The sequence below is a fragment of the Dunckerocampus dactyliophorus genome, chromosome 3 (genome assembly GCF_027744805.1).
Source record: "Dunckerocampus dactyliophorus isolate RoL2022-P2 chromosome 3, RoL_Ddac_1.1, whole genome shotgun sequence".
In the NCBI taxonomy this organism is placed as follows: Eukaryota; Metazoa; Chordata; class Actinopteri; order Syngnathiformes; family Syngnathidae; genus Dunckerocampus; species Dunckerocampus dactyliophorus.
In genome coordinates, this window is record NC_072821.1 from 24,768,386 (window position 1) to 24,829,333 (window position 60,948).

The 60,948-nt window shown below is 39.9% G+C and overlaps 1 protein-coding gene across 1 annotated transcript; it reads right to left on the reverse strand.

The window, feature by feature from the left end:
• Window positions 1-28,858: 28,858 nt before the first annotated feature.
• Window positions 28,859-60,199, reverse strand: cd151l (CD151 antigen, like). The gene is made up of 8 exons (XM_054771099.1): window positions 59,995-60,199; window positions 54,022-54,106; window positions 47,983-48,174; window positions 37,259-37,333; window positions 33,055-33,159; window positions 30,273-30,431; window positions 30,043-30,129; window positions 28,859-29,944 (listed from the first exon to the last, which is right to left on the reverse strand). The coding sequence occupies exons 2-8, from the start codon at window positions 54,103-54,105 to the stop codon at window positions 29,885-29,887; spliced, it is 762 nt and encodes a 253-aa protein (XP_054627074.1). The 5' UTR covers window position 54,106; window positions 59,995-60,199; the 3' UTR covers window positions 28,859-29,884.
• Window positions 60,200-60,948: the final 749 nt, after the last annotated feature.

Genomic DNA, 60,948 nt, shown 5'->3' on the forward strand with positions numbered 1-60,948 from the left:
TATTTGTATGTATGTATTTTTTTCTTTTTTCCAAAACATTATGAAAAAACTGTAGATAACAACTGTAGATAAACTAGGACCACATTGCATTCATGCGGCAACTTAAATTCTTCCCTGAAATTATATAAATTTATAGTTAACAGTCTTATCTCCTTTTTGTAGCGTGTTTCCTGGCTGCACTCCTTCCAGTACTGTATGTGTACAAAAAGACGTAAAGCGAAAGTTCCGCCCGGGCAGTTTATGGTGGTGCACCTAACTGTAATGGGCTCCACACACGGGAGGCGACAAACGACTGTGATTGGCAAAACTCATCGCCAACACGTTGCAAACCATGCACACGGGAGGCGACAAGCGGCTGTGACAAGCTGCACGGGTGAGCGACATGTTCACATCCAGAACGAATTGTATGAGTCGCCCACGGTTTTGATTGGCTGTCTTGCTAGTACCGGATCTTGCTAGTATTGAAGATAAACTTACATAAATGTATGAATGTAAACTTACCCGCTATGTTTACTCTGGCACCAACGATATCTATATTCCCATATCTATATTGTTTTTTTTTTTACAAATGTCAAATAGCTCCGGGAAATCTGAAACGGCAAGTATAGTGTACTGATTAGCATCCTGTCTGCTCATTGGTTGATCAATAAAAACTCCCACTGATTGGTCACTCTTCTGGGCGACAGTGATGAAAAGTTGAACATTTTTCAACTTCCTGGGACTGCCTCGCAAGCCAGCGTGTGCACGAACATGCAGGTACACAAACTTTCACACGCACAAATTTCACGTGGACGGTGACGCGCGCTAATCACCCTATCGCGCAGGTTCCATTGAAAATGAATGGAGTAGAGGCGATGTCGCCTGTCGTGTGTGGTGCCCATAAGTGCCCAGAATGGCTCATTGTAAACTCCGACCCGCACCCGCTGGATTTAAAGCGAGCGTCTGGAAGCACTTTGGCTTTCACGTAGTTGAAGGCAAAAATGAGCTGGACAAGAGCCAGACAATATGCAAGCTTTGTCATACGAGCTTAAAATATTTTGGGAACACAACAAATATGACAAACCACACAGCATGTTTCCACCCGAACCAGAAGGAAAAGCAGCCAGCTGAAGTTGCTGCCACCCAGAGAACCATCGAGCAGGTGACAACTAATTTTCCACCCAACTCGGAAAAGGCGAAGCAAAATACAAAGTCAATCGCAACTTTTATTGCGAAGGATTTCTGGCTGTATTCGGTTGTTGAGAAGCAGGGCTTTCGTACGTTGTTGCGCACTTTGGAACCCAAATACAACGTCCCATTGCAACATTGTTTCACTGACACTCCCATTGTAAATAAGGGCAGCCTAGTTATTTTTTGTCTGCAAGCATTATTCTTGTATGAGAGCCACTGCTACAGAAGTCAATATTTGTATATATGTTGTCTATTCCATTTCCACAACAGCATGTGAAATTGATTGTCAATCCGTGTTGCTTCCTAAGTGGACAGTTTGATTTCACAGAAGTGTGATTGACGTTGTGATTGATTAAGTGTTCCCTTTATTTTTTTGAACAGTTCGTTTCACAGTGTGATTAATTGAAGCAAAAAAAAAAAAACATTTTCAGGCGGCCGTCCCGAAAAGGGAGACATGTCAACTTTCTATGGCTCCTTGCAAAGATGTCTGCTCACTTTTATCTTAGAATCATCCTTATACTGTCCCCACCCCCGTCGAATCAAGGAAGGGGGGTCTTTGATGTCTCCATTTGACTTGGGTTACCATGGCAACACATTCTGACTTGGTCCATCTCAGCTTTTCCGCTCGTAAATACCACCTAGCCACCCTAGCACAATTATTACTGTATTATTATGAACAATGTAATTGTCTCATCTGCCTACGTCACAGCCGGCAAGCGGTGAAGGGTGATTATATGACAGCCAAGTGGTGTCCCATTTCTTAGTGGCTTCTTCCCATTGGCCCTCAGTTTTAAGGAGTAGGAGTAAGATGAGGGGTAAGACAAAGGGGAAGCCCTAAGGGGTGGAATTGGGATTCATCCTAAATCAAGGAAGCAGGAAAAAGGCTTATGGAGATGCAAACGAAGTGCATCGAGCAAACAGGGGACAAAACAAAACAAACCTTCGTGATCAATAACAGCTCCCTCAGAGAAAAGTAAAAGTGAAATGACAGAAAATGACAACGACTTTATTGAAAGTTCCCAAGAAAGCCTGCAAAGCTCCAGACCTCAGCGCATACATTATAAATACAAGCATTTACTCCTAGTGTATGCAGTCTCATGCTCTTATGAAAGCAAAGGAGGGCCTTCACAAGTCCCTTTTGGACTTTTCTTAAGGAACGTTCTTAAGGAAAACGTGAAATAATCAATTATGGCACACTTTGTGTAAGAATTCTGTGGTTCTTAAAAAAGCATACATTGGGGAATGCAACATTCATCTTAAAAAAGTGAGTAAGTGGGACGAATCTGTTGATGAATAACACCTATTTTATCTGGAACTGACATTTGTACAAAATATAAAAAGGGCAAGATAAATAGCTGTATGGAGCTGCCTCATTGGTCTGTTTATACAGACATGTTGACCCCTCTGGATCGTCAGTACAGCGATTCAGCCAAATACAAATTCATATTTGGAACGTCAAATGGCACCACCGTTGTTATATCATCAGTCATTGTTTCATACTCACAAATATTAATTTGGTCACTGTAGGATGAACACGGTCAAGCAGGATGTAATGTAGCTGTAGAGGGGGGTGACATAATGTTCCTGTCCCGCAAAAACCGACAGGGAGGCGGGAGAGTGTGATGACAGGAGGCAGGTGACCATCAGCAACATCACACCTATTGAGTGGTTTTGCAAGAAAAAATAAGTGGAGATCCCTAAAGTGTGCGTGGATTTTTGGAGTTGGAGATAGGTGGGCGCAAATGTGAAGTCAACATCCATTATTCTGATAAAAACATACATTTTTCAGTATAAAAAAACCTTTAAAACCAATGCACATTTTCACTCACAAACAATATTTCACAACATCTCGCCACCAAATATATGCACCCCAATTCTACTTGTTGAGTGATGGTAGCTTTCACTGTCAGAATTCTCTCTTGTGCTACTGTGTGTGTCTCTATAGCTTTTTAAAAAATGAGCATTCCAATTGCGTGCATGGACCTTGAGGTCATCTTTTTTTATGTGTTTATGTGAATGGACAGACAGATGTGAGATGCGACAAACACAATCTGGTCGAACCGGACCACATCATAACATTTATTTTACCAAAATAACATTTATTTTAACATTTATTTATTGTGTGCTTAAGACTTTGGACTACTGTTCCAGCAACGACTTGCTGAGCGTGGGGAAGAATTTTGACGAATCTAAAGCAGTGATTCTCAACTGGTGGGCCGCGAAGCCACTTTGAGTGGGTTACTGATCTATGCTTGGGTCAAAAGAAAAATGTAATGACCCAACGTCCGTGAATGCACCTCACGTTCTTGACTGGGCTAAGCCGCCACAGGGTGCGGCAACTTTGTCTAGCGTGAGCAGGAAGAGAAAGACATCGAGCGGGTCTGTCCGACACACAGTTGCAGATGTCTGCCGGAGAAGAGTGTGTCATAAAGAAAGGACAGCGTCTCACAACTGCATCTCTCATTTGGGTTTAAAATAGCCCCTTTAAATCGAAAACATTTGAGAAGTTTGAGTTGAAAAAATTCAGCCATTGAGCGGTGATGGTGGTTCCTACTTACCAAGCTATCTACAAACCTGATTAACTTTACTAATATACTTTGTTTTACTCTTTTCTTTTACTATTAAAAATGGTAACCAGGTATATGTTGAACACTGGAAGTGAACAAATGATCAGTACACTGCAACATGAGGGGTAGGATTAATACTAAGCTTTGCTTCTTCCTACTTCTTTTTGGACATGCCGAACTGTGAATTGTGTTGTGTGATGTGCTCTAGTGTAAATTGTGTGCATGTTCAAGATGAATTACTTTTACCAACATCAGTTTTCGTTATTAATTAATCTTTCTCATTTTGTAAAATGAGATTAATCCGTGCCAGACACCCAAAAATAACTTTAAAAAACATTTTATAGAGAATAATTATAATTTTACATGCAGATAACAGTGTGAAATAATTATCAATGGGGGGGGGATCCACACCAACAATAACTTCTCACTTGGGCGATATATCGATATTTTAAAAATATCATTATTTACTTTAAGCATGATATCAAAACCAACCATATCGTTAAAATTGATATAGATTGGATTTCTGTTGTATCTCCCTCATCCCTGCATGCAGGAGGAGGGAGGAGGGGCGGAGCAGAAGTCCGGAGGCTCCGGTCGAAGAGACAGCAAGGAATAATCGGTAGCTCAGTAATGTGGAGGTACTTCGAATTCAGAGCATAAAAAAATCTTTTTCACCACCTTAAAACTTGGCACAAACTCGAATACTAGGAAAGTGTGAAGATACACGCTGTCTGCCACATTCCTGTTGCCTTCCTCATGAACGGAAAAGCAAAGTGATGTGTTATTATAAAGAGGTGTCCTATCACATTGCTAAGATATGGTCCCCATTGCAACAGTGGAAAAACGTCTTTAAAAGCCTGCTGAAAACGATGGCCTCGCAATGTCCAGCGAGCTTCGCAGTCACAATTATTTAGCACAACAAGCTCAACCACAAATGTACAAGGAAGTTAGACAGCTGCTAAGCCTGATGCATTTGACAGGTTGGTGTTCCTGGCACAAAATAAGGACACGCTTGTGTCTTCTAAAAATGTTTACCTTAAAAATACTAATGTTCAAATTAAAGTATTTTTGAGTTGCTGACAACTTAAAATTTCCTCTTAAACCGGGCGCTTCTTCAAATTTTGTTCTTTTATTATTAGCTGAGGATTTGAGCATAGCTAAAGGTTTGTTCTAAAAAAGATTATATTTGGCTTTTTCTGTAATTATTTCAAAAAGAGAATGGCCTATTTTATTTCAGAGGTTATTTTTAGATAAGATTTTTTTATGTGCATCTTGCATGAAGCTTTAAAATTTCAAAAAACATCCTCATGTTAAGTATTTTAATAAAACAACTTGACACGCATATTTAGCTTTGGTTTTGTCTAAACTCACTTTAATTAAAAATTATCGGAATGTATATCGTATATCGTTATCCAACTTAAATATATCAGGATATGAGTTTTGGTCCATATCGCCCAGCCCTACACTTTTGTAAAATTAGCGTCCTTGATTTCTACTTTTTTTGCTAGGATAGAACTTATTCTTGCTGCAGACTTGTCGCGCATCCTGGTGAGATCTGCCCCGCGGACGCCATTTTCATACTTTGCGATGCCATCTGTTTTTTTTTTATTCAGTAGTGTTTCTCAACTTCTTTTTAAAAGTGCTGGCACTCGCAACTTTTCTTTGGCTCGTCGGCCAAATTATCAACGCGTAGGGTGCTTCGTTTGGGTACTCGATTGCGTGGAATGATACAGTACAGGGCAGACGGACTACAGTGGAACCTCGGTTGTTGTCTTTAATCCGAGAAGGTCCAACTCAAACCGAAACGTATTCTTACCAAATATTTTTTTCCATAAGAAATAATGTAAATCCAATTGGACGCCCAAAACTGTAAACACAAAACAATTACAACACAAAACAACAGTTTAACAATTATAGTTTTACATGCAGAAAATAATTCAAAATGCGGAATGAAAGGGATAAACCAACATTTAACATCAAGTTTACCTTGATTGAAGACTTGATTGTTACCAAAGACATCAGACTTCTCAACAAAGCACTCACACACGCCGCACGCAACACACGCACACACTCATAGCACTTTTATTTATTTACTTATTTATTTATTCATTTATTTGTATTATTTATCTGTATTAATGTCTCTTCTGTTGTTGTTGTTGCTTAATTTATTGGTATTTATGTTTCTTATGATGGTGTTTATGTTTCTTATGTTCTTATTCTTTTTCTTGTGTTTTCTTTCTTTTCTTGGGAGAATGAACAGAATAAGAATTTCATTGCATAGTATAACTGCCTGTTTTACTATGCATATGACAATAAAACTCTTGAATCTTGAATCTTGAATCTAAGAGGCGGCGGCGAAGGACGAGCAGAGAACGACAACACCTTTGTGTTTTGCTACGAGTTGTTTCGTGAATTTAATAGTGTTTCTCACCTTCTTTATCAAAATGCTGGCACTTAAACTTTCTTTGGCTCCGTTGTGGGTTAATTTGCAGCCGAGATCAATAAGAAAAGCAGAGACTTGTGGTGTATTTGTGTTCGTTAGGAAAGAACTACAGACAAGGACGTTTTGTGGTAAAAACACATCACGAACACAGTTGGACTCATGCAGTGTATTAATAACGCGACAAAACGCACGCCATATTGTACCCTAACTGGGAAATGCAGACAAAGCAATGCAAAGTTTTGCCGGACATTTTCAACATAAACCGAAAAATATGCTAACCAGGGTGTACATTAACCGAGGTTCCACTGTAGTTTGTTACAAGCAATATTGTATAATTTTGTCAAAAGTCGCATGATGTAAAAACTGGGGCCTTCAAAAACTGAGGTTTGACTGTAATTGCTGGCACACGGAGAAGGAGCAGGATTTTAAAAAAACTTTGCTTCGTCCTACTTCTTTTCAGAAATGTTGCTAGTGAAAACGTGCTGTACTTCGATGTCATTTTTTTTTAGCATGTTAATACGAAATCGTATCAACACGCTTTTTTGTTAGCCGAAAACCTTAAAAAAAAACGGATATGTTTATTTTGGTTATTTAGTCCAGTGTTTATGACAAATGAACTGCATATTGCATGTTTCTGGCAACGACTGACTGAACCCTAAAAGTGGTGTTTTGACTGGTCCGCTCCACAAAGTCAAGGCCCATGAAGCACTGTGACTTTGTGTGCAGGCTGGGGGCACTGCCACTAGGAGTTAATGAGGTCAACTCCCAGTTACATCACTGCATGGCACTCAACCTGATAAATCTGCCCTGGGAGGAAATCGGTCCAGTTGACTGGGAATGTGCATACATTCGGTATCATGTGACAACACACAAAGAGAGGTTTTACACTTGAAGGCAGCATCGCATCAGCTACAACTGGAGATATTCACATGAATAATCTCCTCTCCGCACCACCGTTCATCCAAGCTTGTGCCACCTATGTGCTCAAATCTCTCAACAAATATTACTGTTGGCAAAAGTTTGGCTGTCACATTGACTTTTGTTACAAACAGAACTTTGACAGTGCAGCACAACGGAGAACAAAGTGTGTAAAAAATAGCACTGCAAATGGTCCTCACTGTCACGTTAGGTTGACATTAATGAGCCTGCCCGGGCAAATAGATAACCATCTCCATTCTGATCGAAGCTATATCCACATCAGCGATGACTGCAGCAGCCCAGACGACACTAACATCCACAGATGCATCTCATTTGATGCATCCCCCTGATACGGCCCTAACCCATTTCCAAATGAGCGTCTGGCAAGACCCTCCTTGTCAAGGCAGATAGGATGCCTGCACTCAGTCGAGGGGACAAATAGTGGGGGTGCTGAGCTGCAAACAGAATGAAAATGACCCAGAGAGACAGAGAGAGATGCAGAAAGAGAGCCGGGGATAGATGGAGGCATCATGCCGCCTCATTCCACACTCTACACCTCTTGTTATTTTTGGTGTGGTTTTTACAACAGTGATTTTGCGATGAATCACCCTGTGACCTACATGTGAGCACTCCATCTTAGAGAAATCAAACGTAATGTTTGTCAGCGTCTTCCATCTACTTCTTCGACTCACCTCCTGGTGATATAAAAGCTCAAGGACTCAACATAGGTGTTCAAGGTGTGGAAACACACAGCGTATTTTACTTATTTACAATAAGTCAGTCTAGAGTACAAGTTGCACCAGTCAAAAAATGCGTCAGGAAGAGAAAAAACATACATACAGTAAGTGGCATTTACACCTAGAACAGTCCTTTAACCTGGAAAGGCAGGTTTAAGGCAACTACACAATAGCACACAGAATAACAGGCTAAATAGGTGTCCAGAATGCTGACGTAACACGCAAACAGTTATTCAGCTACACAATAACACAAAGAACATACCTGGGAGGCTAACAAGCAAGTTACCAATCTCCCAATCTCATTCCACATACAGTAAGTCGCACCTGTCTATAAGATGCAGGACCAGCCAAACTATGAAATAAAGTGTGACTTACAGTCCAGTAAATACAGTACCCGTTCATTTCCTTTGCAAAATTTTGAGATTTCATATTAGGGGAAAGTGGGGCAGTGAAAAAAGCTTGTCAGACCAGTGCAGTGGGCCCTGGGTTTCTCCTGGTGTGGAGCCATGCCTGACCTCATGCAACTGAAGTGTGTCGGCAGTTTCCGGACGACGAAGGCATTGGTTCTATTGACTGGCCTGCCCCTTCCACAGACCTGAATCCAATCAAGCACATCTGGTTGGTCATTTATTGTGTCTGGGAAAATCCAGGTCTGGGAAAAGACCTCCTAGGAGATACCATGTGTTATCCTCCTGACTACCAGGAAAAAAAATGTTGTCCAATCACATTTATTTTGAAATTCCCCAATCTATGTGAAGTAATTGGAATACTGCAAAAGAATTTTTTTTAATTTTTATTTTTGTTTTTAAGCTATGATGTGTCTTCTACAGTGGACATCAGAACCCAATACAGGGGAAACAGAATTTCATTGTGAAACAGTTAGTCCAACAAAAATATCAAAAAGTCAACTTGATAAAGTGTTCAACATAAACATAACTGTCCATCATCTCTTTTCTTTTCTTTCACTTTTGCTTCTATTATGCTTATTTGGTATGATACTTCAAAAAGCTTTCTTGGAAACACAAAGGAAAATCTTGCACTTGGAGCACATAACATATGTTTTACTGTTGCAGCCAGATTGGCGACACCTTGACGCATGTGTTTCATCCACCATCCCATCCCCGATGCCCTTTCCTCCTGTAGCTGTGAAAGTTGTCTTGCCTTGGTAGACCACAAAATCTCAAACTAGACCAGTTGGTGCAGCCAAGACAAATACCTTCAGTCCAGTTGGGTTTGGTTTGCCCGGTACATACTGGCGCACTGGGCATCGACCAGTAAAAGGAACCATTTGTTCGTCAATGCACAATTTTCCTGTTCTTGGCAGACTCAGACATCCTTGCCTTACTTTGCTCAAGAGGGGCCTGATTCTCCACAAGAGATCACTTGTTTTTTCTTCATCTGAAACATCAAGGTCGTTGACGAGCTTGATGGAGTTTCTCAATTTGTAAAACCGATTTCTGGTCATGGATTCCGCCACAATTTTTACTCTAGTACTTGAGGCCCAATACATTTGAATGTTTGGATATCCTAGACAGCCCATGTAAATAGAATTCCCAAAGAATGTCTTCAGTTCTTCAGGTGTGGTATTTAACGTTGCTCCAGACACAAGTACTTCACGCTGATTTGTGTACATCATCTTCCTCTACTTCTGCCTCAAACAGTGGATCTTGATCATCTTCATCAGATAACTCAATGTCTGAGTTTCCATCAACAATCCGCAGTAAAATTCCCTGTGCTTCTGAGAATGACTCCCTTTCTTGTCATTTGGGGAAAAAAAGAGCAAAATGGATGAAATAACTTCAAATGTCCACTACAGAGGACATTTTTAAAACACTTTAATACTAGGCTCAAATACACTTAAAATAACTCAAACAACACTTTAACGTGTTCATAAGAGTCTTATAAATAAAATGCCACCAGCATTTCAAGACAAAATGTGTTTGATAAAAAGTATTCAACACTTACTTTTCCTCTTCCCATAAAAAGTGCTTGCACTGAGGGAAGCCATTTTCTTCTACGGGTAAGTCAAGGTAAGAAAGCCCCACCCCTACAAATTTGGTATCATTGGAAAGCTCTGAATGTCCTCTATAGAGCACGAAAGGAGTTAATGCGATTGGATGCACTGGGTGGGAGATATTTAGGTTTACAAATGTCCTCTACAGAGGACAAATTTGAACTACTGGTCGTCAGGAGGATACAGATGCCAGCTCGTGTAGCTGTGCGATAGTATGTTATGTAAACCTCACTCCTTGACGCCTTAGAAGCTGCCCTGGTCAGTGGGTTGAAAGCCTGGTCTTGACAAGACTCTCAATCAGTGGGACTGTGTGGTCGTGGGATAGCAGCAGTGGTCAGAGCTGGGTCGTGCGGGATGACCACTTTTTTAGAGAGCGCACACAGGCCATACACCAGGGGTAATAAAAAAAATTGTTTTAACTTTAAAAAATCTAGTAGTCCGTTCTCTACAATTATAATTGCCTCAAATGAACCATCCAAAAAAATCATATTAGCCACCATCCACCATCTACACCAGGGGTCTCAAACTCACAGGCAAAATTGGCCCGAGGGCCCATATTTTTGTAAATAGTTGGTCAAAGTACATGAGTTAACATAGTTTAGCTAACATAGTTATTGTTTATTATCCTCCATTACTAGTAGTAGTTGCCCTGTGTATGTGTTATCTACCTGTTGCGTGTGAAGTTGCTGTGTGATGGTTACACCCAATGTTCCCTCTAAGCTGCGCGCGTGCGCAGTCGCGCACCGATGTTGTGTTCTCAGCGCACAGCAAATCATAAAATAAAATCCAACTGTAAATAAACTAAACACATAATTTATTCTGTGCCGTTTTGCAATGCCACCAAGCGGTAACAACACAATGACAAACACTGTCCAGCCAATGATGAGATCCTGTTGGTACATATTTATTCACGCAGGCAATCAATTCATTAACAGCACGCTACGTAGTACATGCCGCTGTTTTGCAAGTTAGCGTATAGCTAATTGGGCAGCTTAGTTAAGAGGGTTAAATGCTGCTTGCTAACTTTGTGTTATGGCAAAACGAACGGGTAGTGCAACATCCACTCACCAAGCCGGAGTATGTGGAAACAAAAGAACAAGAGTTGAATCTGGGTGAAATATTTTCTTTTTCGAATGACAAAGGGCGGCTCTGAAAAAGTAGCAAAGTAGCGAGAATTTAGTAGCCAGTTTTCTGAGTGAAAATGTGTGGACTGAATGTGTGGCTTTACCGTGCATGTGGTACTGGCATGCTTTTATTCTGATGGCCTCACACAATGGAAGAGGGACTACCTCGAGTTGTCAGGTTTTGGACAGGTGTGATACTCGACTGATGGCGCTCACAGAGGTCCAAGCGTTTGTGTGTCTGCTCAGAGACAAATTAGAGGGAACATTGGTTATACTATTATTTATTTTATGACACTGTGGGTCAATCTGTTGAGTATGTTGAGTAATGACCTCCTGCTATTTACAATGTGTTGACAGGCTCATTGCCATTTACCTTTTGGCTACTGCTCACCTAAATACACAGCGCCACAATATTATATATTTATGTTTGTTTGCTATTTTTTGTAATCACTAATGGCCTACCATAGCTCAGGCTCGTAACAGCCTCCAGTGGTGTTTGTTCACTTACATTTGACAGTCTAAAAACCCATATACTATTTGGATAGCATTTGGATAAACAGGAAATATATTTATACAAATTTTAGACTGAGAAAAATATACTATTGGCTTCTATTCTCTCGGCTTCCATTGAATTGGTTTTAGCATGTTTTAGTGATGAAAAACAGCTCGAACACCCCTGTCATACACTCTACTACGCCACATTGTTGTTCTTTTCTATTGCTTGTTGTTGTTATGTTGTTTTGTTAGTGTGATTTAAGTGTTGCCTTTATTTTTTGAGCAGTATTCCATTTCTTTCTTTCTTAATGTAATGTAGGCATGCAAACAACCAAAAAAGAAAAGAACCGAAGCGTAAGATACAACATAAAGTCGCTGTTTAGCAGATTTGAAAGCATGGCAAGAACTAGCTGGCTGGCAAAAACAACATCATTTGACTTGTTGGTTGTCAGTTTAGATTGTTTTCCAGCTTAGACCATTGAGGAAGGCACGCTACGCTTCACCCACAGGATCCCAGCAGCACGTTCTCATTTCAGGACCAATGAATTATCATAATGAGCCGTCTGTGGAGTTGATGTGTGTGTAAGTCAAACATGCTGTTGCAAACTAGCCCAAGGCGCGCGCACACACACACACACACACGCACACAATTGCACGTCTTCGTGTGAGTCTGCTATACCGTTGACTGAATGATCCCGCCTAATGTGCAGTCCTAGAAAGTAATTTTCAGGCTCAACATGGGGGAGGAGGCTGCCCTTATCAAAACATCAATATAATGTATGCAGTATAGTGTATAAAGTCAGAACAACAGTTTCCTAGAACCATCAGTCATCATGACAGAGGTTGTATTATAAATATCAAAACAACAACATGAATGATGAGGCTATCTAGCTGCTTCATAAAGAGGAATATTTAGACATTTGGAGATGTTTGAGCTTCCGAGGCTCACAGCACCTGTGATCTGTACCTGGGGACTACTAATGGACTCTGAAGGTGATTAGCTGAAATTCCAATTTAAAGCAATCCCTATTTGGACTGCTTTTGTACCCTTCCTTTTCTGTACTTCTCTAATAGGCCCAATTTGAAGGACAAATAGGGCAGTCAGAACAGTGACATTAATGGGAAAACAGACCCACTGCTCTGCTTGCACCTTTATTAACACCACAGCTGTTGCAATAGTTGTTTTTTTTCCCCACCGCAGAAGCACAAGGGAACTCACAACAGTGAGTACATGTATGCAGAAATCCCAGTCATAATGACATATGGTATTCATGTCAGATGCTCAAAGTGTACCTCCTCAAGACTACTCAAGTTATTAAAAACATTTGGGCAAATTACTTTTAGGAAGTAATTAGCTATAGTTACTAGTTACTTTCCCGAAAGATTAACTGTATTAGTAATGGAATTACTTTCATACGCTCAACAAAAATATAAAAGCAACACTTTTGTTTTTGCTACCATTTTTCAATAGATGAACCCACACTTTTTCCACATACACAATATCACCATTTCTCTCAAATATTGTTGACAAATCTGTCTAAATCTGTGATAGTGAGCACTTCTCCTTTGCTGAGATAATCCATCCCACCTCACAGGTGTGCCATATCAAGATGCTGATTAGACACCAGGGTTAGTGCACAGGTGTGCCTTAGACTGCCCACAATAAAAGGCCACTCTGAAATGTGCAGTTTGTAGCATTTGAATAACCTATGACTGGATAACAACAACGGCATTAGTAACGTCTCAACACTGGATAATAACACTACTACAAGTATATAGCAATTAGGGGACTTTGGGGTAAATCTTAATCTAAATACCGTAAAGTACAGATTATTAAACACCACAGAACTACAGCTGCCATGATGCTTAGAGTGTAGATTCAGGAAGTAGTGATGTGGACTCCAACATCACGTTTTGAAGTCTTCTGCAACGTGTTTTGATCTGACAAATCTCAAATAAGTTTGGGCAAGTGTAGAATTATTACAGCTTCTGCTTGGACTGCTTGGACTGCTTGGACTGCGGCCGCTGTTGAACTACAATGAATAAAATGTCTCATGTCTCACTCTTCGGAGCTAATGACTGATGCTGGGAACGCCAAGTGTACGTAGGATTGCAAGGTTTATTGTGTCTTTCTTGTGTAAATGCAACATGGACATCAAGTCCGGCTGTAAAAAAAATTTGGTGGGTGTGGCTTATATTCAGGTATGCTCAATTCAGTGTGCTCAGTTTGAAATTTACGGTAACTGGGAGAGGGAAAACGTATTGCACATGAAGCTTGCAAAAAAAGAAATAACTGTAATAATGGAATACAATACAAAAACATGCTTTTACAGCCAAATGGAAAGTAGATTTTTCCATTTGTCCAATTTTTTTCAAGAGTGAGAATACAGATTTATGGCAAATACAAGTGTATCTTTTAGTGACATTTCAGTTCTTATAAGAGATTTGGTTCTTTTGACTCGGTTCCCTAAAAAGAGATGGCCCTTTCAGCTGCTCAGACTGTTTGTGCTTAAATTGTTTGTTTGTTTTTTTACCAAAACATGTGAAAAATGAATTTCTCATATCAAAATAATCAAATGTTATCAAATGTTTATTGTCTACAGTATATGGCTACAAAAAAATGATCAAACACAAAAAAACAGACCCCAGAAAAATGACACCATGTTCACTTCAAAGAACTATCTCCTGTAGCTCACTTCAAAGAGCCGGCTTTAAGAGCCTTTTTATTTGCGAAGACCCCACCACTACTACCTTGTCACAGACACACCACAGGACATTTTAAAATGTTTAAGTCTAGATGGCAAGTGTTCAGACAAAGCTCTTTGCCTTAGGAAAGAATTGCCATTAGGTTTTATGTCAGAATTCAAAACGCAAAGGCAACTTAAAAACATGATGTAGTAAAACATATTGTGGAGAATGTCGACAATCAAACTCATCTTTAAATGTGCAACAGTGTGCTGTAAATGTGTATAGGATACTATAAAAAATAATGAAGCAATATATTGTGATATTGATATCTTGTTTCATCCTTAGTGTGTGTGTGTGTGTGTGTGTGTGTGTACTATATAATGTAGATGTTGCTACTTTGTTTGTGCCTCCTTTCCTTTTCATTTCTGCTAATGCGCAAGTGTGCACATGGTATTGTGTGTTTCGCTGAATTACGCTGACACAAGTAGATGGCTCCATAGCTTGTTGACCCTCCAAGTGTCGCATGCATGAGCTCAACAGGCTCACGAGATTCACGCTTCTCAAGGCACATCAAGGCTTCAGAGGGCCATTGGTCCAACATGCAACTGCGGGTGTCATTGACAGGAAGTTTGAGTCCGCATGACAAACAGTCGCGGATTTGCACGCAAGTAATTAATATCAACTATGTCTCTGGTACATGCAAACCTTTGGCACGGGAATGTGGATCTGCAGTCTCTCAGCAGATCTGGGTGCACAAGGAAAGAAGGGGCACATAACCCCCCGCAAAAAGCAAGGATTTACTGTAAATGAAATAAAACAGCAATATTGTGTATTGCCAAATGACTGACTAAAAGAGGAAAAAGGAAAGCTAAAAAGAAGTGCAGCATCACCAAATTCTCTAAAATAATTGACTGTAAATCAATTTAGTTCTGGAATGATTGATAATTAGTGCAATTGAATCCAAGAGCGGGAATTAGACATACTTATGCCTGAGAGTCTTCTCCCAGTATAATAACAATAAATGTCATAATCTCAATGCAATTACATCCTCAAAAATAGAACACTGACATTATTATTATTATTGTGATACATTCAGAGACCCTCAGGGGGTCTTTGTGCAACAAAAGCCAGTTCGGAAAGTAAACATCTGCACTCTGTTAAGGGTGCACATGGAAAAACAGCCACTGGACCACTACGTATATTCAACATAAATAGTGGTATGTGATGGGATACATGTACGTCATAAATCATAATATACATGTAAAAGTCCTCCAGATGCTCATCGCTCACATAACAAAGTGTTTCAGTATGTGTAGCTGATTCTTCAATACACATTTCAGGTATGTGATCCTTCTAGTAGTGATTTTAATCAGTAAAAAAAGAAAAAAAAATCATGGCCTATTCAAAGCCTGGCCATAAACCTTTTATTACGGCCGTTATAGAACACGTTCATGCAGAATTAATGCCTATAGGGAGCTCCAATCTAATATGGCAGAAATATTGACCCTCGTGTACAGATGAAAAAAATCCTCTGCACTCGCAGCAATTAACGGTTCTCAAGCTGTACAGTACACAACAAAAGACGACACAAAGAAGCAGCTTTATTATTACCCTGCCACTACCACTTTATACAGCTGACACAATCCATGGCTGTAATTAGCCTGGTTGACGTAGCATGCATGCACATTCGCCGCTGTCTTCTGCAAAGCAACATTTACTTTTTGTAGACACAACCCAGCAATACAAGTCTACCCCTGCATGAACACTAATGTTATGCACATTTAGGGCTGCAAGATGTTCTTGCTTGGAATTGAGAACGTGACTCTTTGGGACAATTTTTTTCCATATGCTCACACGCACCATGCTCAGGGCTGTGTACTTTTGTTTTATATAAATCCAAAAAAGATTTTTTGTTATTATTATTATTATGCATATTATTATACATCTCACTGTTTTGTTCTGCTTTAAACCGCAAGTGGGCGTGTTTTAACCGGAAATGAGTTGGTCTTAAATCAGTACATTATTTTAAGTCTGAAATTAACATGGATTGAGCAGAAGTTGCTATATTTATTGTTTATTATTCAGCTATATGTGTTCTGTGTATGTCAAATGCACCATGTATTCCTCTCTCTGGCTGGAGGGAGTCCGTCTAGAGCGGGGCGGTCGATGTGTGTGACTGGCCAATCACAGGGCCTGAAGAGTGAATACATCAGTAGTTACAGTACCCAATGAGGATTTTCCTTCATCACAACTACGGGTAATGATGAGCTGTACTCGTTTCATGCTCGTACTCGGCAAAAATGCATTATTTGTAACGGATACTCGTCTAAAATGAGTATTCAGCTCATACTACTCACCCCGGCTGGTGATGTCTGCTGGGGGACGGGGAGAGCGAAGAGGACCATGAGTCCTCGAGTAAAATAGCGTTTGTTTGTGATGCAGCTGGTTAGGTAAAAAAAAAACAAAAAAAAAACTTGTATTGATTTTTTTAAAAACAATTTTGTACATATTTAGAAATGATCATTTTTGTGTATCGATTTGGTACAGATCTAATGTATGTATGTATGGATTTTTTTTTACTGTACAGTATTACATGAGACACAAATTATCCTTATGAATGCTTTTCAATGGTGCATAAACTGGTTACATTTCTTAACATTTTATAAAGGCTAACTTTATTAAGACTTAATAAACCAGGAGTAGCCAAGTTCAAAATTACGATATCATAATAAATCAATATTTTATTGATCCCCCCAAAAAAATTGGTGTTGTAAACTTTATAATAAAGTCTCTGTTTGCCTGCTCACCAGCCAATCACTTAATCCTTAATCACTTAATTGTATAACATTTTCGTTTTATTATTATCCTTTTTAAAAACGTTTTTACTTTTCTTCTTTTTCCTCATCAGTGCACAAGCTACAGTATATAGTGTACTCCTAACTAAACCTAACTGATGCTTGATCCTTTTTTTTTTTGCTTGTCTGCAAGTGTGTGTGTCTCGCCGGACATTACAGTAACATTACTGACACCTAGTGACCAGTGGGGGAAAGTACATATCATGTGGTATTCCTTGAATGAGTCTTCTGAATTCCTTATATTTGCATTTTAGATCATTTAGCCATCATTATGCTTGAAAATGCTTAATTTAGGCAAAAAATATATAACAATGAAATATGCACTTTTTTTTTTTACTAATTAGAGACCGTATTCAACCACAAAACAGCCCAATTTAGTTATGAATATATTTTTGAAAAACCGTAGTAGAGTGAAGCTTCAAAATTCAAAGCGCGAAATGGCGTCGGATTTCTCTTTTGACAATTTCTATGCCGCTTATCGTCACCAGGGTCGCGGGGATATGCTGGAGCCTATCCCAGCTGACTTCGGGCGAGTGGTGGGGTACACCCTGGACTGGTCGCCAGCCAATCGCAGGGCACATATAGACAAACAACCATTTACACTCACATTCATACCTATGGACAATTTAGAGTCGCCAGTTAACCTAACATGCATGTTTTTGGAATGTGGGAGGAAACCGGAGTACCCGGAGAAAACCCACGCACACACCGGGAGAACATGCAAACTCCACACAGAAATGCCCATGCGGAGATTGGAACGCATGTCTTCCAGATCTCCTGACTGTGTAGCCAACATGCTAACCACCTGTGTGGGCAACCGTGCGACATATTGACACTTTACAGTTGCAAAAACCTCCTGTGTCAGCTTCATTTATCGACTGTTTATCGAGGCAACCTCACAATGTTTACGTTTCCTTCCGCTACACCATTTCACCCTGAAGCAGAGCCAGATGCTCAGACCATCTTTAGAAAGTCCAAGACACCTCTGGACGTAGAATCCCGTGCAGCCACGTAAATTGGATATGACCCGGAAGACGACGGAGGGCCAGCTGTTGAGGCGCTACGCTTCAGGGAGTTGGCGAAAGCTGAAGTGAGGCTGAATGAACAAGTGAGTGACAAACTGAGGGATGTGATGCGGATCTGCATGCAGAGGGATAAGAGGCTCCTGTCAGCACGCTAGAGCTGTACACAGCAATAAAGTTGCTCCTTTTTGCACACATGCACATCAGCTAACATGGGCTTAAAGCCGAGAGGCAGCTCAGTGTCGGTTTTTAATTCACAGCTTGAAAGTTTTCTCATTTCCCTCAGCAAGTGGCTCTCACATTGGAAGAAATGTAAATCACTTACGTTATGAGCACCCCTCACACACATATCGAAATGTCAAGCACTGAAATAGCTAAATATATTCAGTGAAAAACGTCCATTTACAGGTAGAGCAAGTGAGCAGATTTTGGGGAGCTTCCGCTAATGAGTCATGGAGATGATGTGGTTGAAACTGTGTTAATTATGCTCCATTAATATATATCTGCATGCTAAATCTTTACCAAACAGGACAAAATGTGCATTTAGACATCAATTAAGCTTGGACGTATGCACAGGTTGAGCATCCATGTTGCACAGAGGGTGAGAATCTCTTTTTTCTCATGAAGGATTATATTATTAAATTCTATTTTATCGGTGACCCTTGACAGCCAAAGGAGAAGACTCTTTTTTCCCCATTTTATAGCGATAGATAGACCAAGAGTATTGCTCCCATCTACACACGGTAGATTACATTTGTTGGCTCTTTGCTGAGCTATACATGCAGCGCACAGCCAAGGCCTTGAATCAAAATGAGATGTCTGCACTTAGAGCAGAGATAATGCAGGCAATATAGCGGAACACTGACAGATTAGTTGTGTCTCACATTCAGTTGTAACATTGCCGGAGGGTTTGGCGGAATGAAAGTCACAGCAGCCAGAGGCCTTGTAAAATATCCTGCACAGACATTCAAGCAGTGGCACTCGACTCTCTCATAGTCATAGCAGTGCTGTTAGGGATTTGACCTCCGACAATGAATATAGAGTGGAGCCTTGCATACTTGCGATTCAGCATTCACGGTCCTGCAAATTGCAGATTTCTGGTCCAAAAAATTAAATTTTCCTCCAAAAATGGGTATTTTTTTCCGCTGAAAATATCTCATTCACCCTACGTTAGTAATAATGTATGAACATGTGATAATACAGGTAAAAAGTACAGCATACATGTACAACTGTTTAAAAAAAAAAAAAGCCCACGATTTTTACATTTATGTCTTTAAGCTTCAGCTTTCATATAGCGTTTAGATTTAGGGCCGCTTGCACACACAGCAAAAGAGTGGAGCTTGGTGAAGAGCAATGCAAGGTAAAGTAGTAGAGGTTAGGAGGGAAAATGACGCTTGCAAAGGCAAACGCCACAACCCAGGTGAGGCAATATTAATACGCAAGGTGAGCCCATCAACACGAACAAATCAATATGTGGAATTTGTTTGACGGTGGTATCAACATAAAAGGCACACCTCAAACATTTCCACCCGACCCAGTTTTCCCATCTGGGAAAAACACTACACATCGAGATGCAGACGCTTCATCCCAACAGTCAACAAACACTCACTGAGACATTTGTCCGGCAAAGTAAATACAAACGGAACAGAACAAAATTGTCATCGCAAAAGAAATGTTGCTCTTTAAAACAGTTGAAAAGCCAGTATTTCAAGAAATGCTGCAAATGTTCGACAGTATGAATTGCCTGTGAGAAAACACATGTCACAAATGGCAATTCCACAACTTTACATAATCAAAGATGACATATTAAAGAAAATATTGCATGATTATATTATTATACATTATTGTTATTGTTATATATGATCATAACATTAGTGGTTTATTTGGCCTCAAGAAATGTTGACAATGATATTGTTTAGTATTGTTTGCGGTGCAATAAACATTTCCAGTCTGTTTCCATTTCCAGATTGTCCAGTCATATTTTTTCATTGAACTTTTCTTAAAATTAATGTTAAAATCTCGTCTGGTTTCGTTGTTGTAGGCCCAATATTGAGCATCATCTTGGCTTGTGAGTTGGGTGTCTCGTGACACTCCTAGTGGTTAGTGGTGAGTACATATACAATTTGTACTTTAAAATGTGTGTCAAATAAGTGTGTGAAGCATATTGAAGAGCAAGTCGGAGGGTTCTGGAGCTGAATCACATGTAATAATTAATTCATTATTATTATGAATTAATTAACTGATATCAGTTCGGTATCAGCCAAAAAAACAGTATTGGATTATATGGGCCTGCATCTAAATCCAATATTGGCACTCCGATACAAGCCATCCATTCCAGACTCAGCACCAGCACTTCTTACCCAGCAGCAGTCCTTCATTTCATCACGCAGAAGCCACGTAATCACAACATGCTAGCATGTTTAGCAAAGAGTAGGAGTGATCTGAACCGTGTGGCTTTGTTCTTCATTAAAGTCCGAAAAAGACGTTGCAGCCGAGTGCAAGACTTGTCATGCACAGGTCTTTCCCTTGGTGGCACAGAAGCGGTTGAGTTCAATACGACCAACCTCATCACGCATTTGAAGAAGGATTTTCCCAACGCCACGGCTTCCTGAAACGTCCACTGTTTGAAACATTTGCAAAGCATGAGAAACTTCCACAGGAAAGCAAAAAAATCATTGGCTCTAACAGAAAAGAGACGGCCCCTGTCGGTGGTGAGTAATGTTGGGTTTAAACACTTCATTGGGAACGTTGAGCCTTGCAACATTCTGCCTATTGCGGATAAAACTAGGGATGCTCCCATCAGGGTTTCACGCTGACGATTCCGATAATCCAGGACTGAAATCGTCCGATACCGATCACATGGATTAATTATACATTTTTCAATTTATTTATAATGAGTGGTGCTATTGGCTGGGGTGCCGTTCAAAGGGAAAATTCAGGACAATTCCAAGGTCCTTTGATTGCCAGGGTGCCCAAAAATGGGTAATTACTAGGGATGCTCTGATCAGGGTTTTATGCTACCGATTCTGATACCGATCATCCAGGACTGAAATTGTCCGATACCGATACAGCTTACATGGGTTAATTAATTGTACATTTTTCCATTTATTTATAATGAGTGCTATTGGCCAGGGGTGCTGTATGAAAGGGAAAAGTTAGGACAATTCCAAGTTCCCTTGACTGCCAGGGGGCCAAAAAAAATAGGTAATTTTTAATAAACTTAGAAATTAATTAATGGGGGTGGAGGGCAACGTGATTTTTTTTCATGGGACCCACAATTCCTGGCTGCACCCCTGCCACTGGTTATATGATATGAAAAAAGGAACCATAAAATCACCTTCATTTAGACAAAAACATATTTTACTCACTTTTTGAAGACAACATATATCACTCCTGAAACTTCCAGAGGATGAGACGCCTTCTTTCAGGAGACTTTGACGAACCCGGTGTCGTCCACCGCTGAGAAAAGCTGCTCTCATCTGATGAATTCAGTTATTTTTGGGGTTATTAGCTTAGCCGTCTGACTGCCACACACATACAGGTAAGTGTTAGCCACATGGCTGCGTTAGCTGCCGTTTGATTGATGATGACACCGTAAGCCCCCAAAACTCACCACACTCCATCAAGTGTTGTTCTTCAAACACCGTATTAAAGCTTTTCAACGTGCTACCCCTGCAAGATAGTTTTCGTGGCATGTGCTAGCAGCTAGGTTCCACATGACAAACATGAGTGTTTTTGTTTTGAAAGTGGGAGAACAACACAGACCAAGACGTTAGTCAGGCCAAGACACTACACTGCACGAAAGGAACGCCAGCTGCAATAGTGCTAGCCACAGGTGATCGGCTTTTGTGATCGGCATTGAAAGGCATTTATCAGCATTTGCCAGTCACACGATTTTTTATGGAAATCGGCTGATACTCATCGGTGGCCGATCTATCGAAGCATCCCTAGATAAAACTATACACCAGATGCATCACGTAGTAAATGGGTACGTCTTTCTCATTCCTATTCTCTGTTCGGGTAATATCACTTGATCAAGCCTTTTCAAACATTCGATGCTACTAAACAAGTTTTTCAAAAGTATGTACGATCTGTGCTGATATCGGATCTGACTGATATCGGCATGGGTCAATATTCAAGGCTGCAATATCTGATTGTGCGTGTAAAAGTTGTATAATAATAATTACAGCAATCATTTTCATTTCAAATGTTGATCTAAACATACAGCTAGCAGGAGGATTTCATATCATCACTATTTAGTAACATTTTTTTAACTCACAAATATTAAAATTCACTGATTTGGTAGATTTTCAAACCGCTAAAATAATGCATAGAGTTAACAATAACCTGCTACCCAAAAATGCCATACAGTACTTCTCTACAAGAGAGGACAAATATGATCTTAGGGAAAAACCAAACTTGCAACACTTCTATGCGAGAACAACGCTAAAAAGCCACAGCATTTCAGGATGTGGAATTAAATTATGGAACGGATTTAGCAAGGAACTCAAACAAAGCACCACGATGAGCGAATTAAAAAAACAATACAGTCTTGAACTTGTTTTGTTATGCTTGTCTCTATTTATTATTATTTATTTATTATGATACTTATTATATTAATTGTGAAAAAAATCTTAATAATGCTAATAATTGTTAGTAGTTAAAAATATAATATTGTCACATTACCTTATCATTATTGCATGTATTTAAAAAAAAATCACATAAGTAATACAGGAAGTAAAGAAAAGTACTGCACAAGATGTGGAACGGATTAAATAAGCTTTGCTTCTTCCTACTCCTTTTGGACATGAGGAACCATGTGATGTGTTCCATTGTAACTTGCATGCATGTTGAAATGAAACCATGAACCATAGTGATTACATGATGCACTGAGCTCCTTTCTCTATCTCTCTCTCTCTCTACCTGTTCACATCCATATGCTGTCCTTCTCTCTTGTCACAGGTGCTCCTGCTTCCAAAGCTGGGGACGACTACGCTGCTATAGGAGTAAACAGTCAGCAATAGTCCTATTCATAGCGCACCTCATTTGCTTACTAACCTGCAGTCGGTGCTCCTGCTTCATTCCGGAGGTGCTGCCAGTAACATTGTGACATCAAGAATAGTTAAGTTAAAAATACTGTAGACCTCCGTCAATATTACAAATAATCAGAGCATTATTACCATTATTGATAAGGTTATTGTTAGGCACATTGATTTCATATCACCCCCCCAATACCTGTAGCTACCTACCGTCTGTACCTCTACTTCGAGGTAGACAGCTACTGCTTTTCCTCGTCTCTGTCGCCAAACTGCTTGCTCAGGAATGGGTTCAGTCGGCTTTCTTTCATGTCCTGTACAAGGAGCGTAGTTCTAGACCCACTCCAAGATAGAGTTCCTATTTAATTGGTTAACTAAGAAACAGATAAGTAATCATCCCACTAATCGTTTACGCCAGTCTAATGTTGGCATCCTTTCCGTTTGAATTGGTTGAATTTGAGCAGCACTCTTTTTGTCCACCCACGATGGCTATGGATTAAGTTTGCATAATCATTTAATACCAAATTGAAGGGAGAAGTTCAACAATCACGATAAAGCAGAATTGGAAGTACAAAAATACATACAACCAACGATAAAGCCTAATTTTGTGGGGAATCCCCACTCACAGTGACGGGTTTCACAAGTGTGCCGTGCGAGGATTGGAAGACCAATATAAGCAACATCTTCAAGATTAAACAAACACTCTAAATGCACAAAACAATCACCAAAGTTACTTATTTGTTTATATAATGTTCACAGACCAGTGAACAACTTCTTGCACTGTTCCTTTTGGCTCCGTTTTCCTTGCGGCGTGAGGCGTTCAGGCACACCCGTAGTGTGTGTTATGCGATAATTGTATTTAATTTGTACCCCTTATTACAATTTGCGTACCCCTGTTGGTACGCGTACCCCACTTTGGGAACCTAGGCTGTGAAGAAAATGGACTTTATCGACACGCATTCCAAACATATTCCAGATTTAACCCAGTTTTAAGGTCTGTGGTACAAAGGCTTGAGTATTTTGGGTTATCCTTGCTCATAGGTCAGATGAAGAACTAATACTGTACTTACAAGTGGCTCCTCCTGTCACCAGCTGAATACACACAAAGCGTGCTGCTGCCCAATTGTCATGCTGGAGAAGAAATCCTTTCAGCTTCCAGGAAAATAAAGTAGGGTGGTGAAGATGAAGGGTGTAAAAGGGTCCCCTATCTGAAAATAGCATACCTCCAGTGCAGCGGGTGACATTCGTCGACCAGACAACTGCATAGGGAGTACTGGGAAGATACTTTAGAAATGTCACGAGCTGGCATTGTTAACATAGCTCTTGTGTTAGCTCGTGTCCTATCTGTCACAGCAAACAAGACACCCTGCAAACAGGCATGATGTCCTGCCCGCCTGCCTGATGACGAAGAGATTTATGCCTTTCATCAGCAGAGGACATTACTCAGGAAACACTTGTTGTTCAAGGATTTACAACATCTATTTAAAGTTGGAATTAGACAAGTTAAAAAACAGGCAGACAGCCTGTGTTCTACAGATGTCTTCTTGTGTTAAACTACTTTCACTATGTTGTTCTGCATTCCACCATGAACAGAAAAACACCTGCTCATTTTGCAAACGATGACTCAGCTTTCACATGGTGTACCACCGACAGGTACTGAATTTATTTGCTTCATTTCATGGTTGCAGAGGGAGAATGATTCACTAACTGAGATTTGGCTTAATTAGCTTTTTATTTTTATTTTTAAACAATCCCAGTGGAAACCAATTATTCCACTGTAGGTATTGGGAGAATAGACACCATATATTCTGGACTATAAGTTGCACATTTGTCATAGTTTGCAATTTACTACAAACTACCATTGGAGTGAAACACGCTGTTCATCAGCTGATCAAAGGTTCAAGACCACAGTCTTTAAAAGTCAAAATCTCAGCAAAAATGTGGATTTAATGTCATTTTCATTATTCACACTGTCATTATCTCTTGATGGCAAAGGCAAAAAACGGTCAGATTGTTGAGCTGCATGAGCAAGGCCCATCGCAGCGCCCCATTGCTGCTGAGGTTGGACGCAGTAAGACAGTCATTTTAACTTCTTCAAAGAACTTAAGGCTTATGGAACAAAAAAGTCAAGTGGGAGACCCAATAATGTGGAGCTGTTGCAGGGGGCATCTCTCATGACTGAAGGGCCTCGTCGGCATGGTAATGACTGGGTTATTCAACAGGACAACGCTGCAGTTCACAATGCCCACCTGACAAGGGACTTCTTCCAGAGGAATGATGTCACTCTTTTGGACCATCCTATGTGTTCCCCTGATCTAAACATATCAGGATGGATGGCAAGGGAAGTTTACAAAACTGGACATCAGTTCCAGACCATGAATGCTCACCGTGAAGCCATCTTCACCACTTGGAGCAACATTCCCACGAGCCTCCTGGAAACACTGGCATCAAGCATGCCCAGACTAATTTTCCAAGTGAAGAATGGCGCAACTACGCATTACTGAGTGCATTTTTGAACATTTTGTTTCTGTTTTAGAGCGGTTTCTGTTTTTTTTGCAGCTATGGTCTTAAAGTTTTGATCAGCTGATGAACAGCCTACATGACTTTAATGGCTGTTTGCAATAAATTGCTTATTCAAAAATGTTTTTGTCTCATTCTCATGTCTTGTTTTTGCATTCTCAAGCTCTACTTAGAACCTCCTTAAGATCCAACAGTGCAAAATGTAAATCCTTGCAATTTTTCAACTCGTTTTAATATTTTTGATCAGGAGTGTATGTTTTTTCCTCTTCAACCAATGCAACTTATAGTCCGGAAATTCGGTACACACAAGCAGAATTTGAGATAAACTAATTGAACGCTATGACAAAGATGTGACATCCGCTACTCAAAACATAAGCGGAAATATCTTTCCTGTGTCTGTTAGGAAAGATATTAGGAAAGAGTGTATGGCGGGGGGGGGTAATCCTGAATAGCTTCAGGGTGTTTTGCACACACTCTCACCAGCTGTTTTCATCAGCAAGCTGTTGAGCTGATGTAAGTGCGGAAAGTGCCGCCTCCCTGCGTTTGCACTCAAGCACTGCTGCAGTCGCAGTAACATTGCTGACACACCATCGGAATTACAAGAGGTCACAACAATAGAATGAGTTAGAAGACATAAGGCCATAGTAGCTTTCACGGTATATAGGTAATGCAGTCGGGCTGCACCTGTCAGGGGACCGGTTCACATTATGAACTTACAGCCCTGTAGCAGTGACATTAGGGAATTGATTAATACACTAATGTACCTGTAAGCCTTTGCCAATCATGGAGGGGCCACAGCTTACAGGGCGGTAGGTCTTAACACATTTTTAGTGTTCTTTTGTACGTTTTTCTGGGTGGCCTGACCTGCTGACTGGCATGTGAAGGACACTGCTAAGTCACTGTTGCACTGCGGATTTTACTCTATGTTCTGTACATTTTGAACTTTGCCAATTTTTCCCTGGGGGGAAGCAGGTTCTGTTTATCATTGATGTTTATCTAAATTACAGTATTAGTGATGCCGATATTGGCACAAAAATTAGATACCGGATCATATAGTAGTAGAGTAAATTTCCTCGCTGTGGGATAAATAAAGTACATACAATACAATATAGTTAGCGGTTTTTCTACCGATCGGTGCACGAGTGAGACCTCATCCATCTGCACCACAGAGCAAGCTGAGTATGTCCGTGGTCTGGAATGATTTCCAAGTATCGCTTTCAGATTGCAAATAAGCAGTTTGCAAAGACTGTAAAGTTTGCTCTTTGTGGGTAACGAGTACGTGTAACTTTTGGTCATTGGGTTTTCTTTTCATGAAAGGGAATTAAAAAACAAAAACGATTGGTTAATTTGAATTTCATTTTGATATATTCAAAAAATAAAATTGAAATGCAAAGCGTTCTTTTTCAGTGTCAAAAAGCAAAAACTACAGTCATCCCTTGCTGTATCGCGATTTTCCCAAAAATAATAAGTGATCGCTGTTTTGTGGTTGACTATGGCCAATTATTAGTCAAAAAATATGAAAAGACAAGTTATATGTAGTATTCTGGTTACTAGGCATCAATAATATGAGATATGACATTAGATTACATTACCTTTCACACTGCATAGAGACTGGATACTGAGCCAGCAGAGCCGAGCAGACATGCTACGGCTGACATCGAGTGAAGAAAAGGTTTTCCTCTCATTCTGTGTGGAAGTGGTAAGTTTTTGGCTTCTTTGTCATTCTTCCCCACTCCGTTTGAAACACTTTCTTAACCCTTTAAACGGTAAAGTCGCAAAATTGCAACAAGCAACACTGCTGAATTTAACAAGCCATTTCAGCAAATATGGTGCCTCTTGTAGTTAATACTTCACACCGGGAGAAGGCGGACATGTGTAACTTCAATCTGAGCAACATTTGTGGGCGTTTCTATGCAAAGTTTATAGACTTTGAAGCCCTTTGTTCGTGCGGCAGCGTGTCCGTTCGCCATGACAGTCCACATGCAGTATACATGAGCCGATGTTTTGGTAAACCGTGTTCGGGGTGGCAGGAGGGGATATGGTGGGTTGTCAAGAAATGTGAAATAGTGGCATAAGCTGTACTGTCCGCGGGAGACTCCTCTGTAAAAAATACACTGCTAATAGATACTGTAGGTATGACCTGAGAATACAATGACCTGGATGAATATTCATAGGCATAATAGATAGATACTTTATATCTATCTATGTAATAATAGCTGTTGATGCAACAGTGGTGTTCAAGATCCCACTGTAAATGACGATGACCATGGCTGGGTTTCCTCGAGAGATGAAGAAGAGTACCACAAGTGGATCAGACATTTTGATGAGCGGGTATCATGGAGACAGGGATCTGACAAATTCTGAGCCTGGTAATGTCATAATATGCAAATTAGATGAGTACATTTACACCAATCACAAACTTGGGGTAAAGTTTGAAATGGTAATGTCAAAACTGAAAAAAAGGGTTACGTTTCGAATAAGTAAATTGGAGAGGCTAAGTTAGTTCAATAGCTTGCTATGCTAGCGACGGCCGTCTGTTACGTTCCTGTATTGATCCCGTTCCCGTAGCCTGCGCAATGTGATGGAAACAAAGAATAATAGGAGTGTAAAAGTGACTATCTGGGTGTTATTTCATGTCTACAGGGCTCTAATACTGTTAAAACAGGTTATATTTTTCTATGCTCCAACTATGAAAATATCACATTTATTAATATTGAACCTACTTTGCTCATTCACTTATCGCGGTCAGGTCTGGAACCAATTAACCGCGATAAACGAGGGATGTCTGCATATCTAAATAAAAGGTTTGATTTTTATTGTATATGTCATATAATAAAAAATAAAATCAACAGTCAACACCAGAAGTTGCTATTTAAAGGCAACACCACAAACTGGCCTCTCGCTAGCCACATCACACAGGTGTGGCATAACTGAGTGACATTGTGCTGGTGTGCTTTTATTTTGAAGACCAGTCTAATATCACACCTCGGGAAGAATCAATCGGAGTAACACGCAGTGTTTTGGCACTTTGTCTACAACTTGTACTGCATATTGCAGTATTTATCTTATTTTGCACAAAGTGTTCACTCGTGAAATGCAACCAGTAGAAGCATATTGTGTTCCTTACATGACATTAGTTTTAGGAAATAGCTGCTGCCGATATCGATATCGGTAATGAAGTGATTGAAAATATTGGATATATCGGTAAGAAAGCCACTATCGACCATCTCTGTTAGTGATGTGTTTGAGGAAGATCAAGGTGAAATTCTATGTATTATATACTACATTTTGAATACTTTATTCATGATCGTCACAAAAACAAAATCTTAACTTCGAAAGACAATGTATCACCAAAAGCGGTATGTGATGGCATTTGGTAAAGACACAGTATACGCACAAGTCAGTCAGTGTATATTTTGGCATCAGTGGTATAGAGAAATACAGTAACATAAAAACCAGGCACTTTTCCATCAGCGATGTTGGTAGGCACAAATATTACGTTGAAACATCAGCCTTGCAAATGAGGCTAGATGCAAATGGTTAAAATGCTGCCACTATCGTGTTATTAAAGTGATAGTGCAGTTATGCTGGTGAGAAGGTGCAGTCATCGTACCGTCAGTCTGGCAGATAAAGTGCCCTTGCCAACACACTGGGGATAAGAGCCTGATCCAACAGTGGCACATCACTATGTGAAGACACACTAGGCAATAAAGGATAAACTACAGTAATAGCTCACAGGAAAGCACCTCAAACATTACTGAGAATAGTCATTTACAAAGTATAAAAACAGTGATTCTACTAAGTGTTGAGAGTTTAAAAGGCCACGGAGGAGTAGATATTTAAAATGCATGACTGGTTAGTTAATATGGAAACGTGATGCTCCAGCAGGTGAAGCGAGCTTGTTAAAACCTGCAGCTGGTGCTGCTGGGAAAAGGAAATGCTGTCACCAGGTTTTAGTCCATAAAAACATTACAATACATTAACATCACTGTATTGCACGCAGAGGGAATAAAACTGAGGATTGAAGAAAAATTCCCACAGAGGGTATCCCCTACTAAATTAAATATTCAGAAGCAATATTCCCAACAGTTTCTCTCTGAGGCTTTTTTTTACAGTGTTGTAATCTTGAGACTCTAATTACTTATTAAAGATCAATTGTTTTTCCACAGTACCACTATAAGGAACTCAGATGTGTAATTTGATCCCTCACCTCCTCCCACAAGCAAGATGAGAAAAGAAGCAATGGGATGTTTAAGTATGTCAATGAAGTGACTTATATCTCTTTCTCTTCTTCTCTAGTACGGCTCCGTCTTCAGACTTTGGTATAGGCAGCATGTAAACACCATCCCTATTATCTGGATATTGCATGGAGACAATCAAAATGATCAAAATTACATCTACATACACATTTTTATGTATAAGATATGTTGTAAAAAGTAAGGACTTTATTTACCTGCACACAGGCAATCCCAACACCCACCGCTCCAATGATCTTCAGGTGGTCCTGGATGAATTTCTCCAGTTTTGAAATACAGCCACCCTAAACAAAATGCAAAAGTGTCATAAAGCAGAATCAGGTGCTTACAATTTGGATTACTGATGACACAAAGCGCACCAACAGCGTGACCACCTTATGGGTAAGGCTTAACCCACTGCCCCCATCGGCACCTTTCACGGACTCACCTCAACCTTGTAGATGTTGGAGGGGTGCCCCCCACGTCCGCAAAGCTCGGATGGAGTCTTACAGCAGCTGTCAGGCACTACCCTACCGTCTCCATCTCTGGAGCGGATCCAGACACTCTCCGCCCAGTCGAATGAATTGTTGCTCCCGCAACACTTGAACTGATGGGGGAGACAGACAGAATACATAATCGTACATTAGGAGGGAAAATGAACCTACGCTGACTCCTGATAGCCAGAGATTTCAAATAATGTGACATAAATCAAATAGAAGACAGAACTGCTACTCAGATGTAGCAAAATCTGAAAACACTGCTGATTGGTTCGCTTAAAATAGAGGGGACACAATGAGGGATGCTCTGATCAGAGTTTTATGCTGCCGATTCTGATCATCCATGAGTGAGATTGGCCGTTACCAATCACATGGATTAACTGTACATTTTTACATTTTTTTGTGGTGAATGGTATTGGTCACGGGCACCGTTAGAGAATTCCAAGGGCCCCTGGCAAATAGGTAATTATTAAAAAAAATAAATGTTTGGGTGGATTGTCTTTTTTTTCCTTTGTTTGTGTGAAACATTTTTTATACTATTTGACACAAACCTGAACTTAATTTGATGCATGTTTTGGAGTAATACGAATACAGGGGAAAAATAAACTGTTCAATAATTATTTTTTAGCTCAGCATAACAAAATTAACAGAATAAAATAATACAAATAAATATCTAATAAATACAAATCTGTCTTGCTTACAACAAAATAAATTCAGTTTCCGGGTTGCAGGGGTCTCCGACTTTCATCACTATTACAGCTGCCACCTATTTGTGTTATATTTATGACTGGCATCATTTATATTGTACACTACTTTATTTACCAAGCACATCTCCACTCAAACAGTGTGGCCATCGGCTTTATGCTATTTTGTGCTCATTTGTCATTATATAAAAAGGCTGAATTCAACAGTTACAATAAATTACTATGAGTTGAAGAAAATATTCTTTGACGCTTTGTGAGCTACTCAAAATCAACTGGTGAGACAGGAGACTGCTGTGATAGCATCACCATCATAAGGCTGGACACACTGTGTGGTTATGTTCATTAAACAACCACACACACACACACAGAGTGACAGTGATAATGACAACAAGAGAGTAAAGTTGTTCAGTGACACAGTAAGTACCCCTTGAATGTGATATCCACTTGTGGCTTCCGCGTGGGACACAAACGAGCTCTGAACTAACATTGCTCGTTTGTTTTAAAAACAAAATGTCACGGTGGTAAAAAGTCACATTTGGGATGCGAAGACCAAAAGCACTGGCTAGCTAGCTAGCTGCCGCCAAGGTAAAATAAAGCCAGTGATAGCTAGGCAAAGCTTGTAAACAAAGATGCAAGAATAGTCGAATGGAGATAGGTTTGGTAAGGGAGTGATCAAACACGCTGGCATCGACTGGCGTAGCCTGTGGAAAACTGAATACGAGACGCATCATTTGTTGGCAACCCTATATGTCACAGCAGACATGCAGTATTTCCTGCCGCACGTCGATGGCTTTTTGTGATCGGCTTTGAAAGGCGTTTATCGGTACACGTCGATTTTTTACGGAAATCGGCGCATATTGATCGGTGGCCGAACGATCGGAGCATCCCTAGCTTAGAATAAAGAAACCTTCATTGCGGAATCCTCCTTGCCATCTGTTTGAAATCAGTCATATACAAAACATGACAGAATGGAAGTTCTCAGTTCTCAGGTTTCGGACAGGTGCGATACCAAAGTGTGCATGTCTGCTGCCGCTCACAGAGGACCAAGGAATGCTCAGGTTGTTTTGGAAAAATTAGGGGGCAACTTGATTGTGTGCAGTTTGAAGTGTGTATTTTGCCAAGAGTTGAAAGTGAGCGTCTGTGTGTGTAAGTCATCATGCTGCTCCTGTGGATACCGTGGATACAGGTTTGTGGACTTTATCGATTTATGATATTGATCCGATATCAGCAGAAACCATACATACTTTTATTTTTTTGGTAATGCAGAATGTTAGGAAGGTCTTGTTAAAGTGATATTACTCAAGCAGAGAATAGTCAGCATCAGTAGGAATGTGAAAAACTGACCCATTTACTTCTTGATGTATCTGGTGTATAGTTTTAGCCACAATGGGCATAATGTAGCGGGGCTTGAGGTGCTCAATGAAGCTTTTACACACAACATTACTCAAATCTGACAGAAGCTGGCTCGTTTCTGTTGTAGCCAATGGCTTTCTGCTGTCCCGTGGGACTTTCTCATGCTTTGCAAATGTTGCAAACAGCGGTGGATGTTTCAGGAAGCCGTGTTGTTGCAAAAATCCTAATGACATTTAAATGCGCGATGATTAAACTTCACCGGTCCTGTGCCACCACAAGAAACCTGTGCATGACACTTTTTCGGACTTAAACAAAAAATACTGCCACACGGCTGGCATCACTCCCACTCCTTGCTAAATACGCTAGCAGGTGTTGTGATCACGTGGGGTCTGCATGGGGAATAGAAGTGCTGCTGCTTGATAGAAGTGCTGCCGTTGAGACTGGAATGGACAACTTGTATCGGCGTGCCAATATCGGAGATTTTAGATGCGGGCCGATATAATCTGATACTGGATTTTTTTGCTGATATTGGACCGGTATCCGATATATATCGGATTGGGACACCCCTAATTATTAACACACATGTCCCAATATTTTGTTGATGTCGCTGACATTTTAGAGCTTGTGCTGCTAAAAACAACATCAACATGTCTCTTGTGTCACATCCAAACAATACCTCCTGTTGCAGCTTATCCACAGCACTGGTAACATGATCGTGATTATTCTGTTGGTACTTCTGGACCATGGTCTCCCTCAGGTTCTGCTTCAGCTCCTCATTTAACTGTTCACAGACAGAAAAATGCACACACAATTCATGATACAGCAACAAAATTCATCTCAGTCCATCGCAGACTATGGCTGGTAATAAATTAGTTGTAACGCGGGTGAGATTAATACACCGTCCTGACAATAGGTGGACAAAGGTTCTACACATGAGGCGGAAGCAAGAGCGGAGGGGGGGGGAACTTATGTATGTTTTGTTCTCAGGAACGCTCAGTGGCAGAGCAGGGAGGTCTGGAGGGGCTCAGTTTCTATGGCAACAAGCCAGTGGGGAAACCACTGTAAATCAAAGCATGACAGAAATATCAAGGGGATGAATGATGGGAGGAAATATAGAGGACAGAGCAAGATTAGAGAGACAGGGTGGAGAGAAAGAGGAAACATGGTAAAGGAAGGGGCCAAGGGTTCAACACCTGTTCACAGTTTAGAAAACACTGCATCAGTGATGTGAAAACAGCAAATAAAAAGAATCAACACACTCTCAACACCCCTGATTTTTAAGTCTTTACAGTTCATCAAGATCTAATTTAGGTTTATCTGTATTATATAAAAACAAATAAGAAAACTAAAATAAAAGGTAGAGAAAAATGTGAGACATTTCCTTAAGCTGGAGCTGATTTATTGGTGAGCTATTAACAATTGCAAGTAGATGCCTACTTTCTTTTTTTACCCAAAAATGTCATGCTGAAACTGAAAGTGAAACTGTGAACGCAGCCCAGGTCTCGCTTTTCTAACAGACCACTGACCAGACTGTGATTACTTTTGTAATAATGAGCATATACATTTGAAAGATAGAAGGGCATCAATGAGTGCAAGATTACCTTGCAACACAGCCTCTCCCTGCAGCTGTGGCCCACCGTTCAATCCAATTGAGAGAGGACATGATGCACTTGAAGCATGCATACCCTTTAGCAATGACTTTCTTGCAGTGGGTACAGCATTGTCCTTCCTAGCTCTCAACCCCAAAATACTCTGGAATAACTTCATAGCCAGCACACACAAGGTGCCATATTTTTTCAAATTATTTGTTCCAATAGCAGGTGCTGACCTCTGGTGTCGAATGCTGTGCACTACATCACCTTACTGCACACACTTTTTATCAGCAGTTTCTGTGAAAATCACGCAGCTGGATGAGCAGTTTTGCTTTGCCATATATATTTATCTTAAATTAAAATGTAAAGGCATGTACAGAACGGACTTAAATTTTTAGTATGTTTTACAGGCCGCGACCCTAGTGAGGACAAGCCGTATAGAAAATGGATGGATGGATGTCTCATACAGTAGGTAGGAAATATTTGATGTCTTTAGGAAGTGGTTTAAAATGCGATGCTAATAGTGAGCCATGTAAAATGGGGTCACAGTATAGGATTAAGTGTTGAGTACAGCTATGAGGTAGTGGCAAGAGAAGACAAAATACAGCCAGAAGCACCACCCACATCCACCCACACTGTTTCACTCTGCTGTATAGAAGCAATATGGATACAGTATTACCTGTGACAGTGATGGATGGTGGTGGTGAGTGAAACAACGCCTGTGTGAAGGCATGTGTGGTTTATGCAAAGCGACAATACTTCCAATATGATGAAGCGCTAAATAAGACATTACCCTGGCGTGCCTGTTGACAGCACAAGGAGGAAAGCCAGGGATGAAGAAGATTCTTCATGCAGCATCTAAGAACACTTTTTCTTTCTATTCTACTTTAAATGTGAATCAGGAATTTATAACCGTCATTCTCAACTGGTGTGTCGCGACCCCAAAGTGGTTTGTGGACCCATTTTCGGTAGGTTGCAGGGTCTGTACTTGCTTTTATTCTGATTTTTTTTTTTATGCAGTGGGCTGTGATGACAACACTCTGTACTGCATAAGTGCTGGGTATTTTATGCATATTATATACCTGCCGTTTAAGGGGAATGTACATCTTAACTGTCTATTGGTGGGGTTCAAAATCGTAAAATTGTTATGCTGGCACGTATATGGGATTTTCAATGTAAATTAGCATCGAGCTAGCGCATTTGTTTAAACGTATTTCGTTTATGTTGCATGTCACAGAGAAATTACTTTGCATCTTGTGTAATTTATGCTTTATTTTATTGACATGCTTTATTTCTGTATGTTCATTTTTTCAGTGCTTCAAAGTAACGGCTGTGAAACGAAAGAGAACTCAGCTGGAGTCTTTATTGACAACCTGTTATCCTTCTGCTGAGCTAGCAAGTCGAGACCAAACTTTAGTGGGTGCAGAAGAGAAAATCTGTACGGACGCTTTTTGTACTAATTATTGTGTTTGCGGATAAAAACGTCTTGTTCCTGAAATGTTCATGAAACTTTTGCGCTGGCACACAGTGTTATTTTTGCACTGGACTGTCTTTTCATTAAACAAGATATTGTAGTAGAAAATTTTCCGTAATTTGGGTCGCCGCTTGTCATTAAGGGGTAATGTTGGGTCCTGCAGCCCAACCAGTTAAGAACCACTGCTTTAGAAGATATTAAAACTTTATGATAATATATCACCTATCAAATAATATGGTAGTGGAATTAATAAAGAAGTGCAGAACTATATATATATATATATATATATATATCCCTATAAATACATTTTTAGCTTCCTTTTAAGTTACCAAATATATTCAAGTGGAAGTAGATAACATAACAGAAGTGGAATGCAAAACGACTCCACTTACCAAATGTGACTGACTGAATTTGTGAGGGATTTTAAAATCTTTTTCATTAGATGTGTTTCCACGCTAACAGGCTTCCAGAAGGGTATCATACAGTCGATGAGGAAGACCAAAGTAAGTGAGGAGGATTGGCTTAACTCACACAGGGGTTGTATGAAGCGAGTAAAGAGAGAAGCTCAATGACTGATCATAAGATGACAACTGCTGTATTATAAATGAGGCATTCATAATGAACAGCGCACCTTCAGACTGACCTACAGTACAAACTGCAAGACTTGCAGACGAGTTGGGCTGTGATAAAAAATAAAAAATACAAAAAGACGAGCAGTGAGCCTAATGTGACAATGTTATATTGTGGAGAGGAAGGCTGTCAGCTTTAGTTAAGATTCACATTTAATACAGAAAATAAGCACAGCAGTTTGTTGTGCATCCGGTGGGAGCGGAGGTATTCTGTTTAGACATTAAACTGTTTCTCCCCAGTTCCTTTTTCGCAAAGTAGTTAAAAGCTCTTTTTAAAAGACTGAAATTTCCTACCTGCAATTGGCTTGTCGTCTTAAAAATAAAGCAGCGGCTTCTCCTGTGACAGCGTTATTGACCGCATGTCAAGATGAACAGGTTTTTGTCAAGCATCAAAAAGTATTGATCCTTTCACTGGAGTGCCTGATAGCAAGCATATTTTTGGAACACTGGAGTACCCGGAGATAACCCACGCAACATGCAAGCTCCACACAGAGATGTTCTCAATTACTTTCAGTCATGCCCCCGCTGGGGGACAGAAATGTTTTTGCGCCCCTCCCCCAATTTGAAATACTATTGAGAAACTGATAATATTTATTTATCTGTACTGTACAGACTGAACTCTGAAACTGAAACCAGTGAAATGCAACAAAATGGAGAGCAGTGAAGCATACAAACATATTTAAGAGTCCAATTCCATGCTGAGTACGACAAATTCATACATGTTGGCAGGTCTGCACTAATATTGAAAGTCCTCTCTGCCTCTCACGCCCCCCCGACAGTTCACCGCGACCCCCACTATTTGAGAAGCACTGCAGTAGGCCAACGTGTGACCCGTCTCGGCATAATAAAATAATTCATTATTAATGAAATATATTATTAGATATTACACTAATTTGCTTGGTAACACAAGCTCTGATGTTTAGTTCAGATAGCTGAGCATTTATTGACCTACACTGCAGAACTGCCAACATGTACGCATTTTGTGTACTCTCTACTGCTCCTGTATCAAGTCACAATGAACATTTTTATTTGAATGTGCTGATTTCTAGAATATAGAATAGTAGACTATAAAATAATAAGGTAAAAAGGAATACTCATATAATACAATCAATAAATGACGGGCAATATTTGCTTTTTTTCCCCCCCACTTCAGCCCACAATATTTGGTGATGGTTTAAGAATTACCTGCCGATAGTAGATGTAAGCCAGGACACCAGCAAGGATCTCCAACAGGAAAATACACAGCAGCAGGACAAAATACTGTAGACAGATAAAAAGACACGTTATAGGACAATGAATTGTGATTTCTGAATGTCTGTGAATGTGACATGACTCCCGACGTCGCGTGTGTTAGTGCGGGAGGAAGATGGCTGCATAGAGGACAGCTGAGTTTGCTGATACAACCTCTGGGTAGACGTTACAATATGATCTTTATCCTTAATTATGGTAGTGACAATCCAGTATTGAGAGTACAATGGTTCCGAGTGAGCCGCATAGTGTATTCTTCCGCTGAAACTAGTTAAAGCGAGCCTCGTGTTTACAGACCAAAATTAAGTTTTAACTAACCACGAGTGCAGAAACTAGGGCTGGGCGATATTTACTTTAAGCACGATATCAAACACAACCATATTGTGTATGTCCGTCATCTCTCTGCACTGTGTGAGCTCCTGCCCCCACCCCATGTATCCAAGAGAAGGGAGGAAGGTGCAGCAGAAGCCCAGCTGCTCAGTTGAAGCGACAACGTCTGCGGTGGAAGAATTTGTAAGAATGTGGCCCTAATACTCCGTACTAGCTCAGTAATGTGGGCATACTTCGAATTCAAAGCATTAAAAAAAATATATATTTTTTCCACTTTAAAACTTGGCACAAACTCCAATATGAGAAATGTGTGAAGCTGCGCGCTGGCTGTACAACTCCTGCCACAATACAAAAAGGTGTCCTATCACATTGCTAAGATATGGTCCCGTTGCAACAGTAGAAAAAAATGATTTAAAAGCCTGCTGAAAACAATGGACTCGCAATGTCCAGCGACCTTCGCAGTCACAATTATTTAGCATGACAAGCTCTACCACAAATGTACAAGGAAGTCAGACAGTTGCTAAGCCTGATGCAGTTGACTGCCACAAAACAAGGACATGCTTGTGTCTTCTAAAAATTTCTTCTTAAACCGGCCACTCCTTCATATTTTGTTCTTTTGTGCTTTTGTTACTAGCATTTCAGCATAGCTAAAGGTTTGTTATAGAAAAAAAAAGGATTATATTTGACTTTTTCTTTATTTAAAAAGGAGAATGGCCGACTTTATTTTAGCGGCTTTTCTTAGATACCATGTTTTAATGTGCATCTTGCATGAAGCGTTAAAACTTCCAAAAACATCCTCATGTCATATTTATTTTAATAAAACAACTTCACACACATATTTGGCTTTGATTTTGTCTAAACTCACTTTCCTTAAAAAAATATCGGGATATATATCATATATCAATATTCAACCTAAATATATTGGGATATGTCGCCCAGCCCTAGCAAAAACTCAGAATGCCGTATGAGGAACACCAGTAATCACCTGAAATCCAGCTGGTTTCTACAACTATAAAAGATATAAGAATATTAACGTTTCACAGAGGCATGTCTAAGATTTTTTAATCTTTCAGTATTACTTGGGGTTCAGAATGTATCATGGGAGGATTGACCAGAATTAAAAGGCCAGAAAAGACATTATCAAACTAAAACGTTGACCTACACATTCCCTTGACCTGCTGCTATGAGAGAGGAAAAGATTGGCTCAGTCAGTGGATTTAGTCTTTGATTTGATCGCTTGGCCTGATTAGATCACTACATGAGTGAGTCTGAATGCTGAGCAGTTTGGAATAGTGGTGTACTATATAAGCATTCATACGAGAATGAGTGCTATTCAACGATTAAATGACCTAGCACATCCATTTTCTACTGCTTACTCCATTCAAGGTCGCAGGGAGCTGTAGCCTACAGACTGGTCAACATCTAGACCAGTGGTTTTTAACCTTCATGGAGGTACCGAACCCCATCAATTTCATATGGCCATTCACCGAATCCTTCTTTCGGGAAAAATAAAATATAATTTTTTTTCAAATTCAAGACATAGGTATATGTTTGTTTACTGGTGCACAAAATGACGGAGACAGGACACTGACTCCCATCACGGTCTGTGATACATGTGAATCCATGCTGTACATATTCATCCGACCACCTTTTTTTTTTGCTCGACATAGTATGGCTTAAAATATTAAGGAGGAAATCACACGACGTACTACCATATCAGTTACACGTTGACTACTTGATGGTGCATTTCATTTGTACTGGGAACTGGGAAGTCCGAGTGAGTGACGTGATCTCGGAGTTAAAAGCGTTCCAGTTGCCAAGTCAGAAAAACTTTACACTATAGCAATATTTTTTATAAATTATTTATTGATTATTTACCGTTTACACTTTTAGTATTGTTATAATTATCCATTATCCTCGTTTAATATTACTACTGCGTCCAAACTCATATTTACATACATACACATATACTGTACATGTAGTACTGTACATGTAGTACCTATATCATTGGTAATATTACCTTTTACCCTACTTAAGAACAATTCGACTTAAGAACGGTCGTCATACCAATTGTGTTCGTTAGTTGGGGACCTAGTGTATATCACATTGACAAAAATGTGTACATTAGAACCTCGGTTAGCCTTATTAACCCGTTCCAGAAGGAAACGTACTCTAGCTTAATCCATTTTTCCCATAAGAAAAATTCAAATCCAATTCATCCGTTCTGGACACCTAAAATGTTTCCACTAAACACACACAAAAAATAGTTTTAAATACAGAAACCAATTTAAAATGCATATAAATGACAAATAAAAAGGGATAAATGATTATCCACCATCACATTTCCCTTGATTGATTGTTGAGGCTGCTATGAGGCAGTGAGATCCACACAGACACCACCGTTATGTTTTGCTATGATATTTATTTCTATAATATTTCATGGATTGAGCCGTGTTTCTCACCTTCTTTATCAAAATGCTGGCACTTGCAACTTTCTTTAGCGCCTTTGTGGGTTATTTTGCAGCCGTGATCAATAAGAAAAGCAGAGAATCGTGACATAACTGTGTTAGTTTACAAAAGACTACAATTAGGACAATGAGACAATGACTTGCAGCTTAGGTTTCCATGCTAACTGTAACTCAATAGCAGCATTCCGCTATTCAGGGATGTTTTGTGATAAAAAATATGTTACAAACACAGTTGAACCCACAGTGTATTAATAACACGACAAGACGGGTGCCATGTTGTACACTAACCGGAAAATGTACATGAACAGAAGGAACCTTTTTGCATAAAAACAAAAAATGTGCTAACCGAGACGTACGCTAACCAAGGTTCCACTGTACTTAAAAGTGTAAAAAGCTCCATCCATCCTACCATTTTCGATGCCACTTGTCCTCACTAGGATTGCGGGTGTATGCTGGAGCCTATCCCAGCTGACTTCGGGCAAAAAAGCTTACATGCATATTTTGGGAATGTAGGAGGAAACCGAAGTATCCGGAGAAAACTCACGCACGCATGGGGAGAACATGCAAACTCCACACACAGATGCCCAAACAGACATTCGGACGTGTAAAAAGCCAATAAATGTTTCATTTACTTTTTCTTTTGGACAAATACTGAGTGTTCTGATGACGGTGGTCTGACCTTTCACCAAACTCTTTTGTGCAATCAAACAATGTGGGGAAAAAGCTGCAACTAAAAAGAAAACACTCTACACATATTGCCATAATGTAGAAACTGCTCAGCAATATTTGATTTGTTGTACAGTTTCACTAAACCACACCAAGTGACAAAGTGTGATATAGAATGTGTTGTTGACCTTCTGTCAACAGGCAGGTGACTCCAGAGGATTCTTTATGATCATCTTGCAGGCAATTTAAGGTTACAGTGCAATCACTGCCAATATGACTCAGCAGGCCCATTCACAGCTGTTGCAACTTCCGAACCATCTGTGGCTTGATGACGTTGTAGCGGATATCTGGACTTTTTTTTTGTCTCTTCTTTTTAGCATTAGTTGTAGCTATGCTATGCGACATGATTGAGGAAGATATTCAACTGTTGGGAGCCAACGTCTTTGTAGAATTTAAAAGGTTGGCATGTTTTGGCTCAAACTTTCAGACTTAATTACACATCTGGATTTGGTAACCTGGTAAATGTTTAACACAGAAAGTGAACAAACTATCAGTAGATGCTGAAACATGGAGAAGGCGTAGGGTTAAATAAGCTCGACTTCTTCCTACTCCTTTTCGGACATTTTGAATTGTGTAAATTGTGACAAGTCGTCCCTCGCTACGTCACGGTTGGAACATCACGCACTCACTCTATCGTGGTTTTTCAAAAATTAACTAATTCATAAATAAATGATCACAGTTTTGTGGTTGAATACGCCCTATTAGTAAAGAATAAATAAAGAAATAAAAGCATGTTTAAGCAAACTGTACATATTCTTGGCCTAAGTTAAGCCTTTTCAAGCATAAAATGCCTAAACGAACTAACTAAATGAACTAAAATATAAACACAAGGTAGTAGAAGCGGTCTAATTGTGAATGTAGTATTCTACATTGGCTACTAGGTGTCAGTAATTGTTCGGTGAGACGAGCACCAGATGTGCCAGAACAAGCATTTATTGCAGGTTTAAATGATGCAGGCACAATAATAATAATAATAATAACAACTAGAGAATTCAATTTCGACTCTGTCGAAATTGCGTGTGAATGTCTGGAATGCAGAATTGCAAATGCAGAGGCTTAACTGAAATACTTTAGAATGGTTGAATGTTGAAATGTAAAATGACTGTTAGCAATGCTAACATGCTAATGTTATCATGCTAATGCCTAGCATGACAGTGCTATGTGTTTATATCTCTCTACCTATAAAAATGGCAAAAAATTTAATATGCTAATGTTAGCATGCTAGCATGCTATAATTACTATGCTAACACCTAGCATGACAGTGCTAAGTGTTTATATATGTGTCTGCTTATGGAAATAGCAAAAAATGCTAGCATGCTAATGCTTAGCACAATAGTGCTAACGTAGTGTTAACTTACGTACTGTGTGTATGTATGAAAATGGCTAAAAATACTACTATGCTAATGTTAGCATGCTAATAATGCTAAAATGCTAACATTAACATGCTAACACCTAGCATGATAGTGCTAAGTGTTTATACATGTGTCTACCCATGAAAATGGTTAAAAATGCTACTATGCTAATGTTAGCGTGCTAGTAATGCTAACATGCTAACGTTATTATGTTAACACCGAGCATAATAGTGCTAAGTGCTTATATAAGTATGTACCCATGAAAATAGTGAAAAATGCTACTATGCTAATGTTAACATGCTAGCAATGCTAACATGTAGCGCGTTTAACAGAATGAGCGTACAGTCAAACCTGTCTTAGCGGCCACCTTTATAGAACAGCCACCTCCCCATAGCAGCCACTGAAAAATTTCCCCCAGCAAATTTACATGTTATAGACCCTGTGTATAGCAGTCACCTGTCCAACGCGGCCAGCGGCCACCCATTTTGTCTCCCTTGATCAATATCTGCCTGCATATAGCGGCCAAATTACCAACTCAAGTAGAAGCTTCATGCACGAAAAAGTTTTGTTTTTCAATCAATGACGCCGTCATGTGTAGACTTTAATTACTGAGTCCTAGCTCAGTCACAATCATTCACAAGAACCACACAAACTGTCAGTTGTTCCACACAAAAAAGCCGTCTTCTTTTGAGCTTGCTATTTCCTGGTCAAACATGTAACTTTAAGAGCATTTGCACCAAAACATTACCGCAAAGTAAGCTGGGAACAGGACGTGCTCCCAGCGACGCTACAATAAAAAAAAACATCGCAAGCGTGCATGCGGCAGCGGGAGCAAAACTGAGTTGGGTTGTACTTAATTGAAGTATTTTAGAATGTACTCACGTTATTTTTGATCAATCCGCATCCACAAATCCATCAAAGTCCTCATCTTCTGTATTCGACACAAACAAAGCCGTCTTCTTTTCCGTTTGCTACTAGTCTGTTAACTTGTCAGTGTTATTCAGCTCTGAAGCAAAGAAGGAAACTTCTCCTGTTGCTTCTGCCAACTTTATTTCTTGAACGCGGCCACCAGACAGCAGCTCAGAACACAAACACATCTCTCAGCATCGTCTCTCCTTCCTGCTTGCCCACAAGGCAAATTTTAAACAAGCCCCACTACATAGCTGTCCAGCCAATGCCTGTAAGAAATGACACCGTTTATTTCCTGGTGCGCACTGGTCAATACTGTAATGCCGCTTGTTGTGGGGAAGGAGAGACTCACGTCGCCGATGCACTTTAATGGCTTTATTAACAGCAGAGAACACTGCAGGACTTTACATCCACGCCAACATAAACACACTTCCCAACTCTCTTGAAACTCACAGCTAGCACTGAGCCTAGCTCTCCTGCTCGGGACGCCCACCGTCCCGTCCCGTCACTTCCTGATGAACTAAAGCTGTAATGACACTCTGCCGTATAAAAAGTAAAATATTAAAAACAAGCGTAAGACATTACTAGCACAGCTTTGTTATGTGGGTCGTGGATATATTCTATCAGTGATTATTAAGCCTCTAGCTTCCTTTTAGTAAGTAAAAACCTTGGCTATGATTGCTCTACATTGTCATGTAGACCTACAAAGTACACTTAGAAGAACAAGAGGTGAATAAATGTATTGCAACTGATGTGAAACTGATGAGGGGTAGGATTAAATAAGCTTTGCTTCTTCCTACTCCTTTTTGGACATGCAAAATTGTGAATTGTACTATGTGATGTGCTACTGTTTGACTCATGCATGTTCAGGATTAAAACCATGAACCATGATAATAACAAGCCTAGTAGTGCTGTACAGCTTTTATCCGCAGTCCGCAGTGCCCTCTACTGGTCAACATTATTATTATTATTTCCCCCCCCCCCTTTTTTTTCTTTTTTTTCCTCTACTGGTCAACATTCAAACTGGACGCCAACCTGTCTATAGAGGCCACCTGTCTATAGCGGCCACTTTTACAGACTCCCTCTAGTGGCCACTATAGACAAGTTTGACTGTATTTTAGCAAGAATGTTCTGAATTAGTTGATTGGTTTGATGTAACACTTTGAATGAGAAATGTGGAAGTATCTAGGAGTCTTTAGATCAAAGGCATTTTGCGTCCTGAGGAAAAATTGGGGGATTTTTGTGAAAAGTATGAATTTTGGGAAAAAATTTGAATTTTTGTTCAGTATAGATATTGAAAGCCTGAATGTCTTGAACGTGTTGAACAGTTTGATGTTGGAATGTCTTGAATCGATTGAGAAATGTGGCAGTGGTAGCAGGTAATTAGTTTTAGCAAAAATTGTGAATTTTGGGAAAATATGGAATTTTTGTTCAGTATAAATATTGGGAGTCTGAATGTCGTGAACGTGTTGAAGAGTTAGAAGTTGGAATGGCTTGATTCGGTTGAGAAATTGAATCGGCCGTCCACTGGAAGAAGCCCATTGAAACAAAGCAGCATTGGGAAAAATTTTTAATTTTGCAAAAATTAGGAATTTTTCGTACTGTTGCTCAGCATGATTGTCCTGACTTTGTTGGATGGTTTGATGTTGGAAAGAGGTGAATCGGATGAGAAATGTGGAAATAGTAGCATCTTCATAAAGGTAACTGGCGTTACCAAAAATGAGAATTTTGCGAGAAAAAAAATAAAATTTAAAAAATAGATAGAATTAATGTCCTCAACGTATTGAACAGTTTGATGTTGGAATGGCTTGAATTGATAGAGAAATGTGGACCGTGAAACTTTTCTTAGAAAAAGAAAAATTGGGGAAAATTGGAAAATTTGGAAAACATGGACATTTTTTTGAATGTCTGAAATAGTGAATTTTGAAGTGCTTATTTAGTGGAACGTTTTCATAATTGGAATGTTTTGAATTCGTTGAAAATTGTAGGAACTGTGGATTCATTTTCAAAAGGGAATATTTTGTGGAAATTTTAGAATTTTGGGAACTGTGGATATTTTAGAAACGTGGAGAAAAGACAGCACACGTTACGTGAATAAGTGGAACATTCTTGTGTTGAAATATTTGGAATAAGTAAAAAACGAGACGGAATAAAAAGAAAAATTGGTGCAGAATTTTATAAGTGAATGCATTCACACAATAAGGTAATAAGTCCAGTCCTGTCCAGTTCTATCCTTCCACGACAGGAGATATGTGATGTTACACATATCGGTATCGGTTGATATTTGCATCAGAAATTGAGAGTTGGACAATATCAGCATATCGGTTATGGGCAAAAAAGCCAATATCGGACATCACTAGTGTTTTCCCAAATCCTGTTTAATTTTTTCCTAAATTCTATTTTTTACATTTACATTTTTTTAATTCATTTTTTTTCTTTTTTCACTTATTTTATCAACATAGATTGTGTGTTTACTTGTGTCAGCGAATAAAACCACAAAATGCAAAAATCCTTACATTTATTAACGCAATACATCATTGGACCATTTTTCCCAGGATTTTTCTAACTATTCATTGCTGCAGAATCCTCAACAAACGATCGCATCCACGCTTGTGGTTAAAGAAGATGTAGTTGCAGATGCAAGTGCAATTGTTTTATTAATATAAGCTATTTTTTTAAAGACACTCTTATTTCATTACCACTATTACAGGATGTGTGCCGCTCTTACTCTGAAGGCCGGAAGTACGGTGTGTGTTGAAAATGTATTTTGACTGTTGCTAATTGAGATAACGAGCTGGGCACCTCTTGCAGCCGTGACTGTTGTCTTTATTTCACGTACAAAGTCAGCGGGCGTGGGCATCCTAAAACGCTCGGTTACATTACCCAAAACACAACTTTGGCACACACACAGCCGCACTCGCGTAAAGGTAACTCAGGCAGTTCACACTGGCCATTGCTGTTCGTGGGCTGACGCTCGGTGAAGAGTGTTTTCTCTGACTTACTTCAGGAGAGGGCTGGTTAGTGTTTTTGAGGACATGCCGCTATAAATGAGCGGTCCACTGGGGAACTATTTCCCCACACGAATGTTCCTTCTCCTCACGATTCCAGCACTTCATTCACAATATGTCAATATCCACGAGATTCTGTTTTTATTGGCCATTTCAATGAAAATGATAGGGCCCTACATGTGTAATGTTGACATTTAGTTCTGTAAGAAACATGACCAGAGGCAGGAAGTCTCAACTTTTCATATAGCACCAAATTTAACAACAGTTATTAAGTTATGAAAGACTCATGAGGTTGCAGCGCAGACGGACTGTAAACTGAGCAACCTGACACAAATGAATTATGAACTATAAAGCGGAGATCTCGTTCACCTTTGCTTCTGCTTGCAGCTCTCTCAACCTGTTGCCTCATATAAATAAAGTGCTCTAATGAGTCCTAGTCAACCAAATTCTCTGTCAGTGTTTCCCATATATTTATTTGTCGCAGGCCACCACAGATGCTCTAACTTTGGGAGAAATTTTCAGTCTCTCCACAAGAGCTTGCAACCTCTGTTGGCCATACTTCATGTTTAGATGTAGCAATGTTTTTTCCTCCACTCTGAGTATCATTACACACACCACACCCTTCCTGTTTGTCTGGCATCAATGTTGTCTTTGTGAAGTAAAGGGAGTAGTAGAGTCAGGTTGTTACAGTTTGAACCTGTGACATTTAAAGGATAGGTCAGATTTTTTGACAGAAGTAGATGCGAGCATCTTCGTCACAAACACATGAACGCACAGGCGACAGTGCGCAGGGATACAGCGGGAGACGGATATAACGCCAAGCATTTTGTGATGTCTGATTTTTTTGAGAAGGCATTTTTGTGATGCAAATGTGTCAATCTTTTGAACACATATTGTTTTGAGAAGCCAAAATCTTTACTTAATTGTCCCCAGCAACTAAGTGGAACTACGTTCTTCATCACGGAAATCTGACCAGAACTGGACTTAGGAGACAAAGTGGGGGGTAAGTCACTGTTATTGGACTATATTGCTGATGGGGATGTCATACAACTTCATGTAAAAAAAATCCGAACTATCCCTTTAAATTAAAGGAGAGTACTCCCACCAAATACAGGAAGACAATGAATCAGCCTATTTCCTCCCTTATGTTTGCCCTCTTTAACAATCTAGATAGCATCTCTCCTTGCTGACAAGTTCATTCCATCACAGTGATTCATCGCCCTAATATAAGCTCTTCAGGAAGTATGGGGCATTTACAACTACACAACACACACACTTACACACACACACACTCACTCTAAATCAGTCGTCATAACTCACATAATCATAACATTGTAATGGGCTTTTTTATTGTTTACACACAAAAGTATCTTCAGTTAAGTTTCCCTCTGATAATAACTCAAATGTAACTTAGGGTCGCCCTTTAAATCCGCCAGACAACAGTGATTTCTTTTATGTGAGAGTAACAATATTGAACCATTCAAGTGTCACGCATTCGCCTCCCTTAGTCCAACACTACAGTGTCTTGAATCAAATATGGCCACACAGTCTGTTTTGTCCTGACAGATAATAAGACCATGGCCTGCACAGCAATCTTGACAAAAGTGTGTGTTAACTGTAACAAAATGCAACATAAGACCTTTATGTGATACACATACTTTTCAACGTCAGATGACAACAACTTACATGATGGTGAAAACCTAAAGGCTTGAGGGGTGGTTTTTACATTTTTATCCAGAATGTGCATTTAGTTAGGTTACCTAGTACCTACCATACAGTTATAGCAGCCTCCTGTTCTGTTCTGCTTGGTTGGACAATGTATGTTTAATACAAATGCACATTGTGCAGCCTATGACGCAGTCTCTTACCACTCGCAGTAGCCTCCTCTGCTCCTTGAAGGTGGCGCAGCATCCCAGAACGCCTGTTACCATGACGATGGCTCCAGCGAGGACCAGTATGTAGGCAGAGGCAGCATATGTCATGGAGGGGAGAAGGCTGATGTAGTCGCTCTTTTCAACCAAAGTCCAAACACCCACAGCCATCACAACGCCCCCTGCAAGCTGAGAGAAGAACATAACATGAGTCAGATCTCGAGAGGAGGAGGCGTCTGACACTACCGATGTCAACAAATGAATGAGTGTGAACTGAAATACCTGTACTTAGGATTCATGTTGCCACTCTGTTTACTACTGATAAATTAAAGTTATTGAAGTGATAAAGACAGCTGAGATGTCCGATCCGATTTTTTTGAATAGTGTCCGATTGTTTTTTGTTTGTTTGCTTGTTTTAATAATAATAATAATAAGCTTTTGTTACAAACATGCATTTGTGGTTATGAAAATAGCTCTTCAAAGCTGCAAACAATCCATCCATCCATTTTCTATACCGCTTCTCCTCATTAGGGTCGCAGGGGTATCGGGGGTATCTCAGGCGACTTCAGGCGAGAGGCGGGGTACACCCTGGACTGGTCGCCAGCCAATCGCAGGGCACATATAGACAAACAACCATTCACACTCACATTCGTACCTATGGACAGTTTAGAGTTGCCTCACATGCATGTTTTTGGAATGTGGGAGGATGCACGCAGGCACGTGGAGAACATGCAAACTCGGGGAGAACATGCAAACTCCACACAGAAATGCCCCAGGGGAGAATCGAACCCTGGTCTTCCCGATCTCCAGGCTGTTATTGTGTGGCCAACGTGCTAACCACTAGACCACCGTGCAAACAAACAATATATTGCTGAATTTACTTTTTTATTACACAGCATGACCAACAATATTGTTTGGCTCTTGTAACAAACCTCTGTGAGTCAGGCCCCTAATCCAATAAATGATCCAATAAAAGCTCAAATTGAAAAAAATGGGTGTGCAAAATACTTTTAGGGTAAGACTAATCAGTTGACATGATTATAGATCCATTTGTGGTATGATGTAGAATAAGATTTTTTTTTTAACAAACTCTCTGAGGGCCCTATGATATCCGTTTTATTTTTTCCCAAATTCCGTTTTGTCCGTTTAAATTTTTTAGAATTCAGTTTTTTTCCTTTTCCACTTATTTTACCAGCATAATGTGAGCTATTTGGGTTAGTGAATAACATGCAAAAATCCTTACATTTATTGATGTAATACATCATTGGCCTATTTTGTCCAATAAATGAGAAATGGATGCTCAGCTAACTTTTCTAATGGGATGTCAGCCTCAGCACACATTGCTACAAAATCTTCAACAAACTGTAATGGCCGTGCTTGTGATTAAGGAAAATGGAATCACAGATGTAATTCCAATTGCGTTATTAGTGTAAGATATTTTAATGACACCCTTATTTTGTTTACACAATTACAACAATGACAAATGTGACAAAGAGAGCTGTAATTTTGAAAGCTGGAATGTATTGTGTGTGTTGAGAATAGCAATCGACGGTTGATACGCGCCGGGTGCAAGATAAACGTGCCTCTCGTCTTTTTTCAGTCAGAACCTGCACGTCGTCAGTGGGAAATGTAAAGTGGTCCTTACATTAAAGCAGAAAAACAACACAGTGAAAATACTCATCCCGCCTGAGTTGTGCACACACACACACACACACACACACACACACACACACACACAGCTGCACTAGCTAAACTAAGCGAACCTCGCTAGCTTCCATTTACACTCCGTAACAGAGGAGTTTCCAAGGTTTTTCACCGCCGTTTCGACATGTTTAGTAGTGTTTGTGCAGTCCCTATTATCAACCAGCGGTTATGGTGGCACTTCCCGTGCGAGCTCCCTTCACGCAGCAGTCCGGGCACAGTGAGAGGGAACTACCGCGATAGCTACAGAGCTGAACATCTAACATCCAACGTGAAACTAACTTCACCACGGACATGTCTACATGGTGCTGTTGTGTTTTGTTCTTCTTGCGGGTGGCGCAAGCCGAGTCGCAACCAGCTTTGAGGCGCATTACTGCACCTACTATGTACAACTATGGCTCAGAGTTACGAACGTGATACGGCAACCGGATCGGCCCGATCTCGTGGCGGAAGCCGATATTATCCGATCTTCACAAATACAGCGGATGAGCAGCAAATCCCGATGCTGAAGATTGGATCGGGACATCCTTAATGTTGGCAAGTATAGAACTTGGTTCGAGATAGCTCAAACTCAGTTGCGTACACTCAGGGTCAGTAAAGCCTTCTCTGAAACACAATCAGAACCACTGACCTACATTTACAACTTAAATTATAGTATTTGTTCCATGAAACCATATTGAGGGATATTGAGGGTGGCGGTCGAGGGCAGTCGCCTGGGCCACCTGGTCTTCGGCAGCCAAATCTGTTCTTGGGACATGGAATGTCACTTTTCTGGTGGGAAGGAGCCCGAACTTGTGCGAGTCCTGACTGTCGTTTGTGTGTACATGCCAAACGGTAGTGCAGAATACCCAGCTTTCTTGCAGTCCATCAGAGGGGTGTGGGACAGCATGTGCAAGTTGTGAAGCACGTAGCAAAATGATGTGGCCTGCAATGGACAGGCACTGCCATAACTATTTGTAGTTTTACTGTTCTATCACTAGTATTTGAGTGTACGCATGGTAAGCGTCGTGTATAAATGTACTCGTTTTCATACGCACAAGTGTATAAATCCCACACTTTACATGGGAATGTTCTTATGTAACGGATGCCACCCTGTGAGGCTGTGCAAGTGTACAGTGGTAAATCTCACTCCCTCTGCCTTGAGAGCTGCGCTGAACAAGCACTCGCCAGCCCGTGATTTTGGCCATGTGGTCAGCGCTCTCGTCTCCTATTGCGAAGGTCCTGTGTTCGAGCCCCGGTGTAGGGAAGTGTGAAGCAGGGCGGGTTACACTTACACACGCTCTACATCTCTGCAGTGGTTTGCTTCACAAGATATCAGAAAGAGGCAAAAATGTCAATTGCTTTTTTCCTAAGTCAAAGCTGATGTGTGTGACTATCTTGTTTTGCCTGAAACACAAAGATAATAGGTCTGCTTTCAAAATCACTGTACAAAAAGAGTCACAATTGAGAGGCTGAAATCAGGATGTTTACAGTACATTTTTAAATGAAACGATTAATCGATTGACAAAATAGTTGATGATTTATTACATAATCGATTACTCATCGATTCATTGTTGCAGCTCTAATTTTTGGCTCATATTACTAACCCATTTACCAAACCCACAGCAGTAAATGTACATTTATTTCGAAAACAAACAGTCGGATGTTTAAGAAGACATTTAATGATTAAGTGATTTGATTTTCACATCAACGGACATTGGTGGATTTGCCCTTTATTTATTATAGAGATCAATATGAATGGCTCTGCCTACTGTCATCACATCCTTCATAATTTGGATCATCCTTGTTAACTTGCATCATTGGACTCAACGGGCTGCAATTCAAACAAACTGAGCCTCTATTAGTCATTTTGTTTTACACTCAAAATTTAATTGGTCGACTTGTTGTCTCAGTCTCTTTTTAAGATATCACATATCCTCTCATTCATCCATCCATTTTTGATACTGCTTGTTCTCATTAGGGTGGGGGGTGAGATGGCGCCTATCCCAGCTGACTTTGGGCAGTCGAGTGCAATGCATTCTCACAAGAAAGTCAGATGAAATAACAGGAGCATTAGGATACCTGAATTAGGTCTGTGTGCAAAAATAATGGCAGATATGGCACACTTAGCGACACAACTAAAATTATATCCTGCAGACATAATGGGTGTTACAAAATTGCTACTTTTTGGCATCGTTTTGAAGGGGCTTTGTAACCTTATCACCAACAAGCAATGTTAAATCACAACATAAGATTAAAGGTGTCCACCATTGCTACAGAAAATAGGTAAGTTTGCAAAATTATCCTTCTTTTGACAACTCAGTGATAGTTTGAGGCTGTTTGTTGTTATTTTCAGATATATGTGATGAATACTGGTGATTTATGTTTTTTATTACTTTTAACACGACCCTTGGCTGGTTATTTTATTACTATGTTTTAAGTCAATTGATAACTTCTGTGTGCAGGTGCACCTCACAGAAGATGACTCAAATAATGATATAGATATATACTTTATTATTTATTATTAATTTATTTTAAAGCAGAATGTGGTTCAGTCTTGTCAATGATTATCCCATGTGGTCAATTAAATGCGTTCTGTGTCTGTAGTCTGGAAAAATTGAAGCGCAGCAAGAGGTGAATCCGACACCTATCTAATCTAGTGGCCAGCGACCCCAAGTGGTCGCAAGAGGTAGTACCTCAGGGGCTTTTAACAATAAAGATAAAGGGAGATGAAGGTCAGTAAAGGGAAAGCTACTTTATTTGTTACATGTACAATGTTGGGCCGCACGGTGGTCTAGTGGTCTAGTGGCCAACACAGTCACAGTCTGGAGATCGGGAAGACCTGGGTTCGATTCAGACAGACAGAGTATATATATAATATCATATATATAATATATATAGTAGATATAAATATATTGCAAACACACTGAATAAACCAGGGAAACAGTGTTCAATAGTTTCATTGTGAGTTGCCATTTTGTGACATGCAAAAGTGTCACAAAGATGATTGAATAAATGATACTAAATGGTGGAATTTATGTTTTAGCATCTTTGATTTCCGAAGTATAGCACCTCATTGTGTATCAAATGTATTTTCCTACATCCACAATAACAACTTTGATGAAACTCGGACAATATGTGTATGCGGCGCCATCGTAACCAGCATAGTCCACACACAATGTAACTGAAATTGAATCGTGGAAGAATACATGCATCTGAGCTGACCTCTGCCTTCACACACAATGTGAACTTCGGAGTGTTTGCGTGTTATTTCTCCGCTTTTTCGATATAATCCAGACAATAACGAAAGCAACACTGATTCAAAATGAGAAATATGGCGCAATGTCCAGGATACGTGTTACCCTCAGGATTTCAACTGATCTATTTTTTCTAAATCAATACACTTCGGGGAACAGTTTTTTGTTTATTTTTTACATCATGCTGAAGAAGGTGAAGTGTGTCACTTCAGCGCTAACGAACAATGTTTTAAAGAACACAGTGTTGAGTCTCGCATGGAGTTTGACCTGGGATCCACCAGGGTTTGGAGTACGTTTGAGTCAATTTAAGGTAAGTTTAAAGCATTTATAGTGATAGATATAGATGATATAGTGATATGCAGTATATTAAGGTGATAATTTGTTTATTTTAATATGTAAATTGGTTAGAAAATAACTTTCACTTTTGCTTGCTAAGTCACGCTCCTTTCAGGAAACGAATGGATGAAGCGACTTGTGATTGGTTTGTTTAAAGCAACTTTCCACAAAAGATAGCAAGCCTTATTTAGTTTACAACAAAAAAGATGTGACCTGTAGGTTGATGTAGTCACAGTGCATCTTAAAAACACATTAGTTTGGCCGCTGATGCAAGCATTCTCTATTTTTTTCAGATTTAAATTCAGTCGTGCTTCTGATGCATTTCACTAGAAACATTGAAATGTCAAATGTTTCTCTGACAGTTTGACGAATTACAGCTTTTAAAGAACCACTTTCCGTTACAAAAGTATGCAGCTTGCCTTGATTCTTTGAGTTGGAATAATTAAAAATACTTAGTGAAAGGCTTTTTATTAGTATATTAATGAGGTATTTATTAAGTCAGCACATGGAAAACAGGTTGATGGGCTTTTTACAGAAACATTTAACATCTAGCATAAATACTGTGATCAAACTATTCAAACTTAAAGAATACAATGATGGTGAAATGTAGTGTATGAAAACAATGTATGAACCTTATTGCATGAAAACGAAATGAGTCTATAAATGAAATATCTATATTTCGTATTATCAGGACATACTTGAACAGCACGTACAGCAGGTGTTTAAAGACTGACTTACCTACTTAGCATAAACGGAGACTTACCCAAAAGAGAAAGTTGAACATGAACAGTAGATATTTCTGGCAAATTGTTCCACATGTTTGCTTCTTCTCTTCATGTGCACCCATGCTGCAAATGACACAATAAGTGAGACTATGCATAAATACACAGACAGTGTACTGTATATATGTATATATATATACATATATACTGTATACACACACACACACACACACAGTTTCTTTGTAAAACGGCACTTTATGAAAGTAAGTGCATTTATTTGTATTCACTTACAGCGTCTTTTATATATACAGTATATAGTATATATAAATATACTGCAAACACATTGAGTAAACCAGGGAAACAGTGTTCAATATTTTCATTGTGTCTGTTGTGTATAAAACACACTCTGATCACTTACAGTGCAGCCTTGCCACATCCAATATCGTGGCGACGCTGACCTACCTGCTCAGCACTCGATGCGCCGTCTACGTATAAGTACACTAGGTCCCCAACTTACGAACATCCGACTTGCAATCATTCGCGGATACGAACACAAGCCGATTGGTCTATATTTTATTTTATTTTGCCTTGTAGTCCCTCCATCAGTATTTATACTGCTACATGCTTGACCAGTAGAGGGCACTGTGACACTGCTAATGGGACCAACAGGTCAAGTAAGACGCTGGGGAGAGAAAGCTAAATTGTAGTTGTATGATACAACCCGGACAGAGCGTGTGACTAAAGTTTATGAAGAGTTAATAGGCCTGCTTAATTCCACACCACCCACAGAACACTACCTCTTTTAGAAGAGTCTAACGACGATGACCATTTGTCCTTTTTCAATAACTCCTCCTCCTTCTCCACCACAACGACGTATGCTCGACCACTCCTCTTCAAAGGTAAATGACATTTATCATTACGTATTATAATATCATTTTTATTATTATTGTTTTTTTCATTAATTATCCTTGTTTAATATTACTACTGCATCCAAACTCATATTTACATACATACGCATATACTGTATATGTATACACGTACATGTAGTATCTACAAGTATTACCTTTTCCCCGACTTAAGAACAATTCGACTTAAGAACGGTCGTCTGGAACCAATTGTGTTCGTAAGTTGGGGACCTAGTGTATATGCTTTTGACAACAGCACTTCCTGTTTCCTAGTGTGCTTTGCTGTACTGTTGTTGTAAATAGCTGCTCAGTTACACGTTTAGGGTTCACATAGCTGTTGATTATTCAGCATTATTCGTTGGTAGTGTCTTGCTGCGTAATTTTTTTTTCTTTAAGACACCATGTATGTATGTATACACATATACTGTATATATATATATATATATATATACACTGCTCAAAAAAATTAAAGGAACACTTCAAAAAAAAAATCAGATCTAAACTGGGGGGGAAATGATCTTGAATATCTTTCCTGATAATAAGTGGGTGATGTATTAGTAACAAAATGATGCCACATAATTTGATAGAAATGAAAATGATCACCCTATAGAGGGGGGAAATCAAAGACACCCCAAAAATGAAAGTGAAAAAATGATGCAGCAGACTGGTCCATTTTGCCAAAATGTCATTATAGCAACTCAAAATGATTCTCAGTAGTTTGTGTGGCCCCCACGTGCTTGTACGCATCCCTGACAACGTCGGGGCATGCTCCTAATGAGACTACGGATGGTGTCCTGGGGGATCTCCTTCCAGATCTGGACCAGGGCATCAATGAGCTCCTGGACAGTCTGAGGAGCAACCTGGAGGCGCCAGATGGACCTAAACATAATGTCCCAGAGGTGTTCTATTGGGTTTAGGTCAGGTGAACGTGGGGGCCAGTCAATGGTATCAATTCCTTCATCCTCCAGGAACTACCTGCATACACTAGCCACATGAGGTCGGGCATTGTCGTGGACCAGGAGGAACCCAGGTCCCACTGCACCAGCGTAGGTTCTGACAATGGGTCCAAGGATTTCATCCCGATACCTAATAGCAGTCAGGGTGCCGTTATCTAACCTGTAGAGGTCTGTGCGTCCTTCCAGGGATATGCCTCCCCAGACCATCACTGACCCACCACCAAACCGGTCATGCTGAATGTTGTTGCAGGCAGCATAACGTTCTCCACGGCATCTCCAGACCCTTTCACGTCTGTCGCATGTGCTCAGGTTGAACTTGCTCTCATCAGGGAAGAGCACAGGGCACCAGTGCTGTAGTTGCCAATTCTGGTTTTCTATGGCAAATGCCAATCGAGCTCTACGGTGCTGGGCAGTGAGCACAGGGCCCACTACAGGACGTCGGGCCCTCAGGCCACCCTCATGGAGCCTGTTTCTGATTGTTTGGTCAGAAACATTCACACCAGTGGCCTGCTGGAGGTCATTTTGTAGGGCTCTGGCAGTGCTCATCCTGTTCCTCCTTGCACAAAGGAGCAGATACCAATCCTGCTGAGGATTGAAGGGCCTTCTACGGCCCTGTCCAGCTCTCCTGGAGTAACTACCTGTCTCCTGGAATCTCCTCCATGCGTCCAGGTACCGCAGTGATGCCCTGGTCCAGATCAATGCGCCCAGGAAGGGAGGAGATCCCCCAGGACACCATCCGTAGTCTCATTAGGAGCATGCCCCGACGTTGTCAGGCATGCGTACAAGCACGTGGGGGCCACACAAACTACTGAGAATCATTTTGAGTTGCTACAATGACATTTTAGCAAAATGGACCAGTGTGCTGCATCATTTTTTTCACTTTCATTTCTGGGGTGTCTTTGATTTCCCCCCTCTATAGGGTGATCATTTTCATTTCTATCAAATTATGTGGCATCATTTTGTTACTAATACATCACCCACTTATTATCAGGAAAGATATTCAAGATCATTTTTCCCCCAGTTTAGATCTGATGTGTTTTCCAAGTGTTCCTTTAATTTTTTGAGCAGTGTATATATATATATATATATATATACACACTGATAAAAAAAAAAAAAAAAAAAAGGGGGAACACTCAATTCACACTCAAAAGTGCTGCGCCATTATTCAAACTGTCCACTTAGGAACACAGATTGACAATCATTTTCACAATCTTTTGAGCAAATGGAATAGACAACAGGTGGTGTGTTTTTCCACTTTAATTTTGAGTGTGAGTCCAAACCCAGACCTCCATGGGTTAACAAATTTGATTTCCATTGATCATTTTTGTGTGGTTTCGTTGCCAGCACATTCAACTATGTAAAGACAAAAATATTTCATAAGAATATTTCATTACTTCATATGTGTTGGATGTGTTCCCTTTATTTTTTTGAGCAGTATAGTACATACATATACATACACACACGTGTCAAATCAATTTTCAGCAGCCCATTCGTGAGTCAGGCACAGCTATTTAGTTAGTTCATGTACATACACAGATCCATGAGTAAGCACTTGCTCCAAGCAGTGAATGGTGGGAACGTGAAATGGATTTGGCACAAAGTAAAGAAGATTTAGCTGAAAGTTACACATTGAGCTAATTCTCAGGGTTACCTGTGAAATTAAATAATGTCTTACAATCTCTATGTGCAGCTCATTCTATTTAATGACAATGGAAAAAAATAGATATTTGGACAAGGACAACATCGAGTATGATTTTGATATTGCAAAATGTATTCATAGGCTACTAATTGCTGAATAACTGAACAACATTTGCTAAAATCTTTTTAACCCCACGCCACCTCCTCTTTGCTCCCTTGTCAGTCAAGCTGAGACTTGCCCTCCTCCGGCCGCCTCTTATTGACTCGCTTTCCCCTCCCTCACCCTACAAATAGTGCTGTCAGTTCAGAGGAGACCACAGTATTGAGTCAATTCATTGACCATCTGCTGGTGGATGGAAGACACTCTTAGCATGGGCCTGGAAATTAAACGCAAACAACATTAACGGGAACCTTTTTTCCTTGTTTAGTGCCGAGTAAGACACAGCTGAGTAAAGGATGGAATATGGTTAAATGCTTAAGGCCGCTAATATCACTGTAGAATAGCAATATTTTCTGAGAAAAGCATACAACTTCTCCAGCTTATGTGGTCTATTGTTAAATATAATATCAGAAATTGAAGAAATATGCTTAACTAATGGCAAATGGCCAAATATAAACGGGTAATCTACAATTGAGATCAAGATTCTCTGGGCCAATTTTTTCAAGCGCACGCACGCACACACTACGTTCAGGAACATGTGCAATTTTTTAAGAAATCACACTGATTTCATTACTATTATTATTATTATGATTAGCATTATTATAAGAGTCCTCACTGTCTTGTTTTTCTTAAAGCACAAGCAAACATCTTTCTGCCGTTCTTCATGGAAGTGTCCCAGAAGGCCAATTGACAAGAAACTTTCTTATAGAAATGATTAGAAAGACTGAAAACAATCCAGTCAAGTGACTTTTTCTGGTGTTATTGGACACTTTCAGAGACTCTAAAAACACGCACACAGTAATCCCTTGTTTATCAGGGTTTCTTCAACCATTTCATGTTCAGACCCGACCGTGATAAATGAATTTCAAAGGATTCTTTATTTATGAACTGAATATTTTCTAGTTAGAACATAAAAACCTGTTTAAAACCTTCTAAATATGTTTTTTTTAACATTATTTGAGCCCTCTAGACATGAACTAACACCCATATTGTTACCTTTACACTCCTATTACCAAATGCAGTATATATAATCAGAGAAAATAAGCCATTTAAGACATAAATAAGACTCACGCTCGTGTATATTGCTGTCAGTGTGCTCTCTTGGGGACAAAAGTGAGTGCCGGGGGGTACAGAGTTCAGAGCCGTGGATTACGGCCGCAACAGTAGCCCACCTTTTTATTGTGGATTTTTATTCCGAATTATTGTGCCTGTTGTGAGATAATTCAAACCTGCAATGCCTGTCCTTCAAGCGATCAAGTCTGGCATGTCTGACTAGTGTAAAATACTATGTCAAAGTCTTTGAATGTGTCTTTTGAATGCCTAATATGTCTGTATGTGCATATTTGTCTTTGTATTTTACTTCATTTAGACATTTTATGCTTGAAAATGCTTAATTTCGACAAAAAATCACAACATTAGATTAAACACTCATAGTATAATTTGACTATATACAGTACAACCACAAAACAGCAAAATTCAAATTGCAAAGGGACGTCTGTACAGCACACACAAAAAGAAGCCACAGATGAAAGTTTGTTTGTATTTCTAAACATATTTGTTTTGGATTTCATGTTTTTTGCTCACTTTTGGTCTCCCACGATGTCCATAAAAGTTCCATGTGCATACGTTTTGGCCAATTATGAAAATTATATGATATCCATCTACATACCCGCTGAAACCATCACCACAAATAGATTGCAGTCCTGAGGGAAAGACTGTAGTTTGCCACTGTGCGGAAGTGCACTGTACAACACTGAGAAGTGCAGCTAATACTGTATTGTGGCGGGTTAAGGTTGTCTTTTTTGAGTGATGTTGTTAGTGTGCTACATTAATAGTCCTTGAGAACACATTTGGAGTTACTGTATAGTCAAGTGGACGGTGAATGAGCTCTGGGTTGCCAGTTGCGGTTGAGGTGATACAATGAGGTCACGTCTGACCCGAGTTGAATTCTTTTTTTTTTGTTTTTTTACAATAAATCGCGGTCTCTACGTCATTTCCTATAACAAGCGTCTCAAATACTTGAAAAACGTGTGAAATGACTGAAGGCATTTTTATCTAGACTAGACTGAGTATAAACGACAACGAATTTGATTTAATATGTTAGTCAGCCAACAGAACGTATCACTACAAGCTAACGCTAATCGAAGGTGACGAAGCTAGCAGGCTATTTAGGAGTAAACGGTTGATTTTTAACAAAGTATACTTTACATTGGGAACACATACACGTGTCCGTAGCGGGTTTTAGACATTACACTTGACTTTAGGAGGCAAAACGACAGCCCTCTCTCGGACGGGCTACGGGACATCGAAGTAGCCCCTGTGAGCTATAGCTGAATAAGTCGTGTTTTCACGTACCTGCTGTGTCGGTGATAAGGTCCTCAGAAAAGAATGTACAAATCTAAAATAAACCTGGTCTGTTTTTTGATGATTTTGGTCCTTTGGTTTCCAAGACTGTCGAGTGAGAAAAATACCCCGCAGTTGCGTGCCACACAAACTCCACCCTGGGACGCCTTCCGGGACACTATACAAGCCGACGCTGTCTTTTCCCTGTCCGCAGGCTACATTCACCACACATTAGACAGCCACTGCACCGATACCAAGGTTAGTATCAGCTTTGGATCGATACTAGTATGAAAGATCAATATTTTCCCGTTGTGTTCATTTTCACAAGTACCTGTGTGTTGTTAATATTGTTACGTTGTGCACTAACTGAGGGAATACTTTACTGGACACAGGAGCAACAGGAGGATGTGGGCAAAATTTGATAGGAATGAGAGTCAATCGTCTGGCTTTATTATTCACCCCGCCTCTCGCCCAAAGTCAGCTGGGATAGGCTCCAGCATACATAGTGAGGATAAGCAGCACAGAAGATGGATGGATGGACTTTATTATTCTCAAACAATTGTGTGTAATAAAAAGAGAATAATTGTATTATTTGCTGATATTGTTACATATTGTCCTATTGTTCATCAATAAGTTGACTGATATTTTTTGTGCTCTTGTGTTTTATTTTGGTTCTAATCGTGATCAGCAAATTGGGAGCAAAATCACAAACTCATTCACTGATCTTGTATAAAGAAAAAAAAAAAGGAAATCAGCTATAAGGACGCAGCATTTAGGTAATATCTAATTGAGACCAAAATTTGTAACCCTTTGCGAATGACATATACAGCATTGAGCATTGGCCTGTGTGTGTAATTAACAATATTCACCACTGGATGGCAGTAGCTTTCTTCAAACTTCACCCGACCTTCACTTTCACTTCCACTTCCAAGAAGCCACGACGTAATCTTAAATGGAAATGAGACT

Excerpts from the sequence above, each read along its gene's own strand:
- cd151l (XM_054771099.1), bottom strand. The coding sequence starts at position 54,105 with ATGGGTGCACATGAAGAGAAGAAGCAAACATGTGGAACAATTTGCCAG. Across the intron at positions 48,175-54,021 it reads TGTTCAACTTTCTCTTTTGG|CTTGCAGGGGGCGTTGTGAT; the intron begins GTAAGTCTCCGT and ends TTCTTCTCTCAG. Across the intron at positions 30,130-30,272 it reads CCAACATCTACAAGGTTGAG|GGTGGCTGTATTTCAAAACT; the intron begins GTGAGTCCGTGA and ends CATTTTGTTTAG.